This window comes from Pseudoliparis swirei, chromosome 2 (assembly GCF_029220125.1).
Source record: "Pseudoliparis swirei isolate HS2019 ecotype Mariana Trench chromosome 2, NWPU_hadal_v1, whole genome shotgun sequence".
NCBI lineage: Eukaryota > Metazoa > Chordata > Actinopteri > Perciformes > Liparidae > Pseudoliparis > Pseudoliparis swirei.
Window position 1 is genome coordinate 7,689,931 of NC_079389.1, and position 58,660 is coordinate 7,748,590.

General features: G+C 41.5%; 4 protein-coding genes across 4 annotated transcripts in view; 2 read left to right on the plus strand and 2 right to left on the minus strand.

The window, feature by feature from the left end:
* The window catches only part of pcdh8 (protocadherin 8), a 5,514-nt gene extending 523 nt beyond the window's left edge, over window positions 1-4,991 (minus strand). Inside the window, exons 1-4 of the mRNA XM_056427089.1 lie at window positions 4,785-4,991; window positions 571-2,955; window positions 361-431; window positions 1-114 (exon numbers count right to left, since the gene is read on the minus strand). The exon at window positions 1-114 is cut by the window's left edge and continues 20 nt beyond it. Coding sequence (XP_056283064.1) covers window positions 1-114; window positions 361-431; window positions 571-2,955; window positions 4,785-4,991 — 2,777 coding nt within the window. The remainder of the gene's footprint in view (window positions 115-360; window positions 432-570; window positions 2,956-4,784) is intronic.
* Window positions 4,992-28,177: 23,186 nt separating this feature from the next.
* si:ch211-199f5.1 (protocadherin-8) lies at window positions 28,178-31,848 on the plus strand. Its single transcript, XM_056435184.1, has 3 exons — window positions 28,178-30,643; window positions 30,748-30,946; window positions 31,242-31,848. Exons 1-3 carry the CDS (start codon window positions 28,178-28,180, stop codon window positions 31,553-31,555), a joined length of 2,979 nt encoding a protein of 992 aa, XP_056291159.1. The 3' UTR covers window positions 31,556-31,848.
* Window positions 31,849-32,939: 1,091 nt separating this feature from the next.
* Window positions 32,940-35,833, plus strand: cnmd (chondromodulin). Its single transcript, XM_056437699.1, has 7 exons — window positions 32,940-33,011; window positions 33,183-33,317; window positions 33,756-33,896; window positions 34,004-34,117; window positions 34,303-34,456; window positions 34,909-35,096; window positions 35,606-35,833. Exons 1-7 carry the CDS (start codon window positions 32,940-32,942, stop codon window positions 35,831-35,833), a joined length of 1,032 nt encoding a protein of 343 aa, XP_056293674.1.
* A 7,089-nt stretch (window positions 35,834-42,922) lies between these two features.
* LOC130204343 (endothelin receptor type B-like) lies at window positions 42,923-49,524 on the minus strand. The gene is made up of 7 exons (XM_056431001.1): window positions 49,123-49,524; window positions 48,835-48,947; window positions 48,480-48,684; window positions 48,078-48,221; window positions 44,083-44,204; window positions 43,877-43,985; window positions 42,923-43,081 (listed from the first exon to the last, which is right to left on the minus strand). Exons 1-7 carry the CDS (start codon window positions 49,522-49,524, stop codon window positions 42,923-42,925), a joined length of 1,254 nt encoding a protein of 417 aa, XP_056286976.1.
* Window positions 49,525-58,660: the final 9,136 nt, after the last annotated feature.

Sequence of the window (58,660 nt, forward strand, 5' to 3'; positions counted from 1 at the left end):
GTGCTGAAGTTCTTTTTGCCTCCGTCGCCACTGATATCAGAGTCACTGTCGTTAAAGTCACTGTCCCCTTTGCCGCTGTCCTTTACGCTCAGCTGGTCGCTGTTGCCAATGCCACTGCACACACAATCAACAGATACAGTGTGAGCCACCACTGCAACACATTAGCTTGATTATTGATATATATTTTTTCACATACAAGGCCTCTCTCTATCCTTCCCATCTAACCTCATTTCCACATGAACGCCACCAGCAACAGATCGCATGCAAGGTGCATGTTAAGTACCCCCTGTTTTCAGCCAGATTTGACTTTGAATAAAGCATATCCTATCTGAGAAAATAAATTACATTTAGTTGTCTTACCTCACTTGCAAGCAGTATTTGTCACCTTGCCACACAGATGTTGCTTGGAAAGGCTTGGAGGGAAGGAACATCTAAGGGAACAAACAGAATGACAGCAGAGAGCTCAGTTTCCATTTCTGGCACAGAGATCAAGGCAGCACTTGGGAACATCATATGCATATGAAAATAAGAGATCAAAAAACAAACACAAAATCCCTGTAGTTGACTCACCTTTGTCTCTGAGTCCCCACTCCTCTGCTCATACAGGCAGGAATCATCCAGGGACGAGGAGGTTCTCTCGTGGAAGAAGCCTCGTTGTGCCGTGTACGTGTTTGGTTCGGTTGAGCCGAGCATGGGAACGGGCCTCCCGTCGAACAGGCTGTGACACGCTTCTCTCTTGGAGCCACGGCTTCTCCCTCCACGGCTAAGCTTGCATGTCACAACAACCACCATTATTGCAATCAGCAACAACGCACAGCCCCCGCTGAGCATAATAATGACAATTAGCGAGCCATCCAAACCGGAGCCTTCTTCATCATCACTTGACCGCAACACGATGAAGACTTGGTCTTCGGAGGGCTGTGTGTCTGAGACGACAAACCTAATGGTGGCACTGCTACCGAGCGGGTATCCGCCATTGTCACTCACTGCGATTTTCATTTCCAGCACGTCTCCAATTTCAGATGTCAGCCATTGTTTCAAAACAATTTCTCCAGTGTCTTTGTTCATTGTAAAGAGCTGTGGGTCACCTTGTACAATTTGGTAGCAGAGTTCGCCATTCACTCCCTCGTCCTCGTCTTCGGCTGAGACGCGAAGGGCGAGATAGCCAGCAGGTGCATTCGAAGGCAGAGGGATATCGGCAGAGTCGTTCACAAGGACGGGAAAGGTGAAGTATGGATAATTGTCATTCAGATCCACAACTTTAATTCTGATTGTGGATGTGCTTGAAAGAGAGGGGGAACCTCTATCTTCAGCTTGGATGACCAGCTCAATCTGCTGAAGGGCCTCATAATCAAAAGACCTCAACGTGTACAAAGAACCTGAGAGTGAATCCACAGAAACATAAGTGGACATTAGAGCTCCTCCCGTCACCTCTGAATCTATGAGTTTGTAGGAAACGTTGGCATTCTTTCCCACGTCAGGATCTCGAGCAACAACAGTGGTTACATATGAACCTGGGATGTTATTTTCCAGGACTGAAACTTCAAAAAGTGACTTACTGAAGAGAGGGGGGTTGTCATTCTCATCTGTCACACAAATGGAGTACTGTCTGACCGTTTTAAAGGGAGGGCTTCCCAGGTCCTCTGCAATCACAGTCAAGTTATACTCCGGGATCTTCTCTCTGTCCAAAGTGGTGCTGGTGATAATCATGAAGGAATCCCCATATGCCTGCTGTAGGGTGAAATGCTCGTGCCCGATCAGGCTGACGCGCACGTACCCGTTGGAGCCAGAGTCTCTGTCCGAGGTGCTGATAAGAGCCACGAAGCTCTCCTCGGCTGCAGCTTCTGTGATGTAAGCGACTCCATCAGTGCTGGAAGTCATCGGTTTGATGTTGATTTGAGGGGCATTGTCATTCACATCCAGGATATCTATCACGAGTTTGCAGCTGGATGGGACAGAGTGTGTGCCTAAATCCGAGGCGATGATGTTCAGCTCATATGACCTCTTTTTCTCAAAATCAACAAGAGCCTTCAAAGTCACGTCCCCGGAAAAGGGGTCGACGTGGAAGAGGCGGCTGGCTTCTGCCGACAGCCCGTCGGCGAACGCGTACGTCACCTCCCCGTTAACTCCGTGGTCGGGGTCAAAAGCGCGCACTTTGAGAACTCGGTGGCCCACCGGGCAGTCTTCATTCAGCTCAACTTTCAGCGAGCTGTGTTCAAACGTCGGGCTGTTGTCATTAAAGTCCAGCACGCTGATGTGCACCACCATGGACCCGGATTTGGCCGGCTCTCCTCCATCAGTGGCGGTGACTCGGATGGTGAAGCAGTCCTCCACCTCCCTGTCGAGCTCCTTCACCAGCACCAGCTCGGCAAACTTCACTCCATCATCCCGATGTCGCACTTCCACGGCAAAATGACTGGAGGCAGACATGGTGTAGCTTTGGATGTAGTAGTCCCCCACGTCCTGGTCTAGGGCGATCTGCAGCGGGAATCTCGAGTCCAGCGGGACGTTCTCCACGATCTCCAGGTGCGTCTCGTTGCGCGGGAAATGAGGAGAGTGGTCGTTGATGTCTTTCACCTCGATTTCCACGTGGATGAGTTGAAACTTTTCTTTCGAGAAGGCCACGACGTCGAAGGCGATGAAGCAGCGCGGAGACCGGGGGCAGAGCTGCTCCCTGTCAATCAGCTGTGCCACGCGCAGGAGTCCATCACTCTCCCTCATGTCGATCGCCGAAGAGTTGTTTTCTTGCATGAAGCGGAACGATGTGTCGGGGTCATCGGCCGGGTCAATCTTTAAATCTTGGGACAGATTGCCTATCTCCGTTCCAAGTGCATCCTCTTCATAGGTGAAATACCGTGTAGTTGTACTCTGAGCAGAGTAGACACATAAAGAGAGCACCATGCACAGCCACAGCTCTGTCATCTTGCAAAATCCCTGAGGGGTTACAAAGTGCAGCTAAAAAAAGAAGAAGTTATAAATGATGCAAACAAGCCACCACCTGAGCTATGTCAGGTCAAATCACAACTGTGTTCAACTCTGACTTTGCTGTGGGAGTCTATAAGCCCCAGTATATGCAAATAGGCTGCCCCATCGACCAATGGCCTTCCAGTGGTTCATGCACCAACAGGGACACGTTTGGCTCTGCAGCAACTGCTGATCACTTTTGTGGGAGCAAATGGTTTATTAGATAAACTCTTTTGAGTGGCTTTAATCAGGCTGATGAATCAGTGTGACTTAAATATATCTGAACACGGCAATCAATTAACTAAGTTAATCACTTCGGGGACTCTAATAGGACTACAGTGTCATCGGAGAAGCTGAAGTCTACCTATTGAACGCCTGAAGGATTGATTAGTTGTGTCTATCAGTTAGGGAAATTAGGAAGAGGAAAATGAATGCGCTGAGTAATGTAATCTTTAACTTTGTATCATTATTCTTAATGTATCATCTAACTAGCAGTCAACTAACTATTGCTGCAGCTGTGATGGCACACAATGGAAAAACAAAGTACCTGAAATATATATTGCTATAAAGTACTTAATAATGTAATTAGTACTTAGTTACATTTCAACACTGCTGGATGAAAGCAGTGGAAATGCTAAAATGGGAAACTGGAGAAGATATATAATTATGAAAAACCTGATGACTTATATTGTTATTCATATACATCTATTTATAATAGCACAGGTCTTATCCAAAGCCTTACTATGACATTTAAGTGCAATAAAACCAAAATGATGAATCCATAAACATATATTTCATTATTTTTCCTCATAAAAATACCTGTTCATGTGAATATTGTATTCGGTGATTGACATAATCAAGTATTTATTTCTGTCGTGCAGCCATTAACATTGTTTCTTCTCTTCAAATAGCGGGGGAGGAATGCAAGTACAATGCAGTAAAGAAAACCACCAAGTCAGACAAGTGTAATGTGATTAGTGACACCCACAATGTCAATGAGGAATATTTAGAGGAAATGTGTAATCAAGACCCGCTATTGTGATAAACACTCATATGCACTTACATACCCTTTTCAAGAAAAGTTAGAAAACAAGAGCCTTTGAATGTAGAAGAACAAAGAAGTTAGGAGAATACACGTCATTGAATGATTCCCCCTCCTCCTCAAACACAAACACACACACATACCTTCACACACACAGAACAGACACACTACCCAGCAACAGCTCCTATACTGATAACAAAAGAGCATGAGTTAACCAGACCTTTGTCAACCATAAGGGTGATTAACTTTTGCTGATTAAAAGACGTCTATGAACCTTCAAAGAGCTCTTGACACCTCACCAAAGTGTAGGTTAAAGCTGTCTGAGCCGCCAAGAGGGGCACATATAGGGAGGTGTGAAAAAGCACACAACAGCCACAGAGACCAGACACACTATGTGATTCTGTGTCAGCCAAGAGTAGATGGGGGTAGCTCTGTCCTGCCACAATTACAGAGTTATATCAGCCCAATTTTGCTTTTATACTAAATGTCCACCCATCTATCCATTTTCTGATGCTTATAGTGCCGGGTTGCAGTGGCAGCAGGCGAAGGGAGGTAGTCTGGGTGTCTGCAGCAACATTTTTCAACTCCTCCTGGCGGATCTCAAGCCGTTTCCAAAGCAGATGAGAAATATTCTCTCCAGCGGGTGCTGCGTCCACCCCAAGGTCTCCTACCAATTGGACATGCCGGGAAAACATCCAAAGGAAATCATAAAGATCCCATGCCTGAACCACTTAGCTGACTCTACTCCAAGCTCCCTCGGGATATCTGAGCTCCTCACCCCATCTCTAAGCCCAGCCACCCTACAGAGAACACTCATTTCGGCCGCTCTCATTCTTTCTGTCACTGCCCACAGCTCATAACTATAACCACCCAGTTGAGGGTTGGAACTTATATCGACTAGTAAATCAATAGCTTTGCCTTTCCGGTTCAGCTCCCTCTTCGCCACAACGCTCACATTGCCGCTGACACATTCTCCACGCCGCATCGCAGCCGATGCCCTTCTAGTCTGCTTCTTCAGCCTCAAAGCCTCCTCACCAGGTTCTCGGGTGTCCCACCACAATTCTCACAGTACTTGTCTCCGAAATAGTGGAGGCTTTGAACACGGCCCACTCAAACTTGATTTTCCCAACTGCAGTACTGGTTATTTGTTCTGCTCTCTAGCTCTATTTAATTTAAAACAAGATCATGCAGAACATATAAACATTGTGCCTGACCATCCGACCAGCAAGTCAACCATTGACCTTTAGCCTGAGGTCTTCTGGTACCAAGTGCATGTATGCTCGAACATGGTGTTTATATGTTAAATATATGACTGGCACATAAATCACTTTTTAAGCACGCCTGGGTCTGGCCCCAAGCTACATCGTTGACATGTTAGCAGTTAGCCCAGGGGTCGGGAACCTATGGCTCGCGAGCCATATATGGCTCATCCGGTGACGGCATATGGCAAACAATTTTGAGTTAAAAAAATAATAATCTCCGCCCGCCCCCCTGTAATTTTCTCTATCGCGCCAGAGTACAGCAGAAGTAATTTAAGGTCCTTTTCTTAAAGACGTCTTTGTTCTTTTATTAAACTAAACATCTGTTATTGATCGTATCTAATCAGCAGCATGTCATTCTGTCTCTACGTGTTGCGTTAACTCTTCTCGGCTCTCCGTCTCGCGCGCGGCAGAGCTCCGATGTCGATGTGTGCGCGCGCATCGGGGCGGAGCAAAGAAAAAGTCACCTGCACCCCCCCCCCCCCCCCGTAGCATCATACAGCACCAGAAGTCGGATTATAAGCAAGACATATTTAATTATACGTTAAAAATACTACATGGCTCTCAATGAAATATATTTAGAAATATTTGGCTTTTATGGCTCTCCCAGTCAAAAAGGTTCCTGACCCCTGAGTTAGCCCCATATGAGCCAGCTCGGCCCCTTAGATCCTCCGGTCGGGCCCTTCTGGTTTTTCATAGTCGAGGCTTGAACCAAAGGGTGACCGTGTTTTGCCATTAGAGCCCCTCGCCGTTGGAACGACCTACCTGAGGGGATAAGGCCCGCAGAATCAGTAACTTCCTTAAAATAACTTCTTATAGAACTGCTTTTAAGTGATGTTTTCCTTTTATGCAGTTCTTTGGTTCCCCTAATTTAGTTTGTCTGTTCTCCTTTATTTTGTATTTGTATTTTTCTACTCCATTCTTGTGTTCATTGCCTTTACGGCATGGTCTCTTTGGCCTCCTGTATTTTCTAAAATGTTTACTTATATTGACGTTATGTTTTGCCTTTCTTTGCTGAAGAACATTTTGTAAACCCTGTTTTTAAAGGTGCAATATAAATAAAGTTATTGGAAAGTCAAATATAAAGGAGCACACCAGGGCATACTTAGCTTTCGAAATGTAATTTTATTTTCATAGAAAAGTCCTGGCTAGAATACCAAGCAATGTGAACACAAGATAATAACAAACTGTTAAACACTTTGCGACCGAGGAAGCCAATTGATATTGTGTGCCGTGGATAGCTGCAGTGTTTGTCTATTGAACTTGTAATGTGCTTTAGTCGCATCACATTACAGCACAAGTGCTTCAAAATCACAAGACATCAAACCAACAAGTGTTTTTTATTCACAAATACTGAAGAATGCATTATGCCACAAAATAATGACATTAAGTGTTATTCTGGGCTATACTCGAAACAGGCCAGTACAATTAAACATCCCTAATCTCGGAGGTGCAACATCGCTGTATCCTCACTTGTGGTTTTCAACATGGAGTGAGAAATCTTTTGATCTTGAGTGTAAACAAGAAGTGTTGCTTCTCTCTCTCATTATCTATTCCTTCCTTTGGTTATTTTTTTCTGCTCTCTAGCTCTATTTTATTTAAAACAAGATCATGCAGAACATATAAACATTGTGCCAGAGGGGGACCAAACGTAAGATACTTTTCTGCCATTACCAGACACACAAAGCCGTCAGTACAACAGTCCCATGCCGGCTGGGTGTTGAAATCCAGGATTTTGTGGCTGTGAGGAGTTAGAAGGTAAAGCAGAATTATTTGCCCAATTAGTTGGTTGCCACTAAAAGGATTATGCTTTAATCTTATCACGCATTTACCACTTTGTGTTGCAACGACTTCAAGGTAACTCCTGAGCAGCTGAGGATGAAAACATCTCAGTCTAAAATTAAAGCACAGACATAATGATTAAAACAGCAGCTACACAGGTACTCAAGACTTGTATATGTGTGCTTTTCTTCATGTATGCTTTGTTTTGTTTGAGCCAACTGCCTCAGTATAAATTACATCAATCTAAGGTCACCAGAGGCTTGAACCACAAACAAAGCATGGCTAACACAGGAGTGATACTTGTGTGTCACTTAAGTCAGGTGATTAATGCAGATCACTGCTTGAATAAGACGTGTGTGGAGACAGTAAGAGCCTCACTGCAGATTAATGGGTTTGGCCATCTGTTCTCTCACTGAGGTGATTTTAATTATTGGAAAGAATATTTTGTTTATCTTGGCTGTCAATATTACAGTAATAACGGTGGAGGTAAGAAATCAGTCAAATGTCAGCCAGTCTTTGACATCATTTGAAGGCCATTTGAAGATACTCCACCTCACGCCACCACAAGGTAGGAAGGCAGGGAAAGCATCTGGTGACACCGGGAGTAGTAATCCTGGCATATGCCACTGGGAACAAATGTCTCAAAGGCCCACCTTTTATAATAGCCACTCTGTCGCCCGCTGCTTGCAAATTGTAAACAAGGTTTCACCTCCATAGCCTCAAGATTCACAGTATTTGAGTCTTCAGACAATTTTTCTTTAAAGGTTTTATTGAAATTGTATTTTTGTTGAGTTAATTCTTTTATATTTCGTACGTTTTACAGTAAAAAGATGTACAGTCGTTAATTGTGGCGTTTTAACAAAACGCTTTAATGTTTTTGTACAATGTAAAGATAGAGATCAACTGGTAAAACTGGTTTGTCAGGATATATTCCTAAATATATTATAAATAAATAACTACTATAAACCATAAACCTGCTCATATCTATACAGCACACCAATACAGGGAGTAATATATGCACATAACGCAATAGAAAAGGAGCATGATGTACAAATAAGCTATGCATATAACAGAATAGAAATATGAATCAGATTTGTTTCCACCCTTCTGGCTTGAGTTTAAAACAACATGTGCTGCTGTGTTACAACACCATCTACTTAATGACAGTTGACAATTAAAAGACAAAATAAAACGATGAAGTCAAGGATACAATGAAGTCATTAGTTATAAACAGACATATACAGTCATGAAACATTTGAATGAGAATACATTTCCTTTGAGATATAACAACAAGTATACCTCTGGGGTCTGCAGGGGACCCAGGTTGTAAAATAAAGGTTATTAAACTACCTGTAGATATTATTGTACCTGGCCTTAATTTATACATAAGCCATGATGCTAAATACTTAAATGGACTATTCTAAATAACAATGCTGCCTTGAAGAGAGATACACTTGTTTTCCTCACACAGCATTTATTACATTTAGATAGGCAAATAGTTTTTGTTGAAGCTGGAATCTCATCCAGCCATTTCCAGGCCAGTCATCCCCTTATCAGTTCCCTCATCTCACTTTAACCGTAGGTGCTCTGATAAACTAGGGGTATACATATCACTGCTCTGGGCGTGAGGGTCATGCGGAGGGTTTAATCTCAGCCATTTGTGCGGTTTGAAAGGCAGATAAAACAAGATTATCCTGTTCTAGTACTGGCCTTTGATGGAGGCATGTGAGCAGCAGCTGTGGAGGTGCCAAATGCTCAGACTGGCTAGTGCTGTCTGTTGCTTTTGGCACCTCCTGTGGCGCTACAGGCACAGATAACCCTCCAATCACAGCTCATCCTCACAGCTCTCCAACTGATTACAACTGGCCAAATGTTTAACATACTGTCCCTAATCACACTTCACATTCCGTCACAATATGCCCCTAAAAAGATTTAAGGGCCATATAACTCACATATAGGTACTTGAAGCCTTGATGCTGTTCGGCGTGACTGTTTTTTTTCTTACTCTTAGTTTTCTCTTTGTTTTGGCCTCAGCTCTGTAATTAATGCATTCAGATAATTTCAGGAGGGATTAAATGTCTCTTGCACAGTTTCTGTATTCAGGACATGTGAGGAGCAACACACAATATCAATTTGTAAAACAAAGATCAATTATGGAAATGAATGCATAACATTAGAAAATCATAAAACAGCCTTACTATTTTATGATGAAATAATTAGTCTATTAGGGCAAAGCATGAATAACAGAGGGTTTTCCTTGTAATATGTTCTCGGTGGACTACACGTTTTAAACAAATTCAGAACATTAATATGGATGCCGTGTAAACATATTTCTAGGATTTCTTCATGTTGGTAACAAAAGGCTGAGTCTGTTAAGAAATGTGGAGAGACACATTTGGTTGTTTAAATCTCCTAAAAGCCGAGGTAGATCAAAAGAGGCATTAGTATTCAGAGACAAATCATGTTTGGCTGAGGTTCCTCTCCACTCCACTCCAACCATTCCCCACTGTGTAACCAATGCTCGCTGCCTGAGAACGATTGGAACAACAGTTGCTAGCTGCTTTTCATTAAGCATAAGTGTTTTTGAATAATCTTTGACCGTATGTATCATCAGGTATGCTACTACTGCACAAAAGCATATTCATCGTCATAATTTGAGCACTGAGCGAAAAACACCAAATCCCGTCTCATCGTCGTTAACAGAATACCTGCTTAAGGATCATAATGAGACACAAAGCAAAACAGCTTTTTTGAATTGAGGCCAGTCGTTTTAAAATCGTCAGTCAACCAGATTTGGATTAAAACCAGGGAAGAGAGTGCCATCTACAGGTTGAAATTTAGCCTTGTTAACTTAACATCAGAACACGTTCATACAATAACACGTCCTGAAAGCTATCGCATGTTTCAGACACAGATCATTAATTTTCTCTCAAAATAAATTATAAATGACTGCTTGGAACACCTGATTGAGAGGACATCTAGTCCTGACAGTGTATAACAGTCTAATTTGGGCAGAGACTAGCAACCACAAAAATAGTCCACCAAACAATTGGATCTTGCAAGAAACCATCTCCCCTCCTCTTAGTATGCCGTGTGGCCTCGCTACGTGCTTTGTACTTTCTGTTGGTAAAGGTTCCACCGTGGGTTTCAATCCAATTATTATGACTATTTCACATTTCATGCTTCATATTGAATTTCACTGCCTGAAGCTACATGGAAGAGGGCCCCAAAAGATCAGCAGGCCTCCACATTAACCTGCAGTGATATTCTGTGTGATGAGTGCAGGCACATATTGACTTGACATCTCCCTATATCCAACTTTCACTTTGATTTTCATTTTCCACGTCACTGCTGAACTGGTCAGAGCAGATACTACAGTGCAGAAAATCTCCTTGTTTAAATGTGTCTTTAATGAGGATATACACACACGCCTGCCATCCATATTCCTGTTGCATGTTGGCTGTTACTATATCAGGTGAGGTAAATAAGAATTCACTTGGTAGTCCAGGCTGTGAATGAATTAGACTCTCTCCTGGACGGTTCTATTATTCGAAGCAGGGAGATTAAGTATAGCCTCTTAGCTTGTGTGTGTGTGTGTGTGTGTGTGGGTGCATGAGTATATTTATGTGGGATTCCTTGTGTGTGTGTATGACTGTGTCTATGCGTATGCTAATTTTTGCCTTTTCAATGACCAGGTCCCTTCACTCCTCTTCCTTCCTTGAATATATTTCACATCTCCATATTGCCATCCTAGTATGTCACCTTCTTGAAGCAATTTCCTCTCAGCCATTATCTGATGAGTGAGAACTGTTTCCCATTGGCAGGTGCAGATGACACTTGGGCTGGGCGAGAGCTGGCTGTTAAATGTGAGACTGGCTCCTTCCCAAGCTCCAGTCTGCCTGGCCCTGACAGCCCCCACAGGGCCGGCCACTGGGGGCGGACTGTTGGGTCAACTGGCCACTAAGGGGTGTAATCACTTCCTCTGACATGTTTGGCACATGCTAACTATTTGCTGCACAATAGAAACGCCTGTGTGAGCATCTTGCTTAATCCTGTTAGGCCAGGAGATGGCAATATTGAGGTGAGAGATAGACATTTGAAACGCATCAAGCCTTGTAATGATTCATACCAAATGATAGACGAAACAAAGCGTGTATGGAGTATCTCCAATGGATGCTCCTCTGTTATATTGTGTTTATGTCATATGTCTCCCGGGTGGAGAAAAGGAGGCATCAGCTGTTGTTGTGTTCACAAAGAGAACAACACATCAGGCAATACAATATAGTATACAAAGTGATTTAATAACAGACAACAATATTACTCAGAGGTTTCAGAATATAATAGAAAATGACAAAAGTAAAAAACCTGTTGCAGCACATAATATTTAGCTGCATTACATTTTTACAGAGAGTGGACACACACACACACACACACCATGTATATTCTATAATAAGGATATGTTTATAAGAGACAAAAGCCTCTTAGAATGGAATTGGTGAAAGAAAAAGAGAAAAAAATCCCTTATTTTCCAGCCTGTACTCCTAAGAGTTTTCAATTAGGAATGCAAAACTGCAACAAAGGCACTGAAAAGGATGCCCACGGTGTAAAATGTGTGTGTGTGTGTGTGTGTGTGTGTGTGTGCGTGCGTGCATGTGCACAAGTGCATGAGTGGAGCAGAGAGATAGATTAATGTTGAGGGGCATCGGCTTAGAGGATGTTTTGTTTCCCTACTGTGTGCCGAGTGCAGAGGGGAGTTAAGGGATTCCAATCTGGTCGTCGAGTCCTGCGGTGCGAAGAATGTTTGGAGTGTGTTGGTGATAGCGGACTCGATTACGAGGCTGAGTCTCAGGGTAGCCTGCCATTGTGCCGGAAAGCAAGGAGGTTAATCAGATCTCAGCTCCATTATGAATGCTTGCTATTTCTAAAGGGCTAGATGAATGGAATACTGTAAGCTTTCGTAAAAAAATAATCTGGGCTCTGTGCTTTTACAGAACAGGGCCTGATAAAGAATATTGTTGTTCTACATTTGAAGAGATTCCCCATTCTCTATAGAGCATAACCCGAATGAGTGTTTTATGGGGGCCTAGTTATTAATTATGTGAGATTAGGTTTGCAGCTCTGCAGCGATGTGTCCAATGTCTGCTTTGTTTGGTCTTAAAAGCAGATTATCTTAATTGATTTTTAAGTATTAAATTAATTTCATATTCTAAGTCAATGGCCGCGGCTTGTACAGATTGGCAAGTATGTTATCAGTCCCTCCTCATTAACTAGGACATTGCTAAATATAATTTTTGCTCCTTCTTTTGTTTTAGCTCATATCTTAAATTTTTCTGAATTCATCCTTTCATTTCTACGTCTTGTAGCTTAATTAATAGCGTTATTGATAACCTACAGCAAGAGGGAAGCAGGACCCCGAGGTGACCACTATTAATTTAAACGCTCGCACGCGATAGGCAGAGAATCATTAAGCAAGGTTGTTGTTGTTGTTGTTGTTACATTATTTGTTTTTCTTGCGGTGCTGTGAGCCAAACTCACCAAAACTGTGAGGCATCGACTTGAGACTACTGACATGAATCTTCTTAAACACAGCGTTGTAAACCTTTCAGATGAGGAGGCTGGTGAATGCTGTTGGTCTGATGGTCATGCTGATTCATGGCAGTGCCTGATGTCCAGCATGCCCACTATTTGAGGGTCAGACTTTTTTGTTGTTGTATATTTTTTAAATTTCCTTTTTATATTTTCTACCTTCCCTTTTTTTTCATTCTCTTGTCTATTTGCCTTTTTCATTTATCTGGTAAAGCACTTTAAAGTACAATTTGAAGAGTGCTTTATAAATAAAAGGGCATGATGAAGGCTACAATTTCACAATGTTCTTTTGAGAAGGGAGAATATTTGCCATGAATCACAATGTAGCAAGTCTGAGTAGAAAAGTGAATGAAGACGACAATAAGACACGACTAGCGGGAATAATACAAACAGGAGATTCAGCGGTCTGTTGTCAAGTCAACATACACTAACTGAGATTTAGAGAGCAATAAACGTGCGCCTAATAGGACAGTTCACATTTCACACAATTTGTAGAAAATGTAATTTCTTTGCAAAGGCACAGATGCTAAAGTTCAGCTAGTCTTTGCAGAACAACAAAGCACTTATATGGCAGGAAATGTGTGAACAGGCTAGACAGTCCTATTCTCAGCAAAGAGGTATTTAAGTACTGAGGATGTAGTGAGATGGAACATCTCATTTCCATAACAGAACAGGGGAAACAGTCTGGCAAAAGGTGTTTTCTTTTTTCTCTCTTCTTTTTTTTTTTACTGATGAATTGTCAGAGCAATCATGGTGGAGCCACTGTCAGGGCAGCAGACTAAAAGGGAGGGGGGTTAGGGGGAGGAGATAGGAGGGGGTTGAGCTCTCTTTCCCAAAACACATACAAATGAACACACACACACACACACAGCAGTAGCTACACATATGCAGAGAGGCACAAACAGTGCTTAGTCTCAGAGGAGCAGACAGTGAGCACATTATGCAAACAGGCTTTGTGTGTATGGCGCTGAACGTGCCTGTGTGTTGGAGAGAAAAATTAGACTGATTAAAAATCAGGGGGAAATCACAAACTGTTAGATGGATCTCCTAGGGGCTAATTAGTATGTTGGATCCTGAGCCCAAAACATGTTGTTTAACAAATCTGGAAATGGAGAGGTGTATTCATGGTTTGTGTTTACTGAACTCTATTTTAAACACTGGACATGTTTACGTTGGTGCAAACCTTCGCCGCATGAGAGCATTCGCAGTGCATTTTCGCGCCAACATTTTCTTTTTTTTCTCCTCCACACAATCAATTTCTGTTGCCGTACGAAAGCTGAATGTGTAATGCAGTGCTTTCTTTGGGCTATGAGTTATAGGAGTTACTGTAGTATGGGGTGCAGCAGACGGACAAAGAGCAGGAGTCAGTCAGTCCGCAAGAATGAGATCAGAATCAGAATCAGAAACAGGTTTATTGCCAAAGAATGAATGTTTTCACAAACAAACGAGGAATTTTTTTTGGTGGAAGATGCAACATTTGGACATGACAAACAACAATCAACGCAAGGAGGGAGGAGGAGTGGGAGGAAGAGGGAGGAGGAGGAAGAGGAAGGAGCGGGAAGAAGGAGGAGAGAGGAAGGTGGAAGAAGAGGTGGTAGTCCTGGGGGTGACAGTCAGTCAGTCCCGGGGTCCATTGATGAGCCCGACCGCCGTCGGGAAAAAGCTATTGGTGTGGCGGGAGGTCGTGGTCATGATGGACCGCAGCCTCCTCGCCGAGGAGGGACTCGAACAGGAGTGTCCAGGGTGGGAGGGTCGGCGACAATCTTTCTGGCCGCTTCAGTGACCTGGAAGTGAACAGGACCTGGAGGGAAGGCAGATTGCAGCCGATAACCCTCTCGGCCGAGCGGATGATGCTCTGCAGCCTGCGCTTGTCTTTGGCTGTGGCTGCAGGGTGCCAGACGGTGATGGAGGAGCAGATGATGGACTCAACGATGGCCGTGTAGAACTGTACCATCATCTTCCCTGGCAGGTTGAATTTCCTCAGCTGCCTCAGGAAGAACATCCTCTGCTGGGCCTTCTTGGAGATGGAGCCGATGTTCAGCTCCCACTTGAGGTCCTGGGAGATGATGGAGCCCAGGAAGCGGTAGGACTCCACAGCGTCGAGTGCAGAGTCACACAGGATGAGAGGGGCGGGTGGGGCTGCATTCCTCCTGAAATCCACAACCATCTCCACTGTCTTTAGAGCGTTGAGCTCCAGGTTGTTCTGGCTGCACCAGGTCACCAGGTGGTCAGTCTCCCACCTGTAGGCGGTCTCGTCCCCGCCAGAGATGAGTCCAATGAGGGTGGTGTCATCCGCGAACTTTAGGAGCTTGACGGACTGGTGACTGGAGGTGCAGCTGTTGGTGTACAGGGAGAACAGCAGAGGGGAGAGAACACAGCCTTCAAGGTTCATGCTGAAACCCAGGTACGAGCGAGAGTCCATTCTGGTGCTGCAGGAGCAGGAAATGAACTATTGTTAGTGTTTCCATTGTGAGTTATATAATAGAGCGGCTCGAGGAGCCTGCAGGAGCAAAATCGAAATGACCCTCCTCACAAAACAGAATAAATATTTAATTCAAGCTGAAGAATAGACTATGCTCCAATTGTTTTGTCCTTGACCATAAGCTGAGCCCTCTGAGAAGATATTAGTTCACGGGAGAGAACAATAATTATCATAATGATTGTGCTCATCTATAAATGTCGCGACAGCTCCCTGCTCACCAATCTATCATTTATACACTTTAGATTTTTAATGCACCTGCTATCAGCACAGCCAGCCCATATGAATATATTCAACAACAGACAGAGACAACGAACAGAGAGAGATCTGTTTTATGTTTTGAGTACAAGCGGAATTCTGGTTTAATATTTAAACCTTTCCTACAGTCTGGAGCTTTCAGTATACTTCTCAGTGGGACTTGTCAATCTCTCCGTGTACTCCTCGTGTTAACAGGGCAATGGTGCCCATGAAGTTGAATAGCCATGACACGACAATCAATTCCACGGACATATAAAGTTCAGATGAGAAAAGTTATCGACTTACATACATAATGCATTCAACATTCTGTTCCAATAAGCCAGTATGTTAGATTAGAAATGGATTGCATGTCAAATGTAGAGTATGCGTTCATTCTAGTATTGCTACGACAGATACAGTGCACATGTTATTCCTGTAACTCTAAGAATACAACTATACTGTATTTTTTAGAGCACTATTAATTCTCTAGTGATGTTGTGGAAGACTTGGTTTGTATTTCCAGAAAAAAAGATGTTTGCAGTGAAGGATTTCATTGGCTGCCTGGGAGCAGGTATCTCTAGTTAAATCAGTATGGTCAGCAGGGCTCACATTGAGCTTCGGAAAGAGCCACAAGCAATCCAGCAGGTCACCGAAGCACACCTGTGCCTAATGAACCTTTGTGTATGTGTGTGTGTGTGTGTGTGTGTGTAGGTGTGTGTGTGTGTGTGTGTGTGTAACCATCTGTGTGTATGAGTCGGAGTAAAGAAAGGGCTGAGGACCAAACCAGGAGCAGATGCCAGTACACAAGGCTGCGATTAAGAAATGTTAGACTTAACCCAACATGGAGAACCTTTTGTTAAAAAAACTATTGAGGTAGAGAAACAGTGATTTAACTGAGCCCAGTATTCTTAATGCATTATTTTATAAATGAATACAGCAATCAGATAGGCGATTGAAGCGCTGTCACAAGCTGTTTTATTGATTAGATGTATGGAGAGGAGAGAAAATCTGCAGTTTATGTCGGATAAAAAAACCAAAAAGGGAAAAACAGACCGGGAGGTGTACCACAATGAATCAAAAACACCCATCCTACGTGAGACTGAATTTACAACCTCACCTCTTCTCAGTAAATGCGATTTTCCACACCTAAATGGAAACCATCCCCAGTGCACCCACAGTCTGCCACCAGGAATCATAACAGAAGAACAGCTCTTGAAATATGAAAAACCCACAGTGCTAAAAAACAAACAATAGAGCAGATGATTATCTGTGCATGGCTGGTAATAAAAGACAGTGACAGTTAGACAGGCGTACAGCATGAAAGTAAATTATTTCACATGCCTTCTGGCTTGTACATACTGTCTGTTTTGCAGATATCCAGCCAGCCACAGGCCTGTGTGTCCTCGAGGCACAGCGAATCACAAATCACCAGACAATAAACAATACAATCAGCCAACCCGTGCAACGCATTCACAACAAATTAACACAATTGCCATGTTGTACTTCCTCAAGATATTGGATGACTGCGATAAATGCTTGTCCAGGTTTTTCACAAAAAAAATTGTTCTTTCAGAATTTGGTAGACCCAACCATTTAAAGTGCCACACACTTTCTTCAGTTCATGTTTGGCAACTAATATATTTTGTAGAAAATACTGAAGGCAGATTCATGGTCTTATACCTGAGCACTGTCACAGGCTGTCACCACAAGCATCAAGCAGAGAACTCTCTTGTCAGCCTAAATCACTTCCTCTGATGCTCCCTCATGTTCAGCTTCTCTCTCTTGGTTGCATGTTTCCATACAAAATGCTGCGCACGGCTAGATACCATGGAATCTGTGTGGTTTGCTGAGGCTATGTGGACACACTGTCAGCAATGCTGTGTTTAATCAAACTGACAAGTCAGACATACAAAAAATATCCCCAAGATTCTGAAGAAATGTTTGATCACCTTAAAATATTAGTTAGTATAAGTGTTGATAAAGCACTCTAACCAAGCTGGAGGAATGGTGGTGCAAACTCACACCTGTGTGCCCTCCTCCGATGTGTTCCCTCGTAGCTCTTTGAAGAGCACGCAAATCTTCTCAACACCACAAGACATTTCAAATAAATTCTTCATTGGCCTGTCAAATGCTTTTCCTCTCCCTTCAACAGCAGCAAGAGACTGCCGTGATCTACTATGAAATGGCCTCATTGTGCGGGGCATCAAGGATTTCTACGGCTCCATCTTCGGGTGTGCTGTGAACTGTAAATTTCAGATTCAGACAGCCCAAGGCCCAAGGCCATGAGCCGCCAACGCTGCTGAAGCACTCTGTTGCTTCACACATCTGAAATTGGCTGACATGTTTAAGTTTGCCGCACCTTTGCTCAATCTTCGCGTGATTGCTCTCAGGAAAGCGTGCAAAGCCAAGTGACTCAAGACCTACATGTGTCAGGGCAATGAAGTTTTACCTTCTCTAAATGGAGTCTGCATTTCCAGAAATGCCATATAGGCACATTCTGAGGAGATTTATGGTAGATGCAGAAAGGCTGCTATACACATCAGCATGTAACATGGTAATCTGAGAAAGAATTGTTGACAGATAGTTTTCCCATTCTACTCAGCACCCCCATGGCGCTTTAATCCCTTAATAATTTACCAATAACTGTTAAGGATTTAATGTCACTCCTACGTATTTTGTGGGTTTGACTTGATTTACTCCCAGTTAGTCTGAACCCAGCACACAGCTTAGAATCCCTGAGCGCATAAAATCTTTAAATTCTTCACTCATGGGTCATATAATTAGACAGGATGTTCTGAGGCGGTCGAACAGGAAGTCAAGATGACCATTTCGACCTGAGTCAGTATATCAATGTCAAGATAGCCTCCTTTGACTTGCTTCTGTTGAATATGAGAATAAGACGTGAGGGAAAATTCAACTTTAAAAGAGAAAAGAGAAATGTCCTTAATATGTTGTCTAAAATAAAGTAATAAAAGAGTTTATTAATTCACTTTGTGAGAGCAGCAATTGAATGAAGTTGTGGCACCCAAATTGTTCGTATTCCAGTTTAGAAAGAAATGTAGATCACTCCAGTGAAGATGAAAAATGAATAAAGAAAAAAACTCGACATTTCGCCCTCAAAAATCCTGCAGTTAATTTTTTATGGCCGTACCTTTTCAGAGACTTGTCTGTTTGATGTAATATTGGGCTGACAGTTATTGGTTTTTGGTGTTTACTTCTTATCACTTCAGAAAACTGGCGAGGACAATTTATACTCTGGATGCCCATAAAGCGGCATCAAAACTTAAGATCTTGACGCCCTGGAAACATCATAAAAGCTTTATATAATGCTGCTCTTTGTGTAATTGTGCTATCCTTTGTGTGTGTGTGTGTGTGTGTGTGTGTGTGTGTGTGTGTGTGTGTGTGTGTGTGTTAAGAGGATGACAGATGTTTGAAATTGCTTCAGTATTTTTTCTCCCCTGACATATCACAACACACTGTCGAGGCATCTCCAATGCTCCTCTTTCTCCTCCTGCTGCCTCATGTGCAGCCTCACCCACTCACACACTGGGCTGGATACAAGTGCAGACAGGAAATGATTGTTTTTTCACTCCCCTTACCAACGTTAGACTTTTACAAAATATAACAACTAACCTGCAATAAGTGTTCATTGTATCATCTGCTGGCACATTTGATCAAAAAGATTCAAGATTCAAGATGTTTTATTTGTCACATACACACACAGGGTGTGCAGTGAAATGAAAGTGGTGGCAATCAGAGGGAATGCAAGTACAGGCAACACACACACACCTATTACAAAAAAAAACACAATATTTACAGTAAGTGTGTGTGTGTGTGTGTGTGTGTGTGCCTAAGAGGGAGTGTGTGTGGGGGGTGGTCAGGGGGGTGGTGAGGTTCACAGTCCTGATGCTGAGGAAAAGAAACTCTCTCTCGTCTCTCTCTCTTGCTGTTCTGACAGGCGTGCGCCTGCCTGACCGCAGCAAAAAGTCTGTTGTGTTGTTGTTGTTGGGGTGAGGAGATCCTTCATGATGCTGCCTCTGGTTTTCCTGCACCCTGTGTGTACAAGTGGGGGTGGGTGGTGTAGTTCATTACTTGCGTTCAGCTTCAGCTACTCTCACCAAACCTTCCTGGAGCCCTGTCTGAGAGGGCAGGCCAAACCAGGCTCTCCTGTCAGTCTCCTCACCCAGGACGAGTTCCAGGACTGAAGGATCCTGGGACTGAAGGATCCTTAATTTTCTCAGCTGCCTGAGGGTGTTGAGGGCGCTGAGAGGCGCTTGCTTCAGGTGTGTGTGTGTGTGTGTTGTTGACCATGTCAGATCTCTCTGATGTGTACTCCCAGGTATCACCCTCTCCTCCCCTCTCCCAGTGGTCCCAGTGGTGGTGTCCCTCCTCTGTTGTTTCCTACCCTGTACCTCCCATCAGCCCAGTGTTTTTCCATGGCTTTTGGTGACACTGCATGATGACCAGAGTGTCAGACAAGCAGGCACAGGCCAGATCAGGTAGGCGCTCTCAGGTGGGGCCTAGACATCAGGCCCACCACCACACCACCATGTTGAGATGGTTGGAGATGGGAACCTGGCCACTGGCCACAGTGTGTAGTGTAGTACAAGGGGTTAGGGGCTGGGGGATCCTGCCTGGGGATCCTGTGTTCAGGGTGAGGATTTGAGGTGTTCAGGAACCCCCACCACACAGACCTCCTGGATCCTGGCTGGATCAGCTCACACAGGGGGCACACAGTCCAGCTCAATCAGCAGCCCTGCCAGTCAGTCTGACTATGGTGTTGAAAAGCTGAACAATCAATGAACACAGCTATAATCAAGCAACCCCCCCCTCTCCATCAGCCCCCCTCTGAGAGTGAGGTGTGCAGTACCTGTGAGACAGCCGAGACCGTAAGCACTATCAAGCTGATGAGTTCCATGGAAGAAGGAGGAAGGGAAGGGATGCTGGAGGAAGGGAGCTTCAGCATTTCAGTCACCATCGTAGGAGGGGCACCGAGGAGGTACCCGTCTGGCCATTCATACATGCTGGACTTGGGTCATCTGGGGGGAGAGAATCTCTTGAAGCAGGCGGGGACCAGCCAGGAGAGCAGAGAGGGTGAAAGGTTGTGGAACACTGGAGGTAGCTGGTTAGCACAGGTCTTCAGTACTGCTCTGGTGCTCTGGTGTTCTCTTTCCTGCCTTTCACCCTCAACACTGCCACTCTACAACTGTGCTGTGGTGCAGCCTCAGCAGAGTGTCGGTGCGGCGGCAGAACTCACCTCGGCTACGCTTACGATGTTGTTTGCAGCGCGCTGAGCTAAGTTGTTGTGTTGTTCAGCTCAAACTTGCTAATAAGAGCAAAGGTAGTCATGCGTCCGCTGCGGATCGTCGTGGTAGTCCTGCTTGGTCTGCTCTGTTGGTTGTGATAGATAGTCCGTAGCCTGCATCTTTAAAAGGGAGAAAACAGTAAAGAAATGGTCTCAAGTGGTTCAAAGGGTTTGAAGTGGAAGAAGAGCGGATTGATGTTAGCGCTGCCGGCCTCCGAGAAGAACTGGCCGGCGGTCTAATCAGAGACCAACAAGGCCCCCCCCCTGCCTCCACACAGCCATAGGATTTTCTCTCACTATTCAGGGGCTGATAGATGAGCCTCTCTTTGTATTTCTGCCATGCACTTTCTTAAATCTGAAAAGCCAATTCATCTTTGGCAAACGCAAGAGAAGGAGGGAGTAAACGAGAAATTTCAAAAGTCATTTTTTCACTCCTTGCCAGCACTCGAGTGTCATTCACGAGCTCTCCGAGCACTTTGATTCTCCTTCATTAATTGTCCCTGTGCTTCACCCACGTCACGTGCCTTGACTACAACCGAAGCTGAGGAGATGGTTACTCAACGATTCCCCTCTATCTTGTTCTCCGTGTTGATAAGTTCACTATAAATAAGGAACAGTGTGCATAGTGTTCATTGAGTGAAAGATATCACAGAAAAAGGGGGATATATGATATACCTTTATGTGTTTATGTTTCCTGATGGACTGGATTAATCTTGGATTAATCTTTTCAGGTACAGTGCTTTTCAGACTTCTGGGTAAAGTAGTTTATCTATGCTTGCTGTTAAATTGAATTCTAGGATTTAGTCGGCCAGTCAAATAACCAGTGTAATAAATTAAAATTACCCTTTTGTGTCGTAGGGCATCAGAGAGGCTGCTGTGCAGAGAGGCTGTTTGAAGATTAGGCAATTTCATTACACACATGTCAACAACATGAACAAAGTTTAATGGTATGTTATTGAACTTTGGGGCATTTTTTTCATACATCCAGTGGCAAAATGAAAGCCTATTTTTCAGGAAGAGGATTATTTTTCAGCCAATGAACACAATATACACCACAGTATTTGTTTTTAATCCTGCAGTGTTTTACTGAGCCCATGTGCAGAGAGAGAAACGGTGTCATGTTTAATTAGCAAATTCTCACAGTGGATGTGGACACCTTGTTGACACATCCATTCCACATGAGCTATTGCTGATTCCTTTGAATGCAATTTACATAATTATAACTCTTCCAGTCCTGTAGAGCACATGCCTCAAACACCACGTTGCTCGCAGCAAAAAACAGCATGAGGAGAAACAGCCATATTAACGCTCGTGGCAAGAAAACACTAAATGTTGAAGCCGCCTCCTCCATATGCGTTGTATGAGACATGATGGCCAAGCTGCATTACTGATATGACCCCCTACCCCCCATATGTGTGCATGCATAACACCGCCTCCTCGTAAAACATACACACAAAGAGAGAAAATCTCACTGCCTGAGAAATATGACCTACATTTCTTCAATGCTTTGCACTTACTGTACATATTTAAGTTGATCTGCTTCCAATATGCAAAACCCATAGCGTACTGCCTCATTCCAAAACATCCATTCGAATTTACGTGCACAATATTGCAAAACGAGACTCACCACCGATGAGTCTATGAGCTCTATGGTAACATTCAAAGTCAAACAACACCCATCTTCCCCAAAGAACTATAAATGACAGTCGGAATTGCCAAAACATACTGTCAGAGGGCCCCTCCAAAGCTCCCAGCATTGAATTTTCCTCTGAATCTCGTCTGGCTAATCTAATAACTTTGTTTATGTCTGCTATGGTCCATGTCTGGAGAGACACCTTGAACACTGGGATACAGCTCTCAGTCCAAACATAAAGAGAGAAATGAAATATTCACCCGTCTGATTGTCTCCAAACTCCAGGATAAGAATCAATAAAACATAGCATTGGCTTCTCTCTGAGTTTAAGACTTCCGATGGGGTTTGAAACCTCCATGTGACGTCGGAGGCTTTACTCTCGTATGTGAAAACACCAGAGTTTTATTTTGATGTTTGAACTAATCATCGGAGAGCATCTTCAGAACAAAAAGATCTGATGTTGCCTGTGGGATCTGTGGCCATCTGAGAGTTCAGCCTGTATTTAAAAGCATGTTTTGAAGAATGCATTTTAACAGCCCCATAATAAACTAAGGCGATCCATACTGCCTCTCATCTACAAAACTCAGCCAATATTTTTTTTCCTCGCATAGGCTTCGACATGTTTTCGAATGTCCTGAGCTATTGCCTTGGTGAGTAAAACTGACTTCAAAGATGTGTTGACTCAATAACCTCACTGCTATGCTTGAAGACAACTTTCACGTGAAGGTTAAATACTTGTGAGGTATGTCACTTGTGGCAATACAATGGGGCAATTGTGGAGACAAGGTCAACATATGTACCAATGTAACACAAAAGACACGGCTAAATAGGAGGAGACTGTGACCTCATTATCTCAGAGGGGAAAGAAATCCTTTCAGCCCCAACTCTATAAATATCAGTTAAACAAAGACAAAAGATAACAATAGTGGTATTGAAACACTGTCTCCTACAATGCCGTCTCATTTTTTATGATTTTTTTCTCACAGATTTCTGTTGGAGTTTTCAATATGAATCAAAGAGAACTAAAACATAACAAAAGTATGCTTTGTTTGAGTTTGTGGAGCATCATATTCTGTCTTAAAATACGTATGTTTTTTTTAACGTAACGGAGATTAATTAAAATATATCAACATTTACTTTGTGTTTGCACTCGGGAAGTCTCCTGGGTAATAGGACATTGTTTGTCAGAAATTGTTTGTAATACATCATCAACAAATGTAATCTTGGGTAAAGTAGGCCTATGCTTCTCTTGAAATGTAATTGACAATGCACTTTTGTTCTGTGGGAATATGATTTTTTAGGAGAATAGGCTGTTTATTGTGTAGAGTTAGATCAAAAAAGATCAAGACCCCTCTCATACCTGCATTGTTAATATGAAGCTACAGCCAGTTAGCTTAGCTTAGCAAAAAGGCTGGAGAAAAGGGGGAAACAGCTAGTCTGCCTGTGTCCAAAGTAAACTACATTATTTGTCCCGCCCCACTACTGATCACTAATTCTTTAATCTGTACAAAAAACATAAGCCAAGCTAGCAGTTCCCCGTTTGTTTGTGCTACGCTTAGCTAACCAGTTGCTTTAGTTTAAAACAGTGTAACAATTCTCTCAGAATTTGGCAAGAAAAATGAAAATACTTCCTAAAATGTCAAACTATTCCTGTAATATTACTTTCAAAGCAGGTATAGAACACGTGACATCACAATCAAGTAGCCTGAACGTTTTACTTATAAATGTGTGGTAATTTTGCTGATGTGTCAGAGGCCCACTTAAGCTAAAATGTAACTTAAATCTCAGATATTAATGTCAAGTTGAACAAGAAACACAAAGAGTTTCATGGAGAGAGAGAGAGAGAGAGAGAGAGAGAGAGAGAGAGAGAGAGAGAGAGAGAGGAAGCCATATCTTGAGTTCTTTGATGCAAGTGCTCTCCCACTAGAGCAATATTCAGAGCAGAGCTCCACCAAAGTATAATTTGCCTCTGATTTCTAATCTTTGTAAAAGAATGTATGGCTAAGTGCCTTCTACCAATGCAGACTTCTTCAGGCACATTATGGACCAGAGTGATTAGAAAACTTAAAATGCAAAGGCATCCATTGAAACTGAATGCATTTACAATCCCATTAAATATGGAATTGTGTCTTTGGGCCAACAGTACATTTGAAATATCTTTGCCTGCAACAGTTTACATTTTTTTTCTCTCAATTACTTTCCGTCTGCCGCTTGCTTCCTTTGCTCTTCTGGTTAATATGTTTGATGCTGTGAATAAGCTGCACTTGACACAATTATATTGCATTTATCATAAATATTTTATCATGATTTTCTATCAGCATCATGCAACCATATTTTTATTGACTGATGCTTTTTGTAGTTGGTTGCTTTAACCCTGAGTAACACTATATTAATATATATATAATATATTTTAACAATGAACTCATATTAATACAAAATGTAGCTTGAATCAGGAGCATCCTGTGGAAGTGACTTTTATTTCATATATTAAAATAAAGTATTTTTTTTAAGTATCAAATTGTTCTCTCTGTTTTATTGGCATTTTTAACCGTAGATCACTGCTTGTATGAAAGTCAGACATCCGTGCAGTTTGAATCTCTGACACGTCATGAGCAGAAAATATATCGCTGCAAAAAACACATTTTACGTATTTAATCTTTTTGATTTTGTAATCCAAAGTAAACCGCCCACATCGAATCTATGATCACCTCTGTTCTCATTAGAGTAAAACATGTGGCTCTTAATTGAGATGAAAGAAACACACATGTTTATCAAAGTGTTCATTAACGAACAGCTCCAGCGTTGAATCTGACACCATCAGTTGTACACATATTATCACAGGCATGCAGACATGTCTTCCGTATTCATTATGTTGATTAGTATGATATTAAACTAGCTTTAGAATGCAATATAAACTCCACCAGTCAATATTTCAATCTCATAGGAGAGTTGAGTTTGTAATTTATTTATTTCGATATGTTGGACAATGCTATGGTAATAAGTTGCCTACTTATACACCAGCAGACATGGAACATTAGCCTTTAATTGGAGTCATGTTTGTGTCTGCTTGATGAAGATAATCACTCTGCTCTGTCTGCTTTTCACCAATTCCCTTTACAAAAACACCTGTCTCTTTTGCTGCTAAATACTCCACTATGTTCACCGGTTACCGTGTCTGTCTGCTCTTGTTGTTGCTGTTGTTGTTGTTGTTGTTGTTGTTTTTCACTCTAAATAGCTTCCTGCAACTGCTGATATGACACTGATAAGAGCATAAAGCCAAAATGGTTAAGTTAATAATGTTGAAATACACAACACGGTCAGTTGAAAATGATCTGTCTTGTCACTGTTTGCAACGTTGCACGTATACATTGTAACCGTTGTTTTGAAAATATGCTTAGTTGAGCTTTTATTGTCACCATCCACAAAATACCCCTTTAGTGGGTTGTTCACTTCACCATTTGTATCGATTTCACCCTCAGTCAAGCACCTCCAAGTTTCACCTGTAAATGACAGCACAAGTTAAAGAAAATGCTTCCCAATTAATCATGTTTTCTGACATTTTAAAATAAGAAAATGCATTTAGGTCCATTCGTATATTTCCCATGAGTGGTTAGTTTCAACAAACAAAATGTTCACATTGTGCTTCATGAAATGTCGGCAGACTGTGATTCTAGATGAGTAGAAATCAATTATTGTTTGTATTGTATTACTGGATATTACCTTATTGCTAAACTTGATTTAAACTGAATGTATTCTCCAAATGTGATAGTCTTTGATCAGAGAAACAAACACAATCTGTCACAGTTGTTTTCCATTAGCTGGAAGGCTTATACTGTGAAATTGCCCACCTCCCTTTGCCGTTAACTTTTTCCTTTCAATGTCTCTTGAGCTTTTCACAATGTTTCAGATGATTATTGCTATAGTGTTCGTGTTATGGTTCAGATTATTGTTAATGCTTCAACCGTAGCACACTGCAGATGATAAGGCTGACTAACAACCGGTTCTGTGCCAAATACACACAAACTGTAAACAACTCTCCTCATCGCTCTATTAGAATATCCGGTAGATAAAGAAGTTGTAAGTAAATACTCAGAGACAAACTGTGAGCAGAGGCCACGAACATGTGTCTTGCATCCAGATGCTGGCTAGAAGAACAATTATTCTCAGGTTTTTATCCGATGTGATTTCAACAGCAGAGAAAATGTGAAAAAACCCACATAATTATACTGTAGAAAGAAAACACTCTATCAAATCTAATAAACTTCACTAGAGGTTGGACAGAGCAGCTAAACAGAAGAGATGGGCATGAACACAAGTCTGTGAAAAATAAAACACATCCTTAGTGAAGATTTACAGATTTAATTTTGATATGATCGCACTTCAAAAAATTGGGAAATTATCTGAACCAGGGTTTACATGAACTGTGCCAGATAAAATATAAATGTGTTGCAATCTAATTCAGTATAATATGCAAGCAAAGTGTAGATTAGATTACATGGTTGGATGTTGAGGCTATATCCTGGTGGAATAGTATGTGTTGATAGTGTTCCACCTTTGCATTTGAGGAGATGTATAGAACAAATAAATATAATAAAGCATGTTAATGTATTGAATTTCTATCTAATCTGGGAATTTTTGCATCTTTTCAGCCACAATAACTTTAGTCAGTGTTGAGCGATAAGACTCAAAGACATTGTCCAATTCCACCTGAAGGTGCTGGATTGTGCTGAGGGTGAGGGCTCTGTGCAAACCCATCAAGTTATTCTCCTTAATACCATTTTTGTACATACTTCTGCTTTGTATACTGGCACGTTGTCGTGTTGACAGAGGAAACAGGAAGTCACTGCCAGAAAGTTGAAGCACACTTCTGTCCCAAACATCATTGTGCACAGTGCTCTCCACATGCCTTTGTCAACATAGTTGAATGAACAATATAAAGGTGCAATAGTATATGATTCATCCTTATCGTGGTATTCCAAATGTGAATCTAATGTTATGTTTCAGAACAGCAGATTATGTTTTCAGAGTTGTAGTCAAACATCCGGAGATAAACATTTGTAGCTTACAAATATCCCCAGCAGGTGAGATGCGGGATGTAAGATCTACATTGGTAAGATAAACAACCTCATGATTGCATGTGAGAACATTTTATCTTTGAGACTCTTCAAAGTGTTCCTTCATTCATCTGATGTTATACGGTTATGTGAGATGAGGATCATCATTAAATAAAAGGTAAAAGAAAAAGAAAACACGTGTAAAGGTATGGCGATCCGAAGTGATTGATCAATCAATCATCACTCCTCCCTCAAAGGTTAGGTGGATGCTTATAATAATAAGCAGTTTTTTCTTCTTTGTTCCAATCAGTTTGCTCAGCGCTCGTCTCGCGCGTGCATATTCGTGCACATGAGCGCACACGTGCACACATCAGGCACGCTCAATAGACAACACTAAACATTACAAGAAGGGCAAACAGGCTTTTTTTCTAAATAAAAGCAGCACTCGGTGTTGGCTGCAAAACGACGATAACAGTGCGGGGACTATCTTCAAGCAATGGCATATCTGTTCTTCTATTCTGTAACTTCCTTCAGCGTGTATACCTACAGTCTCAAAAAAACAGGCTTATAGAGCGTCTTCTTTTTTTTCACGCTGGGATATTTTTTAATTCTGGAGCGAGGGATTGGTCACACTTTGTCTCATTAGCATGAGGAGCTGTATAAACCCCGCCACTGCAGGATTGTGAGCTGTGTTGAAGGCGAGGCAACAAGCGTATCTGACTGGCTGCGCGCGAGGAGCGATAACTTTCACTTCCAGCACAGTTCAGTTCATAAAAGTGGGAGCTGCATGGAGAGCTCACTCCGGACGTGAACTGCTCTCGTCTGTTCAGTACGCAATGAGGCTGCTTACCGAGGGGAGGATTACTACGAAGATGATAAAGGGCAAATGTATAACTTATTGGCACCGGTGGATTTTTATTTTCTCAATCTATCAATTCTTATTTGCCTCACTGGCTCAGTCCGAGGGAAATACTGTTCGATACCAGACCAATGAGGAGGACTCGTCAGGTACAGTCATCGGACACCTTGCCAAGGACATGTCCTTGACTCTGTCTCATTCCTCCAAGACCAATTTCAGGATGATGAAACAATTCAACGATTCCTTCATCAGGGTGAGAGAAAGCAACGGGGAACTCACTGTCGGGGAACGAATCGACCGAGAAAGAATCTGCAGACACACTCTCCAGTGTCTGATCACTTTTGACGTGGTGCATTTCTCCAAAGACCGCTACAGATTGATTCACGTCGAGGTGGAGATACAGGACATCAATGACAACTCTCCGGAGTTTCCAAACAAAGAATCTATTGTGGAGATCTCGGAGAACGCAGCGGTGGGGTCTCGCATCCCGTTAGACCCGGCTGCGGACGCGGACGTTGGGTCCAACTACATCCAAAGCTATCAAATTTCTGTCAACAGTCATTTCACCATTGATGTACTCCTGAGAGCGGATGGGGTTAAATATGCGGAATTGGTGCTAATGAGAGCGCTAGACAGGGAGACCCAGTCATCATGCACCGTGGAGCTGGTCGCCACAGACGGAGGGAACCCTTACAGATCGGGGTCAACAAAGATCACGATCAAAGTCACTGACTTTAATGACAATAGTCCCGTTTTTGACCAGAATAGTTTCTCTGTCAGTCTACCGGAGGACGCACCGGCTGGCGCTGCCATCCTGGACTTAAACGCAGTTGATGCTGATGAGGGCTTGAACGGAGAGGTCGTCTACGGGTTCGGAAAACAGGTTTCTCATGAGATCCGACAACTTTTCCAAGTGGATCATAAATCCGGTCGACTGACGCTCAGGAGCACTGTGGATTTCGAGGACAAAAACACGTATGAGCTAGACGTGCAGGCGACCGATCTGGGACCCAACCCGACCCCCTCCGTGTGCAAAATCATAATCCACGTCACCGACGTTAATGACAACGTGCCGGAAATCAGCATCACCCCGATGACCTCCACCACGACGGGCATTGCATACATCAGCGAGGGGGCAGACAAGGACAGTCTGGTGGCGCTGATCAGCACCTTGGACAGAGACTCGGGCGTCAACAGCCAGGTCCACTGCACGGTGTACGGCCACGACCATTTCAAACTCCGACAGGCGTACGAGGACAGCTACATGATAGTTACAGCGGCAGTTCTCGACAGGGAGAGGATTAGTGAGTATAATTTGACAGTCATGGCTGAGGATTTTGGGTCACCTCCGCTGAGAAAGATCACTCAGTACACCATCAGACTGAGCGACGAGAATGACAACGCCCCTCACTTCACCAAAGCTGTGTATGAAGTTTCAGTGGCGGAGAACAACGCCCCCGGAGCTTATATCACCACAGTTGAGGCCAGTGACGCGGATCTGGGCAATAACGGCAAAATTGCATACAGACTGGTGGACAGTGTCATCATGGGGTCCCCAGTAAACACCTTTGTGTCTCTTAATTCCGTGTCTGGCTCTATATATGCACTAAGAAGTTTTAATTACGAAGTGATGAAGCTGCTAGACATACACGTTCAAGCAAGTGATGGGGGGTCACCGAAGCTGCAGGGCACAGCTGTCATCAGACTACAAATAGTTGATCAGAATGACAACCAGCCATCTATCATAGAGCCACCCCTTTACAAAGGATCTGCTGAGGTTTTCCTGCCTAAAGATACACTTGCAGGTTATGTGGTAACCCAGATAAAGTCCACAGATGCTGATGAAGGCATAAATGCACAGTTGTCCTATAAAATCACAGAGGGGGGACACCTGGGTTTCTCTATCAACAAAGACAATGGGAAGGTGTATGTGAGCCGACAGCTGACATATGATCTCGCAGACAATGTCAAAGTCACAGTCTCGGTCAGTGACAATGGATCCCCGGCACTTACCTCCACAGCTATTATACACTTCAGCTTCATAGAAGGAACTCTACCCAGTCTGCCTTCTTTGGCTCAAAATGGCAGCGAGGAGCTCTTTGAATGGGACATATCCATCGCCATAATCATTGTCCTGGCAGGGAGCTGCTCTCTCTTCCTGCTGGCTATTGTTCTCATCACAACCATTTGCAGCCGCCGGAAAAAAGAGACAGGGGAGGGGGGTTACGATGATAAAGAAGAAGCACAGAATATGGAGAAAGATGAAAGTGGTCATGTTGATTCATTGATTGCAAACCACAAAGGCAAAGTGTTTGATGCCCATCCGTTTCCAGAGAACCCTCGATTGGCCAGCAGCAACACAACAGAGACAGGCTGTGAGGATGGCAGGCAGACGGCAGACGTCTTTGACTCCAACAGCAGGGTGATGGATGGCAAATTAAAGGTAAAATATTATTATTCTGAGATATTTTGTCTTTATTTCGCGCCAATTGTCATTTTCTGAATTGTGACTCAAAATCTGCGTTGCATGTGTTTGTCTCTTCGCAGGGTTACTCAACGCTACCAGGATATGGGAAAGAAACCGTCAGACCAATAACAATATGGAAGGGTAATTCATTCACAACAATCTCAGCGAGAGATCCACACATCAGTGGCAAGGACAGTGGAAAAGGGGACAGTGACTTCAATGATAGTGATTCTGACATAAGTGGAGATGTGCACAAAAAAGAGTCGCCGCCAACAAACAGTGAGTGTCAACAAAACATTGCGAGAAATAATAATTTCATGGAAATTGAGAGAAATAAGCATTATTTGAAGAGGTGAAATCCATGCAGTGATGTGACATGCATTCGTTTTTGCTTCTTACAGTGTGGTTTATATTTATCATACAGACCTTGTTACAATAATGTGTTTTCTAAAAACTGGACATGATTGATCTTACACCGGGGCTCACTGGGGGTTTTCAGCACCAAAACAACTTCAACCAGGTGTTTCAGCAAATGTATTGCTCTCCATCCTGACAGCCCTGCTGTTTCCCACAGGTCTCTGGGCATGTACTAGCGAGTGCAAAGTGTTGGGACACTCAGACCGATGCTGGAGCCCTTCGGCTACAAGGCCCAACACCAGCATGGCCTGCGGACCACATCTGTCAACCTTCAACAAGACTGCCTCACTTCCCCGGAACACCGCAAGGGAAAACTACTTTCCAGCTCACATACCCAAAACCAACGCTCTGCAGAGTGTGTACGAAAAAGTTCAACACGAGGAATGTGATTATATTCTCGTTGGTCCGCCGACACCGGCGAGAATACAGGAAGCGGATGAGATGTCTATTCCAGAGTGCACAAACTCTTAAAGATCAAACGTTGATCTAAAGGGATCCGGTCTTTATACTGTACAGTATACTTTTGTCCTAATTTAATCTATGTTGGATTGTTGGAAGTGTTTTGTAGTATGTCATGTGTCTTTTGGCTCATATATGACTGTTTATTGTATCAAGTGTAATATGCAAAATTTTGTACATTAATAATATATTTTTCATAATGATTCAATGTAAAGAAGAATTTTATTCTGAACCTTTGAGAGCATGTGTTACTATTTAAGCCCTATGTACATTTAGGCTGAAAGGGGACTCTCTGCTGTGGAAAACAATCAATATGAAAGATTACCATGTTTGTGGTAGAATTTGTCACATTTTGTTGCACAAATAAACAGTTAAAAACAGTTTAAAGCATGAGCCATCTGGGCTTACAACTCCTAAATGTATTCTCATAGTTAAGAAGAACCTATTTTTCGGAGGAAATATTCACAACAGCACACAGACTAACCTCAATTATCCAACTGAATGCATTTTTATTTGCCTTCAGAGCTTTTAAGTCACAATAAATTAAGTGTGGCACTCCAACAATTACATTTTAATTGACAGAAGGCATAAGCCACGATCATATTTTGTGTACAACAATGTAGTTACTGGACTGCCCTACTCTGCATACAAATACTACATTTCAAATCAAATGCTTTTACAATTATATATATTTTTTGAAGGTCAAAGAATTCTCTCACCTTTTCTGATTGCCTCCCAGCTAACCAATTACCCAAATACGTGGTTCAATCTGTTTCCAAGCAACAGCAGTCCTGCACATTCAAATCTCCTTTTCTTCTTTCCTAGTTATGATAAGGATGGAGTAACCTTGGCCACCTTACTCCCATTGTCAAATTAGAAAGTTAACAATTAACAAAGGTTATTTCTGTATGTGCCGCTAAATGTCTACAGCATTTTAAGTCAGTGCTATTTTCAGCATTTTTATACATGCATTTTAAACCAAAGAGGACTCACTTCAGCATACAGGTTTGACTACAAGGAGGTTAATCTGCTCATTCCACAACTGTAACCAGAGAAAAATGGGAGAAAATATGCACTATTTACATCAATGAGTATCATAATTGACAACCAACTATAAGAGGTGGGTGAATAAATAAAAGGCGTAAAGCATAACATACAAAAAAATGTTTTCCACCTTTTTACCAATCATTACATCACTGCCTGTGTGGAACCACAGGATGGCCACCTTGCTTGAGGCGAACTGGACCTACAGGTAACATTCAGACGAAAAATTTAGCTCAAAGAATTTATATCAACCGTGCGTCATTCACACTCAAATGTCAAAAGACTTCCTGGTGGATAACCTGAATCTCCAAAGAGAAGCAACAGCATCAGTGGAAGAATTATAGAGGACATCATGAGAGAGACGATGGACAAAATCCCAAATACCAATCATGGATCTGGCTGTTTTGAACATTGCCCGCCTCTGGTAAGATACAGACTTAAAACTTATTTGATTCGTCTTTTGAGACGTCCATGACTCAAACATAAACCTGCATATTTTCTGCATAAGTCTTAAAGATATCAGGAATCTTATCAGTTGTTGTTGGTAAATGTTTATAATGTCTTACTCCGTATCTTCTGGACAAATGTGAAGGAGCAAAGCAGCACGACGACTTCTCCTGCGGTCAGCCGCCTCCTGAGATTTGGAGCCGTCGCCCTCATTGTTGGAGCAGTGTTGATGTTGTGTGCATCGCTGGCTGCTCTCTACTTGTGGAAAGTCAGCGATAGCAATGTAAGTGTCCACTGAGGATAATACCAACGTTATTACAATGCCCCTAATATATATGAAAGGTGAATGAAAGGGTGCTTTGGGATGCTTTATAAATAATCATATTCATCACAATTCAGACTGTGAAATTGCATCTTTAATTATGTTACAGCATAAATTGTTCCAGTTACTCTGCTCCATCCTATACAATATAGTGTAATGTGTTTGTGTCCTGTTGAGCTCACCCGTAGGGCAACCATTCCCCTCAAGGTCCTGTGGTGCTTTGCTTTATTCTTAGTGTGCTTAAACAATTCACAGGATTTCTGTGAGCAACACCAATAATCACTGTGCAGAGGGATTGCACGAGCAGTAGGAAGCTTGTTTTTTCTGGATCACATTTCTATTGTGTTGCATGACTTGACTAATCCGTCATTTTTAACGTTCCACCTTGAATGCTGCCAGGTTTATAATGTCCGCTACAGTATGAACATCAATGGGGAGGTGAGGCAGGGCTCCGTGGAAATTGATTCAGACAACAACCTGAAGAGATTTAAAACTGGGAGTGGAGCTGAGGAAACTGTGGAGATTCACGACTTTCAAATTGTGAGTGAGTCCTTGTTCTCTCGTCCTGAGGTCGTGGGACTTAGTGTGTGCTTAGCGAAGTGGCAAAGCTGTAACTGTAAACATGGCATCTCTGTGATTTGGTTCAGGGAATCACCGGAATACGCTTCTATGGAGGAGAAAAGTGCTATATAAAATCCCAAATCAAAGCCAATCTTCCACACATAGGAGCTGTCAACAAAGAGTCGCTGATGTTTGACCTGGTATTTGGAAACAAATAAATGGCATGGTTGATAGCAACCATATCCTCATTTATTTATCTCATTCAAGGACATTCATATCATTGTGTAATTTTTTTAATTTTGATGCTATAGCATAATTTCATTTTGTGAAACTTTAATGCAAGTGGAGCCACATTGAATTGAATTGAACCTGTTCTTCTTTCCAGACTGATGAAGTAATTCCAGTGAGTTTTGATGAAGAGTTCCTCATGTGGGTTTCTGCTGAACAGCCGCTGAAGGACACCAGCTTTCTGAGCAACACAATTCTGGATCTTTGCGGGGATCTTCCCATTTACTGGCTGCGACCTATTTATTCTAAAGGTTGCCACGGTCTCTTCGTTCTTGATATAATGTTTTGCTTCACATCCAGCCCCATCCCACAGGGTCTATACAACTGGTCTGCTTCACACAGCATGGTCCATTCATTTTCAATTAGTATTGTACATTCTTTCATAGATTATTTAAAGCGTGCTTGTGATTGCCCTTATCGGCTGACACACTTGTAAAAATGCACAGCCTTATGTGAGAAGTTGGTGAAACAGTTGAACATCTTGAACATACTCTACATTTAGAGTCCACCAAAAAAGGCTCTAGTCCTGGATTAAAAAAGAATGATCTTGAAATATGCAAGACTGCTTGAAATCACTGCTGCTAATTCAATTATTCAGGACGTCTGAGACAGCCCCGGCTATGTATGATTGAGCTCTGAGGACATGTATGGCGTCTTGTGGATGTTGACCCAAAACTCTTGCCTCTGGTGGCTGCTGTAACAGATGGGGAGAGAAGAAAGAGAGACACACAGCGAGCCAAACGGCAGTTTAACATAGAGGAGATAGAGACATCTGCTGACGAGAGGAGCCCAGTGAGTCACACGGAAGATGACACCTCCAAAGTCATGGAAAAAGAGGAGGGGGCACACTCTGCTGCGGGGTCAGCATACAATCCTGAAAACCCCTATCATGTGAGTACTAACTTCATCAACAACACTGTTTATGATGAACAAGGCTCCAGAATTCGTGAATTTTTTATTAACTATCAAGAGGCATATACTGAGCCCTGAAGCAACCCTTAAAGTTACATTAGGAACTGAAGTTTCTCTGTGTTGTAAACACTTTCTCAGATAACTTCACAACAACATGCGTGAAATGCCCGCCTTGGTAAATTAGAAGTAAGATATGTACTAACGTCTGCCAGCTGATAGATTGCTGCGCCTATAGGTGTTATATCATTCATTGGCTATGATTAGAGATCATTGGGGTAACAGCTGCAATTGTTGATGAAATTTAAATTTTGAACTGAAGTGAAAATTCCTTTTAGTCATAAAAAATGTATGTGCCTAAAAGAACTGTAGCGACACGTCTCGGAGGATAAGAAGTTTTTGAAAAGATTTGAATTGCAAATGAGTACAGATACCCAAAAAAAGAGAAAGAGATTGCTCTTTACAAAGTTAACATTGCTTCAAAACTGCAGCGCAGTGGAGGGTCCAGAGAGGAAGGTGCCATGACCTTTGACAGCATGTTGGACCACCAGGGGATCTGCTGTGCAGAGTGCCAACGCCGCTACACTCACTGTCAGAGGATATGCGAGCCTCTGCGCGGACACTGGCCGTGGCCTTACAACTACAGAGGGTGCCGGGTGGCTTGCCGAGTCATTATGCCCTGTCGCTGGTGGGTGGCACGCATTTTAGGTCTAGTGTAAGAAAAAACGCCAAAGATGAGATAACATATCTTTTCTTTCTTCTGAAGACCCCCACGGTTCCTAAACGTTCAGCTTCTACGCATGAAGTTATTTATGTTCTGTGTTTTACTCTAAATATAGCCAGAAAGCTATGCTTGTTAGCATGTAATACAGATCATGATGATTAGTGTGATTATCTATACTATAATGCTGATGCAATGTCACATTTTCATCCAGAAAAAAATATTTTCATACAAACAGGTGCTTTTTTATTTGTCGGCTGCTTCTTGCCATACAGTAAAACTGGAACACACACATACCATATTCCTGTTAGCAACAAATTCACGAATGAGCACATCCATTTTTGTATCATATAATTCCAAAGCTTAATGTGCTGTACTGTGTTTAATGAAATGTACGGGACTGAATCCAAAGGCTCAGCGGATCATGCACCTTTTGTGACTGAGTAGGCTTCAATAAATTCTAATTACAGTATATGCTGGCTTTGATGTCGACATTTTTTTATGCTACATCTTGTTTCCATGGTTCCACTCGGTGCTTTTCTGATAAAACTGAAGCGACAGCAATGGTTGCCATAACTTCAATTCAAAGCTCAGAAATCAGTTTGAGGGCAATGCAATTTGTGCACACTGACATCTGCATTGATGTGAACTAATGTGAAATGAGTGTCACGGCAATGATGGAAAATATTTTCAGAAAAGTGACATTTTTATTAAATAAATAAATCCACCATTTTATTTATTTATTTTCGATGAAAAGAGAAGTGTGTGGATCCTAAGCTACCAAATAACATGATCACAGAGTCAGGCCTTTTTGTGCCTCGTGGTATAAGCTATTCTGAATACCTCAAAAATCAAAAGAAATCTGATTATGATCTTTCAAGCCATATGCCAACTTTCTAAATAATTGAAAGGAGCCACGTTGCGATCAAGACAATTTCAAAGAGGGTGATGCAGGCACATCAAATTACAACAGATGTGAAATTGCATCATTTCTGCCACTAAAGCTGCATTGAAACTCTGAAGCCGAGTGAGGAACAACACAAAGAGATGCTTGTCTCTTTGCTTGGAGATCGTTCCTGGTTTTATGGGGGTAGAGGTGCTTATCACATGTGCACCGCTGATAAGACGGCCTCTGTGATTCCGTAGGCGATATAATATTAATCCCTCTCCCACGTCTGCAGATGCACTTAAAAGAAGGTGACAAGCATGACATATCCAGGACCTCCTGATGGCTCGTGCTCTGGAGTGCAGACGCGAAAAGAGCCCCAAGTACCCTCAAGTGATGTAAATTTGCAGGGGGAGTCCAATTTCCATCACAGCGCTGTCACTGCCATGGTCATTAAACTAAATCATCCCGCTGTATGTCACACAGCTCTCATTTTAAAGTCCCCTCAATAATGGAGTTATACTTGGACTGAGGATTTCAGCACAACAGTGAATGTTTGACCTGACAGCAGCTGGGAGAGTCCCCTGCACATTATTTCATCTTTAGAAATCAAAGGCACACAATGCATATGGACGTATGAGATACCTTGAAGTTATTCATTTTAATTGAGAGACATTTCCATATCTTAGCTATACCAGCTGTGGTTCCACAGGACTAATATATAATCTCCGTAGTTAGTGAGTGCAGCTGAAATTCAAATATGATATGTTATATGTGCCTGTTGCTGTCGGCGGTTACCTTGGGTTTCACATGTTGATACAGCAGCACAACACAAAGAGCTCCGAGTCTAAGCTAGACAAAAGGAGATGAAAAAAAACACAAAGCAAGAAGAAGAAAAAACGTATAACCACAAGCAACAACTCAAAATGGCATTTAAATTAAGAAAAAAAAATACATAGCTCAGAACAACAGCAGTTTTGCTATCCTGAGGCCCTGTTTTAAAAAAAAAGAGTGTTTTCTTTTGCCGTTACTCTCGAAAGAAGAGCAATGTGCCCCATTGAGTAGAAAGGACGAATGTGTTGGAGAGCAGCGTCGGTGTCTGAGACAGCGGTGCCTTTTTGTTTGCCTCCCCTCTGGAGCCAAGCTTACCCTGGGAGCCCTGCAGCCAGGGAACAAACAGAGCTTTGTGAGCACTGACCCACTGTGCCCAGCAGCCAGACTGCAAGCCTCCACTCCTGTGCTAATAGGAAACCACAGAAGAAGAGTATGCAGCAGCAGAGGGAGGGGAGCTTTCTCACACCCACCTGTGCTTTCATCATCGCCCATCAAAACAGCCACAGCCAGGCAGCGGTCTGTGGTCCTCTGGTGGCCACTGAATCAAAAGTGTGTACACCAACATCCTCTTGGCACTAACACTCAGCACAATACATTCGGGATATCTCAGCTTGTGATTTATTTTGTGGCATAGATTTGTGATAATCAAGCCTATGCACTCACTCGAGCTGCCTATAAATATGTCAATAGCCTGTCATGAATGTGCCTGTGGTTGCCCAAGAGGCATTAGAAGTGCGAATAGAAGTGTGAAGTGAACCACTCTGATAAACGTGTCCTACATTTGATTGCATGTTTCCCATTACATCCAGAAATGAATGAAATAAACAGTAGTGACAGTCCATTTTGCACCTAAACCAGAACACAGAAACCCTTTTAGACTAGCTCATTAGGTTTTTCTGCAAGAAAGCCCCGCAAGACACTTATAGGTGCTGGCGTCGCGAAGAACCTGTAACCCGCAGTTTTGCACCAGCAATAACAACAAAGGCACTCAACATTTGTCTTTTTATTTCTCTCTCCTGAATGACCACAAATAACATGGCTGGACGAAAGAGCGAGATGGGATGGGGGGGTTAGTGGTACAAGGCTTTTTAATCCCACGGTTGAGTGACCACCTACAGCTCTGCCCAGTATTCTGACTCTGCCTGCAGGTTTCTCTGAAGTTGCATTGCCATTGGCTGGAGTGTTTCTCTCTCTCTCTCTCTCTCTCTCTCTCTCTCTCTCTCTCTCTCTCTCTCTCTCACACTTTCTTGTACCCTGCTATTTTTTATGCACGCCCCTAATGGCCATCAATTAAATGCCTGCTGGTATTGGCAGGAAGTTAAAACTCTAAATACTGTTTAAAGCTACCTGCATTCAGTAAAGTAAACAATACTTCCTATGTCATCAACCATTATAGCAATTCTCCCGGGTGACTTACTTACTCTGCACACACAGCAGGGATTGTTTTTGTGTATTGCACATGGTTGCATGGTGTCCCTGTTACACTCAAATAGAAAACCTGTAGTATGGTGTGAGTCAAAATTGGACACTGCTAAATTTGTACCATTGTTTTCCAAGGAACACGCTGTCCACGAGATGGCTGGTGTGGAGGAGGCATCCAACCTGCAGTGGATGGAGTTCCTCACATGAGCTGGGCAGTCTTCTTTACAACACAGCAGGCATATGATGTTTAATAACCAACCATGTAAATGATATACTTCCTCACCCATATCATGTTATTTTACCCTGATAGTAAAATTGTATTTGAAAAACAACGGCACGCCTAATCGGATCATTATTAAAAATGTTCTCTATCAAAATATGGCATTCGTCAAAGTCACCCTAGGATGTACCCAGGAACGTACCCGTCCTCTGGTGGGGTGCTTAAAAAGAGCTCTACATAGCTCAAAGCAGAATCAAATCAAGACTTCAGATTTACAAACTGTGGAAAAAAAAGCAGCTCCTGCACAAAGCAATGTCAAGTGACTTGCCACATGAAAGCAGAAGTTGTCCAAAGAGTTGTGGGAAGCACTGACAAAGTTTATGAGTATAAAGTAAATGTGTTTTTAATCTTCAGCAGCACATGCAACAATGAGGGAGCCTGAGCCCCACGATGTGCCACCCCGGGGGCAGGCTCTATACTTAAGGCTTACAACAGCCTCATTATCTCCCTCAACTCACATCAGATCCTAGCAGCAGTTTGTCACAAGCAGGCTCCTCTCTGCCAGTAGGCAGACCAATCCTCCTGCAACACTACTGTACATAATTGCCATATGGACAGCATTTTGAGCCAGACTGAAGACTAAAAAGCCCTCCAGGCAGATTCCCCAGATAACTAAATGAATATTGTATCTCATTTCCATCTAATTTGCACCACATTATTATACAGAACTGGAATGTTTTTAATTAATTGAAAGAACAGGTCAAACACAGGTTTACACTTTGATTTTCGGGAGCTGTTATTTTGATAATTTGCACAACTTTTTTCCCATGCCAAGCTTTTTAATCTCAGAGAATTTCCACATCTCTACATAGAAACGATATAATAAAACATACATCAAATTAATAACTATCAGGGCACATGAAATGCTTGTCTTGGTTGTGTGAGCAGTTCCAGTGAGAAGTCCTTTTACCTGCCACCCCACTGATTAATTAATTTCACACTGTTTAATTAAATCCACAGTCTGGGGAGTCTGGGCAGCACCGTGGGGAGCCCAATCTGAGCCTCGTGTGTACAGAGATTACTAAAGAAGGTCTCAGACACCCGCTCCCTCGCTGTTAACACTGACGTCACCCTTCTCTGGATACCGGCGCTTGATTGTGTCAGTGTCATTTGTGAGCTTTTGCTGCTGGAGACAGAGTAACACTCCACCATTCGTTAATTATCTGCTGGCATTTACATTAACTGAGGCGAATTGAGCATTTGACATCATTTGACACAGATTAGCATCTGACAGAAGCTTCGGATGAAGTGTGCTGCTGAACATGAACCTTGGATTTACATTAAGTGAGTTAGTTAGCAGTGTAAGTAAAAAGCAAAGCCATCTGAAATGCCATGCAAAATGAATATGAAAAAAGAAATCTAATAAACACAGAAAAAATAAATAGGAAAACCAAACAAGACAGATTCCAAAATGTGTTTGTACAATAATGAGGCCAGTATTTTATCATAACCTGTATGTTTATTGCTTTTTTATGATGTTTCTGTGATAAACTTTCTCTCCATTAGTGAAGGCTTGTAATATCTGGCCACAGGGACTAGAGTTTAAATTTAGCCTTAGCTAAAACTGACACATTGGGTTGATTACTGTGTACGACCCCTGTTCAAATAAATAAATGAAAATGAAATAACACATAAAGTACATGGACTAGGTTGTTATAGATAAAAAGCAGTGCAAATTGGCTTCCGTACAAATCAGCATATCCTGTTGTATCCAACAGTCAAAGCCTAAGAGACACGGAGACACTCTCTTATGTCAGAACAGAGAATGTAGCGCAGCAGGTAATATGTCTGTGTGGGCTGAGACTCATGCATGTCACTCTCTCTGTTCTCTTGAAACATATTGTTGGCATCTGTAACCACGAACACATTTTGAGTCAGATGGCTCAAAGGTAAAAATACTCAGACTGATGGCTAAATGTACAATATTGAGGACTATAGTATAAATGTAAATCTGAAAGGATTACATTGATTCTTGCAAATCTCTCATAATGACAAATATAAACCTGATTATCACTGCTGTATGCTCAATCTTGTGTTTGTATGTGGGGGGAAAGCAAAGATAATCGATTAGGTACATAAAGATGGCAACCTGCTGGCTTCAAGTGATGCGATGTGGAACCAGCAGTTCATGTGCTCCATATTTAATGTGCCGAGAGCTATCAGAGCAACAAACACAATGTACAAAGTCACAATCGTAACAAAGTTTCCATTCTTATATGCATGGTTTCATTTAAAATCTATACGGTATAATATGGTATACATTTTATTTCTTCATGATCATGCTACATGTGCTTAAAAACAATAACAAGTACCACAGGTTGAAAGTTAAATTTGGGCTACATACAGTACTTTACTGGAAAGTAGCTTTTGAAAATATCACAAGGCCTTGTTATGTTATTACGCATCTCTTTTACATGAACATCACAAACATCACACATATTCAAACACATTACGTGTCATTTAGCAGATGCTTTTATCCAAAGAGACTTACAAGAAGTGCATTCAACCAAGAGTACAAACTCAGAACAACAAGAATCCACAAAGTAACATTTCTTCAAGAAAGTCAAACCACAAAAGTACCATAAGTAACATAAGTAATAACATAAGTAATGCCAAAGTAATACCGTGAGTAAGTGATATTTAAGTGCCACTGAAGTGCTAATCAGTTTTTAAATCCAGATATAGTCGGAAAAGAATTTTATTCCAACAAACAACTGAATCCGTTTCAAACAGTTGAGTGTTGAGCTCTTTACTTAGACGAGACATACTTTTAATAGGCATTGCTGTGCAACGCATCCAGACATTTTTGCCGACTGATACGGCGTTGGTTGAAGAACAGCGCTCTATTTGCGCTTGCCTTGTCCTGTGACAGGAAGACCTATCAGGTGCTCATCTCTACCCCTCACCCCTCCCATCCCTCTCTCCTCCTGACCTCATTCTGTCATCTTCGTTTTCCTTCTTCCCCTCTCTCAGGTCTTTTATAAAGTGTCTCCATGCATTACACATTTAACAATGCATTAAAAATAGGCCACCATCAATCAGTCATTCAGTGGCGGGAGACAGAATCCACTTGTGGCAACAATAAAAAAATGATTTTCAAGGTTCGAGAAAGAAAGGAACGCGATAAACTCTTTTGTGTACGCGGTGGAAACTTAACCGAGATGAAGACGCACATGTGTGTGCTATAATAATACACAGAACCCCATGAAACCCACCGTAGTAATTTTGGATTCTCATTTGCTTGATACGGTACAATGTCTTAAGAGAATCCAGAAACAGAATGAAGAAAAAAAATACATATGCAAGCGGTAAGCCGTGACAGGATTTGTGTTGAAGGGTGCCAGGTTAGCGTCATGCCCAAAATAGTGATTTAAGAACCGTGATGCATGATACAAGATGGGTACTAGGTAAAGTCTGATGTAATGGTTGGACGTGAGTCAAGCCCGAGGGCCAAATAGTCTGACTCCAGGTTGCTCACACCAAAGCAGATGTTCACCTGACGACAGCGGAACAAAAGACAGTCCATGTTATTCATAAGGTATGTTACATTATCTGGAGGGCATGTCATGGTTGCTGAGCTACAGATAGAGCTGTTTGGTAGGCATATATATATACAGTATATATATATATACTGTATATATATAATATATAATCACTGTGTTTTGTTAACACAGTAAAGTGTTCTCAGGTAGAGGTGTGGAAGTCGGCTCGTGAGCTTTGATGTTGCAGCTCTGCTCTGAGGCTTGATCCTGCATTCTGGACTTCAAAACAGACTCCTCACGGGAAACCGCTTGGGGAGGTAGACACCAACTGCACAGACATGCCTGGAGGAACACACACACAGAGATGTGTTCAGCGAACAACACATATTTACCAGCAGCATTACGTGGAGATAATGTTACAAATTACAAAGTGTATCTGTGAGTGTGTGTAGTGTTTACGGGATAATCGGAGTAGAATGCAGTTTGGCCAATTAACTGCAAAAACATACAAATAGGCCCTATTTGTATGTTTTTTAATGATAGACCAAGAAGCCTTGATACTTTGGTACAGGGAAAGCATAAAAGAAAGCCGGGTCTTTTTGCATGTAAAAGCAATCTCAAGTTGGATTATTTTATAATGAAAGATCATGAGCTATATTAAAAGGACAAGCCAGAAATAAAAATAGGGATATAAAAACTATTTTTGCAGGGGAAGAATTGTCCTTGTTTGTCCACAGTGTGCACAAACACAAAGACGAAACCAATTAAAGTACGTTGTAGGCATGTGCTTCTGAGCTCGAAATACAATAAAGTATTTTAAAGAAATCTTCTTTTTTTTAAATTGCCTTCAAGTCATGTTTTCCTCTTCCTCAAAACAAATCACTCTGATTCAGTGACAAACTGTCTGGTAGCTTGCCACATGTCTGTTTTTCTTCTGACAAGGTTTTTGCAGAGCATTTTCACTTATTACACCCTTGGGTGTTTGCTGCAGTGTGGTCCTTTTGTAGACATGACTCCATATGTCCCTGATGACACATATGATAGCTCATCCAATGTTAATCACAATGTTTTCACCCCCACCAGACAGGCGAGTAGCATCCTACATAGAAACCAAATGGCCATGACAGTATAACTTACCTTGAAACATTGTTTAAATCTCTTGCTGACTGTGTACAATGCAATAGGGTTGATGCACGAGTTGAGTGATGCCATATTAATGCCAAAATAGTCCATCACAAGAAAGACACTGAAAAGGGAGGGTGAACATGTGATACTCATCAGACAAAAGAGTACCATGTAAAGAACAATGGAAAATGTATCTAATTCAGGTACATAATGCTCACCTTAGTAGCTGACACCTTTTAGGATCTTTCTCATCATACATGGTTGATTTCAAGATTCTGCTGAGATATAGGGGTAACCAACAAAGTGCAAAGACAATCACCAGGCAGAAGACCGCTCGATGGTGTTTTGAGCCCTCAAACTCTGATCCAATCAATGCTGACCCCCCCGATATTCCAAAATCCATTTCAAATCCACTTTTTTGGGCGTGCATTTTCTTCCAGCGCACCATTTGAGCCAAACCCACTTGGGGGCGCATTTGTTTGGTTCAAAACAATCAAAATTCAAAGTAGCTATTTTTTTTTTGGCTAATTGTGGTAATGTTATTTCAACCTGCTAGCTAGCAGATAGATGAATCTGGTTAAAACATTAGGTAACAAAGTAGGATTAATTACAGCAGATAAATCGCTGTATTTGAGTCAGGTTAACTCACAGGCATCCAGTTGGTTTTAGATACCTGTAAGGCATCTAGACGGACATTAAGAGGGGCTGACTCCCAGGCTGCTTCCTAACACTGGTTAGCTCTCAGGCAGCCAATTAGCTTTGGATGCCTGTGAGGCACCTGACGTTGAGACTGGTTGACTGTAGACTGATATCCCTTAGTTAAATTGTCCTCATGCCTCCTCATACAGATAGGCCTATTGAATAAATCTGCCAGATTATTCTTAACATTGCATATGCCTAACATTATGTGATAATACTAATCACACTCATATTGCCTTTCTCTTTCAGTTCATGAAGAAATGGGAAGGGTAAGGTTCAACCTAGACCTACTTTAATGACTAAAAAAGTCTCTTTCACACACTGACATTTAACAATGACTTCAATAATTAAAATACTTATTAGTTCCTTGCAATGTCTTTATACAGTAGGGGAAGGCCCTGCAGGTGTCAAAAGGTGGTAAGTTATTCTTTATCTTGCCATCTGGACTCGAGTACTACAACACTAGTTCATCTCCTCATATAGCAAATTTGGTTACTTCTTGTTACTTTATAGGACCATCTGCAAAGATCGCAATTTTCCACCAGTCACCACTGGTTGGTGGAGCAGCCCCAACCCCATCTAGCCCTGCTGCTCCATCCACCCTTCCTGCCCCATCCGGCCCTGCTGCTCCACCAAGCCCTACTGCCCCATCCCAGCCGGCATTTCAGAATGTCCACAGCCTTTTGAGGACATGCTCAGGGCATCGGAGCAAAAGGTGAAGTGCACAGCTAGGCATAGGTTTCTTCAAGACAGGTTTATATTTTTAGTGGTAGTGTGGTAGTAACAGTGCTGAGACCATTTGTGATGGGATCTGGGAAAACCAGTCACATGGTGAAATTTGACCTTTTGGAAGCTGACTTCAAGCTTGTTTCAAATATGTTTTCATTATTTGTCTGTTTCAAATGTTATGATTGCCCAAAGTCAGCTGATCAGTTAGATTTCATGGAATAGAATTTTGACAAAAACAACTTTAAAGAGAGGGGTTCTAAATAGACTGGCTGGTTGAATAAAGCACATTTTAACACATTCAATTAATGAAAAACAAGTAGATATGTTTAGGGATGATAGACATGTTATAGAATAATAATTGAATCAAAACCCAATTTCACCAAAATACTGAGTTTCGACCTACTAGTATTTTCACTCTAATCTCAAAAATGTCCCTTTTCACCATGTGACTGGTTTCCAGAGCCCATCACAGTTTTGGGTTATAGGAACATCTGTTGGGATGGCAGTAAAGACAGAAGGGCTATGTACAGACATTACATGTGTACAATACTGTACTGTATGTAAAGAAGATGAAATCTAATGTTGTTACGAATAATATTGTTGAAACATTGAAACCTTCTTTGAGTGTGACTCAGAAATTATTTTTACAAAGATACCAGATAACGGTGGAGGAGATCAGGAGGAGGACTGCTCCACCTGATTGCAAACTATTCAAAGACAGACCACAACAAGCGGCAGATACAAACTGTCCATCTAGTCTTTCCCCAGTTTTCCGACCTGTCCCACACTGCCCCAATAAAATATTTAGATAATATTTATAGTGTATTAAATTCTGCCATCCTTAGTGCTTAGTAAACTAAGCTGTTTTGAAATTTTGTTTTACCATTTTACTGTGTGTATGAGGGTTGTATTTGGCCTTTATTTTCAATAAAGAATATGTCACACCATCAGTCATGTCTCTCCTCCATCATGTGTGTGTCCTCTGACGATACATTTGTAAAAAATAATTAATGTAAGTTGGGGTTTCATTAACTTGTAACACTCTACTGGAATAAACCCTTATGTGAAGCTGTAGAAATTAGTGTTGACATATTGTGTTACCATGACTATTTGCCTTAATCCACATGCCTAACATGTCGGATCTGTAATTTACACCATGCGATTTCAGGCCCAGCTAGCTAAATTATCAGACTAGTTAAATCAAGATGCCAAGTTCAATACACTTCCAATTCACGACACATACACAGTGATGTAGAACATGAAGATATTTAATTAATGAACACAACAAACAACAAATTGCTAATTGTTAATATTTTCAATGTGTGTCACCACACATTTTAAAAATATCCACCACCACCTCTACCATTCCTGACCCCAAGGTGTGCGTGAGGAGGTCAAATTGCTCATTTGACCTCACCTGGTTGGCGTGCTGGAGCTGTTGTCTGGAGGAAAAGATAAAACATAAATTCAGGATAAATAATGTCTATTAAACCTGTCAGAGCCCAGATATAGGATGTGGAATATTGCAAATTACTTGAACTCCGTGGCTCTCCTGTGGCCACAGTGGGGTCTGATGCCGGCAGCATGGCCACTTCTTTAAATTCGATGCTCCTGGCAGCCAGAGCACCGACGGAGGAGCACAGGTCCTTGGCTAACAAAAATGGGAAAGACATATCATGACACAAACACAGTATTAAATTCAGATTTGATGCACATACCAATGTGACAATGAAACACTTATTGACACTGGGGTGTAATAGTTTGGAGCTGGCTTTCTGAAGTTCTTTATTGATATAAAGTAGTCTTTAAAGTCTTTAAAGTAGTTATTTATTGATATAAAGTAGTCAACACTACCTATGATGCCTCAGAGTTATCCAAAAACTGGTGGCTGCCTCAGAGGTATCCTTATTCCAAAGCAGCCTGGAAGTCAACCAGTCTCAACATCAAGTGCCTCACAGGCATCCAAAGCTAATTGGCTGCCTGAGAGCTAACCAGTGTTAGGAAGCAGCCTGGGAGTCAGCCCCTCTTAATGTCCGTCTAGATGCCTTACAGGTATCTAAAACCAACTGGATGCCTGTGAGTTAACCTGTATACCAACGACTAGGCAGCCTGGCAGTCAACACTACCTATGATGCCTCAGAGTTATCCAAAGACTGGTGGCTGCCTCAGAGGTATCCTTATTCCAAAGCAGCCTGGAAGTCAACCAGTCTCAACGTCAAGTGCCTCACAGGCATCATTTGAAAGATAACCACTAACCATTAACAATCACTCAAATACAGTGATTAATCTGCAGTAATTAATCTTACTTTGTTACCTAATGTTTTAACCAGATTTAGCTCGCTAGCAGGTAGAAATGACATTACCACAGCTAAGATTAGCATCATCTATCTGCTAGCTAGCAGGTTGAAATAACATTACCACATTAAAAATAGCTACGTACCTTTGAAATTGTTGAACCAAGTGGGTTAAATGCGCCCAAATGCGCTCCAAGTGGGTTTGGCTCCAAATGCGTTTGAATATGCAATGCGCAAAGTGGATTTGAATATGCGCTCCGCTCCAAGGGGGGGTAGCGCATTGATTGGATCAGAGTTTTGGGGCGGGAGCGCCTTCCAGGCAGCGCTGCCTGGAAGGCGCCGGTGAGGGCTCAAAACACCATCGAGCCAGAAGACCGTTTTTGCGACTTCTCGTCCCTAAAAAAGGAAAATATTATCATTTCGGTGGATGTTGTGCAAAAATATGAGTGATTTGCAATGGGAAAAAGTTGCAAAATATGCTCAAAAGTAATAACCTGCTTGGTGCTTTTGCTCAATGTGTTATCAGTAATCCTCAGCATTTTCCTGATCATGAGTGTATAGAAGACGGCAGTCCAGGCCAGTGGCATGCAAAAATAGAAGCCAAACAGCCACCAGTCCTTTACTGATTTATACAACTGTTGATTAAACATGACAGTCAGTCAGCGCTATACAGATGACATGATGCTCCGTTGTTGCTATATCACAGTATGTATAAAGAGGGAGGTTTACAAGGATATCTACAAGAATATGTGGGCATATATTGGATAAAGTTATGAGAAGTCATATTAGAGCCATTGTTCGTGTCGCTATATACTGGAAAGGAAAAGACCCATCAAACACATGCTGATCTGTTGGTTTTATCCTGTTGCGTTGGATGGAGAGTATTTCATTACCTGCATGAACGTGGTGGTTTGTATGGGATGTAGCATACATATTCTCAGATGCTTGTCTTTATAGTTCATTGTTATCATATCGAAGCCGACAACTTCAGGCAAAGCCAGCAGGATAGAAATAACCCATATCAGAGATATTTCTATTGCTGTCCACACTGGAACCCTGATGCCTTTGATTCGATTCCAGGATGCTATAGCTCGGTATCTGCAAAATCAATGGGAAAACATTATGACTTGGGGGATTTTTTTGGTCTGGAACAATAACATATTTTTTCAGTTAAAGTAGATGTCAAGGGCTTATGCTAAAGAAATATGTCTGCTTGATAAAATACAGATAGTGGCCAGCCAACACTACCTGTCAACACTCAAAGCACATAAGCTCAACACCGTAATTCCAACAGAGGTTTTCTGTATGAAAGGGACAAGTTTGCACAGCAACAACCCAAATGGCCAATCTTCTGCCATGAGCTGTAGAAAAAAGAGAAACAAGACAATTTTCAGTGGGGGGGAAAAAACAGCCTCACAATCAATTCAAGGTGAGATTGAAGTTTTGAAATAGATAAAGAGAGCAGAGGACAGGATGAGGTGCAACATTGTTTTCTCGATGTAATTGTGAGACAGCGCAAGGTTAACAGAAACTCACCCTGTATGCGTTGATTGGAATGTCGATCACAATGTGGATCAGATCCCCCAAAGCAAGACTCGCAATCAGAATGTTTGGTCCACTTCTCATGCGTTTGTTCACATATATGATCTTCAGTAAGGCTGCATTTCCCATTATTCCAACAACAAAAACGACAACAGAGACCACAGTATGGACATATTTGAAGGCGTCTCTGGTTCCAGTGGACTCCGAGCACATGGGAAGGTTAGGTGTTTGAGGTGGGTGAATTGAGCGGTTGGCTTTCTGTTTTGCCGGTATTAAGAGACCTGGGGATGCAGTTTCAGTGAGTTTAAATACAGAGAAAGGTTCTGAATGCTGATCACCGGCCTCTCCTCCTCTGAGAATATTTGCCAAACAAAACATGAGAGCAACGGTCCACATTGTTGATGAATTCCTCAAAAGGCCCTGGAGTGAAAATGAGAGTGAAAATAATTAGCACAGCATCTCAGCCTTGATATTTGTATCAAAGTATTCAGCTGAGGTAAAGGACTAATTTAATTTATCAATTTAAAAAAAACGTAGCACTGACTTAAGGTACATTACATTATGCCAGCTTACCTTTAGATGAAAACATACAAACTGTAAGAAATGAGTCTCTGTAACACGTAGAAAGTAGGCTGTATGTCCAACACAAAGACTGGTATTCTACTTTGTTGGAGATGTTAACACCCAGCAGAGGGAAACCAGGGTTTTATAGACTACGGTATTGTTGTCAGCATTAGTCATCAATCTGTCAGTGGTGACTGTAATAATATACTTTGTAGCATCATCCTCAATGAAAGGATGACTGTCATGCATAGGGTGTAATCACAGAGTGAGATCATTTTATAGGCTTTCGTAGGTATATTATGTTACAGTTGTTCACACTCTTATCAATAACAAGTTAGCTGCAGCTAGTTTAACATAACACATCCAAATCTAATTCTAAATAGAAAATGTAGCAAAATCAAAAATGTCTATTTTAGTAAAGAGATGATTTTATTTAGCTTGAGGCCACACAGTCTCTATCAATAATCTTAGAAGTCATCATTACTGGATGTAATGGGAACATGAAAAAGGTATTTTGCTAGATGACGTTTTGGATGTACATGAGTTTGATGCAAAACTACTTCCAGTCAAATGCACTTGAACAATAACAAAAATGATACAAATGGAGCTGCGCTAAATTCAGAGTGTCCCCTCGAGATTTAGCTTCAGATGACATATCACGTTTTTTAAAACACGAGTCAGCCTCCATCCTTCCACCGAGATACTGCTGCTGCATCTCCTGAGAGTCCTAGAGAAGGTGACTTCTCCCCTTGACAGCCTTATGACAACCTGAGGAGCCTGGAGGAGCAGGAGACATGTGACGACCGGAAAGGTATCCTTGTTAACATCATAACCGACAACTACTCCAGCTCTCTTTTGAACATTCAGATCTGCACGCCGCTGGCGGCAAATGACCTTGGAAAACTTTGTGCTGAAAAGAACAATGATTAAGTAAGGTGAGATTGTGGACTAGGATGTTAAAAAGTATGACAACTGTGAACAGCCAGGCTGTCTATTTACTCTACATTAGGACACCTGTTATGCCCCTATAGGCCATTGGAGGGAACCCAGATTGGAATTTATAATTGCATGACTGAACATTCGTTGAACATAACAATAATACAATCTCAGTGTCTTCTTCAGTGAAAATATCATTGGCCTGCAGTGTTACACCTTAATCTTCTATAGTATTTTGTTTTGAACTGCAGTAACATTGTTTAGAAATCAATCTGTGATGCTTCATCATTGGTCCACGGTGTTCTTTGATGGTTATATGTTGCCGGTCCGGCTAATCAAACTGGTAAAAAAAAGCTTTTAAATCTGCAGGAGAGAAAAAAGGACAAAAGAATACTCTGCCAGTGCGATGTGATTCATGTGTAGTGCTCCCTAAAACCACCATTACTGCAGGGGCATTGTTGAAGTGAATCCAGTTGCTCTTGAATATAGAAGGTTGAGTCACCCTCTGATGGATAAAGGTGGTCAAAAACGTGAATGTCACAGAATCTTGAGAGGCATAAGTGGAACGAAAATAAATGTTCCCCATTTTATTAGCTCAGCAGGCAGCTGGTTTCTACAAAACCACTGTAGCTCTACCTAGCTTGCAACAAACACCAGACTTTAAGTTAATGACAGACTACTGTAGCTGGAAAAGAAAGTAAGCTGATAATACAAGAAGATATGTCCTTAAGAGTTGACAAAGAACCAAACAGAGCAGAAAGGAGAGTTTGTATTGGACTTACATTCCTCAGGTGGCTCGACATATCGCTTCATATGACTCAAATTGTTGCTACTGTTGCTCCATGTCTGCTGAATTCTTAAAGAAGAGACTCTCAGAACCACTTCATGAGATGCCAGCTGTGTCTCTGCAGCTTGTTTAGCACACAACTCTATTACTGTAGCTGAAAGATGAGTGTTGAGTATTTCGAGTAAAGCATTGCTATTGTCTCTGTTCTTTTGGGTAGACCCGTCTCACCAAAGTTCATGGAGGTACTTGCACTGGATGGTAGATTCATTACTTTGGTTAGCGCTCAGAGCCAGACAGATTGGGAGTGGGTGGAGCAGAGAATCTCTTTCAGCTGTCAAGGTAAGCCATGTCATCAGTTTGGGTGCAAATGGGTCACCTTGTTCGTGCACCCTCTTGCATCTCATGACTGAGACATATGTCAAGTTCCCAATTATTTCTCTCTTGTGCAGTTCAAAAGGAAATTGAAGAGCCCCAGTTGATGTAGGCAGAGGTGGTGAGAATAGCCACGATAGCAAAGGAGGAAACCTGCTCATGAAGTGTGTCTTATCCATATGTCAAGTGATGGTAATTTTGTTAACACAAACGTGGTGGAAAAAAGTAATTTACTGTAGCCTACTGTTGAACTATTGTACTTGTTTAGATTATTGTACTTTATGTGAGTCCTAATTCAATAGTATGTTACTTTATACTACGATACATTTCAGAGGCAAATATTGATATGGCTACGACATTTCTCTCATAAGTTTAGTCTTGGGTTACCATTCCAATTATTTAAGAAAATATAATCAATAAATAAATGATGTAATATTACAGAATAATGTAACATATGTATAATGTATTATAATGAACGAGCTAAATTACTTAAAATCCATTCTAAAGATTTAGAATGTGTTGAGCTGAAAGAGGCTATGCGGTTGACAAACACCACACTGGAGGCAGAAGTCACTGCCACAAACATTCAACATTTAGCATGTAAGCTAGACACAGAATGCTAGTGAAGCAACATCCTGGGTATATTTGATATGGGTCACTTAGTGTGACGGATGCGTGCTGCGTAAAATCTGAACATTATTAGAATATGTTGAAGTACCAAACTGCCATACTATAATCCATAATGACAATATTTTTACAGATGTTTAAACATTGGCCTCCACGGAAAAACAACTTTGTTTGAGTAACAATAGTAAATGTGTTACTTCCACCCTTTCTTTTCAAATCAGATTACCTCGGTCACCACCGACAAAGGAATTACAATATGAGCAATGTACAGATTTTGAAGCCCTCTAAAACCAATTTGCAAGGATCCCTTTATGCATACAGGATATATGTAGCATATACCAATGTTCTGTGCACATCTTGGTTTTCTGTATTCACATCCAGAACCAGAAGATGAAATGATGCCAAATGTGGGGCATTATTACCTTGTGTGTGTCCACCTCATCTTACTGCATACAAGCCAGAGCCAAAACAAACGCCTCATATTGAAAAGGTGTCGACTAAGTCCTGTCTAATGTTGCCCAAAGTGCTTGGGAATGACAGTAAAAGCCGTTTTCATTGTCCCACTGTTTTATAGGGACTGGAGGCTATAATACCAGAGGTGGAGGGGTGATTGTGTCTATTTTCTTTTGGCTGCCCTGTAGGTTCCAGAGGTTGAATTGAAACAGGATGTGCTCAGGATGAGGTCACTTTGACTATTGCTTGCAGCTCCTTCATCCAAGATAAACGGTTGGGAAATGAAACTGACTTTGAGGGGGTTAATGTAGCTTGTTTACCTCCAAAAAAGAAATTGAAAAAATAAAATCATGAGAAATAATGACTGTTCAGCTAACATTGACAACATTAATTCCATTTGTGGTGGGAAAGGGATCATAGGGGAGGAGCAGTGAAATGAAAAGAAATGTGTATTTTTGTAAATGTTCTTTTATTCAGCTCTTTTGTTGTGAGAAATCTCAACAAATGATGGAGCTTATAATGAGAGAGAGAGAGAAAGAAAGAATTGGCACAGAAAAGTCAGATAGGAAGATTGATGTGATCCTACAGGCCTCGTCATGAGTGAGGAGGAAATGGAAGCTTCTAAAGCGCAGGCAAAGGTGAGGTGAGAACATTCATGCCTGGATCCCCTCTGCACTCATTTTATAAATTGGTAAGATTGAGTGGAAGACTGGCAAGGACATACAATTGCACTGTATGTTTATATAGATTGTACTAGATGGTACGCCATTAAAGAGCGGCATCTCTTTGTGTTGCAGTAGCATGCAATTAGCTGGTGTCTGAATTTGATTGTTATGCCCTTCAGGCTTTGGCATTGTATTGTACATTGCGCCTACTTCTGCAGAACATAATTTAAATGGAGGTTGTGACTTTTGTAACTCAAGAGTAAGTATGCAACCTGGGGTCCTTGTTAAATGAAGAAATACAATCTGCGGTATTTCATGTTTGTCACTGATAAAATATGTATTATCCTTTTATTGCTAAGGTCATAATGAGCTCTGACATAAAATGATCTACAGCCTGTCAAAAGAGATTACCACTATTAATGATGGTATAAAAAATATCACTGACTTGTTTACAGTTGGTGAACGTTTCACATCCTTTTAAGAAGTGGACAAAGTGGAAGATCAAGGACTTGGTCTCAGTATTTAAAGAGAGGGTACACATTTGTTCCTTTTGATAAAAGATGTGCACAGAGTTAATGAGCCTTCATAGACAATGTCATCCTTCTGGGAAAGCAGCCATTAAAATATCCTATGCAGAAGCTTCTAACTTCACTTTCATCATCTTGGAGGACAAGGACGTTGCTCCCAGCATCAAAGGCATTTTCACAAATAAAGGCCACGCCACATGCTATCATCCCAGTGGAACGATGTGGTCATTAGTACTCCATAATAACTGCTATTATGATCATTTAAACAAAGTTCTTTCTGAAATAAGGCATTAACTAAATGGCTCCACATTTTGGGAAATGTGCGTAATTGCTTTGAGGCATGGAGGATGATGAGAAGAGTTTAAAACTCTCTTTCCTGCATAGAAGCTCAGCTGTTTAGCCTAGCTTAGCATACAGACTAGACACAAGGGTACAACATGTGTCTGAACGTAGCAAAAGTTGCCGACTTCAATAGTTATATATTGTTTTTGTGGTCTATACAATAAACTAAGTGTAGAAATGCCACGTTGCAAAGGTTTGTGGATCAGACTATTTCTTGCAGCAGTTGTCATGTTCAGAAGAGAATCCTCGAAGTTAATGGTCTCAAATTGCCAATTCTTCGATTTTTTATTGTGTGGATTTATCAAACAAGGTATATTGTGTTACCGATGAGCTTAATAGCCGCTTTAGAGCGAGTTTCCCTTGTTTTCAGTTTTTATGTTAGCTAACTGGCTGCTGGCTGCATAGTCTAACAGACAGAATGAAGGCTGATCTCAGTGTTAAAAAACAAATTGCTCTCACATTGCAGGGCTCCATTGTCCACTAGTTTATTACAACTTTGGAGCTAGCTAATAGTGCATGCTAATTATTTGTTTATTAAATTATCTGCCCACATTTGGCTCAGCACACTTTAGATGTGCGTGCCTCCTAACGGTGGTGTCGATGTTCTCATCCAACTCTCCATCAGAAAGTGAATAGGCCTATGCATATTTCCCAAAATGTCAAACTAGTCCTTTAATTCAATCAGTTAATTATGTATCAAATATAAGTGTCTACGCCAATTCTAAACTGAATCGTATCTTAGACGCAAACTATCTCAAATCTTTAAGTGTTCTTAAATTACTTTTTGACCGGAGATGCTACAGTTATGTTGCTTTTCTCTGTGGTGTGTCTGAAGGTTGAATCTGACCCCTGTTGGAGGTCTCCGCTTCAGGCAGACAGGAACTTTGTGCAGCCGCTGGGATTGGTTATATCGATATGACCCGCACGTGCGTAACCTTCCCCTCCAGCCTCTTACCTTTGCCCTGGGCCCACACATGAGCGCGTGCATTCACTCACTTACGGTAGGTGTTGATCAATGGTATTGATAAATGCACTGTGTTTTTCTTTGTCTTACACCATATGAGCCTCCATGCCAAACGCTATGCAGCAATAAACAGCAGTCATTATTGACTGCAATAAGTGTAGAGATGTATTTATGTTTTGACAGGGGGAGCTCTCGGTACTTCTTCTTTTAATTTAGCTCATTTATCCAGAGAACCATGACAAGCCGGGGCAAGACGTTCTGAAGAGATATATCCAAATATAGAGCTTAGAGATTCACTCTCTGCTTGGCCAGATGCAGACCTGCATATCCACTCTTCAAGCCTGAGTAACGTTAAACCACATTACTGTTTCATTGCCCAGACAAATGGAAAAGGAGAAGTCATCCGAAAAGATAAAGGCCATGTAAATTAAGAAAGGAGTAAAGAATTGTCAAAAGCTGATCTCATTTTTGGCTGTCGTACGTTTTATAGCCTTATATTATTTTTAAAACTATTGAGTATCTGGTGGTGCTTCAAATCATTCACGGTTAAATTCAGACTGTAAATCTTGAGCTTTATAGAAAAAAGATCTATGGGAGATTTGGTCAAATTGGTTTGGAGAAAATAAAAACTCTCAGGGGAGAAGCCCAAGTTGTAACATTGCATCTAAAAGATCACCCATAACAAATTATTTCATCCAGATATCATGACCTAGATATGCTGAGATGGATTCAATGCTAAATGGTTACCGCATCCGCTTCAATACATTGGTTCTTGCGTACCGTGCTGTGATTGGTTCGGGCCCCGTCAACATCCAGGATTTGGTCGAGCCTCACACCCCAGCACATTCACTCCACTCGGCAACAGCCAATCAACTTGTGACTCCATCACTTCGACTTAATCACTCGACGAAATCAAGACTGTTTGCTTCTTAACGGTGGAACGAGCTCCCCACTGACATCAGTCAAGGAACGTCTCCACATCTTCCAACTGAAACTAAAAACACATCTTTTCTGACTATATCTGGAATAAAAACCGATTAGCACTTCAGTGGCACTTGATTGGCACTTACTTATGATACTTTTGTAAATTGACTTTCTTGAAGAAATGTTAATTTCTTGATTCTTTTTGTTCTTAGTTTGTACTCATGCACTTATTGTAAGTCGCTTTGGATAAAAGTGTCTGCTAAATAACATGTAATAACACTGTTATTGCAGCCAGTTGTTGTCCTTGCTTTTAGAAAGATTCAAGCTGAACACATATTTTAGCACAAAAACGACAAGCAGCACCAGACACTTAACCAAAATCACACATATTTTAATGTTTATCCCCTGATCCCTCTCTCCATCAATAACTAATGTCACATCTTCCAAAATCATCAACAAGCTCATTTTCCCAGTTGACACAGCATTTCCCCCATTAAACCTAACTCGCGGTTTCTTGGCATTTATATGAAATCCAGCTACTGACAAACAATAAACAGTCGTATAAATAACTGATCATCTGCCCACATGCATGTTATGTTAATGTGTTGTAACATAAATAACCCTTCAGTCAGACATGTCTCCAATACCAAACTTAATGTGACCCTGGTATTGCATTACTTAGGCTTGTGCTAGCAAAAGCCTTTTGTTGGGTCATATGAATAAAATGTAGGAACAAGTTAAAACTTAGTGTTTTGATTAAATTCTGTATTTAATAATGTATTTGCAAATGCATTAGAGAACAATGCTTTGTTGTGTAAAGCTTACCATATTTTCACGGGTGGTATTATTTCCATCTATTGCAACTTCTTATCATATTGCAGGAGTAAGTTTGAATAAATGTCATCATTTTTTAATCAATTTATATTGTTTTTCCCTGCAAAGGTTTATGGGTTTAATACCGTTATTTACTCATCATTCAAGAATAAGTATGGGCTGTAAGAAACTACGAGTTACTACTCAAGGATTCTTGTGATAAATAAAACATGAATGGCTGCCCTCATGAAAACAGAATACTACTTCACAAAGCTTTTCAATCAGTGTCAAAAAGCACCAACAGTGTGTGTACATTGAGAATAAATACATGTCGGTTAAAATAAAGTGTTCTGCTCTTGGTTTTTCAATGCATTTTAAATGTACTTATAGCTCATGGTAACCTTATTTTACTAGTTTATTAATAGCAGGCCACTGTAATGATGTATATCCGTTATCTAGTTACTATATATGGCCCACTGGAGGGCTGTTCATTTGCGTTATTCCAAGACTTCTAAATTATTGAGCTCATACGGCAATTTGATGTGGGTGTACGGCTGATTAACACTCACACTTAAGATTTCTACAGCAATTGCAGATGGGGATAACACCGTAGAGATATGTATAATGTTCTCTGTCCCTCCTTTTCTCTCAAATGGTCAGTCATATTTTCATTTTAAATATTTCTAATTATTTATTTTTTAATTTTCACTATTGAACTTATGGATGTCCTTGTGTTGCTGCAACACCTGGATTTCCCCTCTGAGCATCAATAAAAGGCTTATCTTGAACAATGGCAGTGCAGAGAGCTATGCAAGAAAATAAATTGAATAAATGAAGAGGCGTATTTTAGACCGTTTTTGCCAGAGACACAGTGGCTTATTGTGCTGTGTTTGCTCTGGTACACTCAGAGCAAGACATTCTGTATCTCATTAAAACATATTTAAATTCATTAATTTTGTGGTTTCTCTGCTAACCCTCTGTTCCGCAAAAAAGTAAAAGATGAAGATGTAAACACGTGACTCGTCGGGCAGGGCAAATCAACAGAGATGGATTCCACAACAAATTCAAGACTTGTAAACAAACAGAGTTTGGGAAATAAAATGCCACAAATTGACTTTGGCGACAGCGTCACAAACAGTAGAAACTAAACGATGAAGCAACGACACAAAACACAAATCCTGTTTATCTGTCTTCTTCAATCTTTTAAAAGGTTGATGAGAAGAGAAGATGTCAATATGGATCCATTGTAGGCCTTCTTGTGACATAAAGTTGAATCATTGTCTGATACAATAAAAAGTGAATTATGCTTCAATACAATCGGCAGTACTTATTGAAGGGTATAGCTGTATTGGGTTGTATTATATTGTGCAGGTGCTTTCATTTGACAGGAGAATTGTCACCAGCGTTGATGCACAGACTGACGGGGGACATGTCAAGTATAGTTTCTTCACATTTATGCTCATTAATTATCTTTGTTAGTACATGGGAATGTCTTAGATAAAAGTGTTGCGAGCACACTCAAGAGTAGGAGAAGCTTCTCTGAACTAGACTGAGTATC

Bases quoted from the DNA above. Each gene is read 5' to 3' on its own strand.
- si:ch211-199f5.1 (XM_056435184.1), top strand. From the start codon at position 28,178: ATGAGGCTGCTTACCGAGGGGAGGATTACTACGAAGATGATAAAGGGC. The intron at 30,644-30,747 runs GTAAAATATTAT...GTCTCTTCGCAG, and splicing joins TGATGGATGGCAAATTAAAG to GGTTACTCAACGCTACCAGG. The intron at 30,947-31,241 runs GTGAGTGTCAAC...TGTTTCCCACAG, and splicing joins AGAGTCGCCGCCAACAAACA to GTCTCTGGGCATGTACTAGC.
- cnmd (XM_056437699.1), top strand. From the start codon at position 32,940: ATGAGAGAGACGATGGACAAAATCCCAAATACCAATCATGGATCTGGC. The intron at 33,012-33,182 runs GTAAGATACAGA...AATGTGAAGGAG, and splicing joins TTGAACATTGCCCGCCTCTG to CAAAGCAGCACGACGACTTC. The intron at 33,897-34,003 runs GTGAGTGAGTCC...GATTTGGTTCAG, and splicing joins AGATTCACGACTTTCAAATT to GGAATCACCGGAATACGCTT.
- LOC130204343 (XM_056431001.1), bottom strand. From the start codon at position 49,524: ATGTGGACCGTTGCTCTCATGTTTTGTTTGGCAAATATTCTCAGAGGA. The intron at 48,948-49,122 runs GTGAGTTTCTGT...TTTTTTCTACAG, and splicing joins TTCCAATCAACGCATACAGG to CTCATGGCAGAAGATTGGCC. The intron at 44,205-48,077 runs ATTACTTTTGAG...GGCTCAAAACAC, and splicing joins GCAAAAGCACCAAGCAGGTT to CATCGAGCGGTCTTCTGCCT.